The sequence below is a fragment of the Accipiter gentilis genome, chromosome 13 (assembly GCF_929443795.1).
Source record: "Accipiter gentilis chromosome 13, bAccGen1.1, whole genome shotgun sequence".
NCBI classification, from domain to species: Eukaryota; Metazoa; Chordata; class Aves; order Accipitriformes; family Accipitridae; genus Astur; species Astur gentilis.
In genome coordinates, this window is record NC_064892.1 from 17308410 (window position 1) to 17378620 (window position 70211).

At 43.9% G+C, this 70211-nt stretch overlaps 4 protein-coding genes across 12 annotated transcripts; 2 read left to right on the top strand and 2 right to left on the bottom strand.

Moving 5' to 3' along the window:
* Nucleotides 1-552: 552 nt before the first annotated feature.
* Nucleotides 553-12501, bottom strand: CLN5 (CLN5 intracellular trafficking protein). 6 transcript variants are annotated; one of them, XR_007507951.1, is made up of 5 exons: nucleotides 12348-12501; nucleotides 10185-10350; nucleotides 8804-9029; nucleotides 4853-5610; nucleotides 553-3338 (listed from the first exon to the last, which is right to left on the bottom strand). XR_007507951.1 is itself a non-coding variant. In XM_049815934.1 (4 exons), exons 1-4 carry the CDS (start codon nucleotides 12464-12466, stop codon nucleotides 5099-5101), a joined length of 1023 nt encoding a protein of 340 aa, XP_049671891.1. In that variant the 5' UTR covers nucleotides 12467-12501; the 3' UTR covers nucleotides 553-5098. The 6 variants fall into 6 exon arrangements, 1 of the variants encoding a protein (XP_049671891.1); XR_007507950.1 differs by having other exon boundaries at nucleotides 553-4388; XR_007507949.1 differs by having other exon boundaries at nucleotides 553-4393.
* A 6358-nt stretch (nucleotides 12502-18859) lies between these two features.
* Nucleotides 18860-23371, top strand: LOC126045188 (glutamine amidotransferase-like class 1 domain-containing protein 3, mitochondrial). The gene is made up of 4 exons (XM_049815936.1): nucleotides 18860-19022; nucleotides 20392-20563; nucleotides 22457-22661; nucleotides 23078-23371. The coding sequence occupies exons 1-4, from the start codon at nucleotides 18915-18917 to the stop codon at nucleotides 23268-23270; spliced, it is 678 nt and encodes a 225-aa protein (XP_049671893.1). The 5' UTR covers nucleotides 18860-18914; the 3' UTR covers nucleotides 23271-23371.
* Nucleotides 23372-23978: 607 nt separating this feature from the next.
* Nucleotides 23979-42768, bottom strand: ACOD1 (aconitate decarboxylase 1). Of its 4 annotated transcripts, none has more exons than XM_049815926.1 (9): nucleotides 42402-42768; nucleotides 39666-39741; nucleotides 38597-38730; nucleotides 37232-37367; nucleotides 34131-34227; nucleotides 30868-31029; nucleotides 29666-29755; nucleotides 26835-27040; nucleotides 23979-26005 (listed from the first exon to the last, which is right to left on the bottom strand). In XM_049815926.1, the coding sequence occupies exons 5-9, from the start codon at nucleotides 34155-34157 to the stop codon at nucleotides 25051-25053; spliced, it is 1440 nt and encodes a 479-aa protein (XP_049671883.1). In that variant the 5' UTR covers nucleotides 34158-34227; nucleotides 37232-37367; nucleotides 38597-38730; nucleotides 39666-39741; nucleotides 42402-42768; the 3' UTR covers nucleotides 23979-25050. The 4 variants fall into 4 exon arrangements, with proteins under 4 accessions (XP_049671883.1, XP_049671884.1, XP_049671885.1 ...); XM_049815927.1 differs by lacking the exon at nucleotides 42402-42768 and adding an exon at nucleotides 41264-41305; XM_049815928.1 differs by lacking the exons at nucleotides 37232-37367; nucleotides 38597-38730; nucleotides 39666-39741; nucleotides 42402-42768 and adding an exon at nucleotides 34572-34647.
* Nucleotides 42769-60344: 17576 nt separating this feature from the next.
* KCTD12 (potassium channel tetramerization domain containing 12) lies at nucleotides 60345-64834 on the top strand. The gene has a single exon (XM_049815973.1). It carries the CDS (start codon nucleotides 60405-60407, stop codon nucleotides 61404-61406), a length of 1002 nt encoding a protein of 333 aa, XP_049671930.1. The 5' UTR covers nucleotides 60345-60404; the 3' UTR covers nucleotides 61407-64834.
* Nucleotides 64835-70211: the final 5377 nt, after the last annotated feature.

The window sequence follows — 70211 nt, forward strand, 5'->3', positions numbered from 1 at the left end:
TTAGATGTTCCGGATGTTCATCTTCTATCCTTTTTGTTAGGTTCTTCTTATAGGATCACATCCGCTGCTGGCTGTTGTAGTTCATGTGCTTTGAAACAGAGACTGTGGTGTGCTGTCTGCTCTGTCTTGCACCTGTACTTTTGTAAGATGGCATTTTCTCGTAAAATGCTGAGGAACTGGGACAGCTTTGGACCTTTCAGAGGAAAGTATCTGTTCCTCCCAGACTTGCAGGATGACAGAAAACTCATAGTTTCCCATTTTAGGATGATCCTGCACAAAGATCAGCTGTCATGATTTGTTATATGAGTAAGGAGAAAGATTCTTGTGATTCCTTGTATTGAACTTTATCTGTTATATGGTCATTTATGGAGGTAAGACAAAGAAATGTGCAATCCAGACTTAAATCAATGAACTGGCAATCAAGCAGCCTAGATCTCAAAAGCTGATTTAAACATTAGTAAGGCAAGAACTTTGGTGGATGTAGCATTATACCAGTTTTGCTGGTTTATCCCCAAGGAGCAAGATTTAAGAGATAAAATGCCATTCTTGAACCCTCCCCCCAACAAAGGCTTGAGGGTGGGAGGAAGAGGATTGATTTCCTAATTCTGTTGCTGAAATCTCCGACAGTAACAGAGTATCTGGGCTGGAAGTCCTGCAGACCTACCTGACCGCTGGCTCCTTTCTTCCTTCAGAGTCTCAGGCACCCAAAAACTATTTCCTGCACTCTGTAACACCCTTTAATGTTGTGGGAAAGAGGCAGGCCTTAGAACAGTCCCTTCTCCCATGGCCTGCAGCATTATATTAGATGGTATGGTATCAGCTGGAAAATTCCTTGCAGGAGTCTCATTCAGAATAATAGTTTTTAATACAGAACCCCACAGACTGAGTCTACCATTAATACTAAATTTTGTGTGATGTGACATGGGAGAGGATTCTTTTCTTTCTATTAGTGTTCCCGAGACTGAAAAGAGGATATTCTCTGGATGGTTGGTAAGGTCTATTTTTACTATCTAATTTTGCTAATTTGCAATCAGCACCTAATGGTGGGGGGTTTTATGCTTTAGACTTACAATTTAGACTCTGCTGTAAGTGGAAGAGCGGAAGCCTGCTCTGCTTTTCAAGTTATTCCCTAGTTGTGAGTTGTGGTGACTTCAAAACCAGAAGAACCTCAGCATCACTGACACCATCCTCAGTTATTGTACTGAAGGCAGCAGCTCTCCTAATCCAGGACATCTGTGAGGGGTAAGGCAGAAAGCGTTTGTACCAGCTATCTTCATTGCATGGTCCTTCAGGGAACAGGAGCTGGATGCTCTATTTGACCTTGATGTATGACAAATCAGGAACTCCCTTGCTTGAGAACCCTCCTGGAGTGAAGTGGGGGTTACAACCCCAAGCAGCTCAGTGGTATAAAAATTGAGCAGTTTTGCACAAGACCGCTGTGTAGACATTGAAATTTTTGTATTACAGAATGATCGCATATTTTTACCCTTAGCTGCAACATGTATAAAAGCAGGGAGCAGAACCAGGCACAGTCTAAGTGACCAGTAACTCCTGTATGCAAAGCATGAGTAATGACTCAATGACACATTCACTGGAGACAGGTAAATGAGAAAGCAGGAGCTTATCCTTGAGCCCAGCAATTAGGACAGTCCCCTGGTTCCTACTGTCAGGCAAGTAAGTGCTAATACCAGCTGGTTGTGAGTGAAATGTTAGGTGTGATCCTATTATACCTGCTCCCCTGTGTGACTTTCAGCAGGAAGACATCCACCTCAACTGCTTGAGCTAAATAGGTGGTTTTCAGGCACAAACAGCAGCAGCTCATCAGGTGTACAGAAGCTGTTGGATGTCACAAACATTTGCTTTTTAAGTGACAAAAGTGTCATCTTTATGGATCTGTTCTGGGCTTGTCTAAACTTCACAGAAGTAGCCTATTCATCACCTCAGTGTTATTTTTGGATCTAATGCGATATGCCTAACTCAAGGATTCTGGATTCTGCCTACAACAGAGCACTGCACTCGCTAACTTCAGTCTAAGTGCTAGTGAAACTACTTCTGGTGCAGTAGTTAGTCAACTTCAACGACTGCACCTCTTCCAGAACTGCAGTTTGAGCTGGTGGAGGTTTATTTCCACCCAGCTGTGCATTCCGTCTGAACAGCTGGCTTTTAAGGTTCTGAACAAAAACTCCCAAAGAGAAGCAAAAAAGTGAGGGGCTTTCTTGCCAGCACTTGTACCCAGAAGGAATAAATACTGGCCTCAGAAGAAATTCATGTATGTTAAAAAAAGGGCAACTCCTACATTGATAATCAGTACCTTTAAACTGAGGATAGAGTTCAAAGTGTGAAACAGACTTGCATACACACGTGGCTGCATAAAGGAATCGTCAAATGATTGTCAGTGTGACCTACTCCTGAATACACTGACAGATTCTGTCTCATATACAGCTGCTGCTTTCTGCTTTTGCCTGGAAGGGATGCAGTATCCTTGACAAGTACTTGTCCAGTTATCTTCATCTTTTTTTTTTTTTTTTGGCTGCTCATGTACTGTCCTCTAACTAACTTGCAACTAATACATGCTAGAATGTAGCTGTTTCTCCTGGAAGCAACTCCCTGTACCATCCAGAGTATTACGGTTAGAGTAAAACATGCTAAATTAAGCAGATTGTACAGGAAATAGGAAAAGTGAGAAGGGCTGTTATTTAGGTACAAAAAGCCCAGGATATTATAAAATGGTACTGACAGAACCATGAAGTTACATTTGAAAAGTGATTACTTCTTTCATATAGACATCTACTATTTTTGATCAAGTTCTTCAATAATCATGAAGGTTTTACCTCTGCAACATCAGCTGTGTCAACCTGTTGTATAATCTCTTTAAGTATTAATGGTCCACAAACACCCATCTTTTTGATTGTTAGGAGCTGCACAAAAGCTGCACAGGAGCTTTGATATGTGGGATTCAGCTACCATCAGCTGTGTACTTCTGGATTTGGCATTTCCAGTTCTGGAAGGCTCTTCTATGCATCACAAAATACTTACTAGGGGAAACTATCAGGGGAAAAGAATGACTTTGGTGTGCAGGCTCCCTGGGTCCTGTATGAACACAAGGAAGTACTGTACAGTGAATGAACAGCACTGTCAGGCTGAGCAGAGACCTGCTCTACTATGAGGGAGCGTAACTTACCCGACCACGGGCTCTGAAAGGTCTCCACGTGCACCAATGCTACAAGTTTTTTAGCAAATACTAAAGAAGCAGCTTTTGGGGCTTCTACTGGCTTGGTTCCATGACCCTATTTCCCCTTCAGAGCTTTAGACACTGGTTTTGAGGTTGAGGCTTTTTCCTGAGAAGATAAATGTGGGGTCAACAATGTTGAGGGTTTCAAAGTCATAAAACCATTCATCACAAAGAACATACCTTCTGTAGACAGGCTTGCTGCACCCCTTTATCTTCCCTAGTGCCTTCTGGATTACCTTCTTGGTGGGTAATCTAAAGAATCTGAAGCTCAGCTGGTTAAAGCAAGAGTTACTGACTTTGGCTGCAAAGAGTCAGCCTTTCAAGTTGAGGCAGAAGATGAAGTTTCATGTAGCAGTTCAACTAATTAGCAGCTTTTCCCTGCAGAACAGAGGTGCTCTCATCACCTCATTCCTCTCACACTAGCTCTCATGCTCATCCCATTACATGATAATGCAATTCAACTAATTAATTTTAGTGACTTTTTAAATAGAAGGTTAATTTTCTGCCATTCTTATGATTTGAATCAAATCACTGTGTACTTGCACTGTGTACTCCCCTCTTTGGCTGCAGCAGGCTATTAACTTGGCTCAAGGTTCCTGTGTTATTGCTTAGCCATGATGCAGTAACAACCTCTGCGGGAGTGCTACTCATTCTGCAACTAGTTTAAAAAAAAAAAAACGAACCCAACAAAGTGAGCAGTGTACACTTGGAGATGATTTTGCTGCTGCAGGTGTATTTTTTGTGTATAGGCAACTCACTGGTCTCCAGAAAGGTGGTGTTCCCTTGGTTTTGGTCCATTGGGTTTAAAGGGAACTAATTGCCAAGCCAGGCTATGCCCGGAACAGGACTCAAGGACATCACAGCTGGCACAGCACCATGACTGCAAGCATCACTGCCAGTAAGAGGCTGCAATCACTTTTTACAGGCAAACCTGTGACAAGTGCAGATTTTTAACTGCAACTTCGACACCCAAACTGTGATTGCTTCTTTCACATTAAGGATTCTGTGCTTTTTAAAGAAATTTAAAAGGAATATAAACGTGATTTCTATGAAACTGACCTATTTGAAGCCTCAAGTAGACTTTAAGACAGGAGACTGCTAGAACACTGCAGTTATACACCAAAGTTGACATCAAAACAGGGTGTTTGCCTTCTATCTGTGCTAGAAAACACACACAAATCTTAGGAAGAGCCATATGTATTCCGTTTACAGTACAGGTGAAGGAAGCAAAGTGGTGCAAAGATACCACCCATGCCATCTTCTAACAGATTCACTGCCCCTTCCCACCACACTGAACGCCTGTGATGTCATGAACCAGAGAACAGTTCATAGGTCCCAGTTGTACAAACCAAAGAAATACAGACCAATCTAAGGCACACGTTAAGGGAACTGGGCACGTTTAGGCACTCAGGTTTGTTAGCTCCAACATAAGGATTAGCCAAGTTGGTCAGACCAGAAGGTCCTTGTAACGCTTGTGTCCCATCTCTGCTGGTTGCCAGGTGCTATCTGTCGCCACATGGCCATGTATGTGGAGAGTGCCTGAGACCAGAGCAGGCAGGCTGCCTCCCTGACACCCTCTGGCACTGCAGAGTTTAGCCAAGAGGAACCACATCAGCCTACCTTTAGGCAGCAGGTATCCACAATTACACAGAAGCTGGCCAAGTCAGAGATGCTGAAGCGTTCATGAATGTGTTATACAGGTGACAAGAATAAAAGGCATAGTCTTTCATGTGGTTGAGAGGCCTTCCCAACACAACTTTCACAGTTGGCAGTGAAACATACAACACTTCAATACCATCATGGTAGCGTGCCAAAATCCTTAAGGATGTTCTGACATAAGGGCAAGTTCAGTTCTTCAGTAAGCAATTATACACCAAAGGATGTTTTGCTTCCAATAGGTAAAGGGACCTCTTCATAAACTATTTTGAGATAAGGGAACTTCATAGGTAAAAACCAGTATTCCAAGTTATAGAAGAGGTAAAATTGATGATTCAAGATGACACGATCAATTATTTTTAAAAGATCCACAAAAAACTCTCCAACTGTCCGATGAGGTTTGAATGGATAGTAGAAGTCTCTTATAGCTGCTGCCAATGTCCGGTTTCCTAGTGGTCCAAAAATAGATGTTTCATTTCCCAAATAAATAGGTTCTCCACTGAATAAAATTATGCTTGTATAGTTTGTTTGTATCTTCTTAAATACAGCTCCTAAGTCAGCTAGCTTCTGGTATGTTCTCAGTATAAATTTAGAGCATTCATAAGAGTCAAACCATACTGTTGATTTTTTGTCAGGACTTGCTTGAACTGTCCAGGTCTCATAGTAAATGCCAGTCTCATTGTCGTATTTTACCCATTTTGCCATTTCGTTAAACATGGTTCCTATAAGAGATGAAAGTAAGTATTACAGAGACAAAGTAACAAATATGTGACTCAAAATAGTTTCCATCTATTTCAAGGTTCACCTGCCCTCCCTGCAAAAGTTTACCTACAACGTTACCTAACCATACAAAGACACAAGGCTTGGGTTGGAGGGAGAAGTGATACCCCACTGAATAAACTATATTTACATGTAAGTTATTTAAACTGTAATTCCTTTTTCTGCCCCATTTCCTGCTACTATGCAGAACATCCAAATGTCAGAGAACCATGACACTTCTCATTTTGTTTTATCCATGTAGACAAACAGGGCAGGTAGTACAATCCAGAAGAGATCCTGGCAAAGTGCTCACCAGTGCAACAGGTGTTTCTGCACTTCCTCAAGTTTTAACTAAATTCAGCAATTTTTAGGGCAGAAGTTTTCATGTCTTTCCACAAAAGAAACCTCAGACTGAGCCACCCTGCTTTTCTAGTTCAGCTTTGCTGGCTGAGCAGCTGCTAGGCTAAACAATATGAATTGGATGTGAAGACCAGTAAACTTAAAGACCTTGTGGGTTATTTTTTTATTTAGAATACATTTGGAGTGTTTTGGTGATTTCACAACTGGAATGAGGAAGACATCTTTAACTCAGCTCATCCCTCCGGTAGCTCCTTTCATTTGAAGCATCTGCTGCCCCAAAATAGAGCTGAAGCACAGCACTAATCTTCCTTCATTTGTTTTTCCTGTAGTCCTAGCACTGCACGTCAGCCTAGCCCTTCACGCCCTCTCTTTCCTCAGTCACAACACAAGGTACAACCATCTATGACTCAAATCCATCTAGCACCTCACACTCACAGCATGACCAAATTTTGCAGATTCTTTTTGTGCGATACATCAGAAGACACAGTCAAGACAACAGATTGCAATTGTGATGGTGTTCCGAGCCATGATCTCTCTTTAGCTGCAAGCGTTACTGCTCTGGGTACAGTAACTGTGCTTGGTAGCTGCCGAAAGATAGGCAAGACTTGCAAGCCAAGAGACTGGCAGCAGTTACCTCGTAGTTCAGGCGTGGCAGACACCAGACAGATCTGTGTCACTAACACTGCCCTGCACGCAACAGCCAGCCTCTTGCATTAAGTCTGAATTCACTAAAATGTTGCATTTATCAAGACCAGTGAAAAGCACTGCATGCCACACATCTCCCCCCAAAACAAGATGCAAAGGTCTCTACTCTTCATTAGAGAGTAAACACATCTCACCCTTTAAGGTAAGGCATGTGTGCAAGCTACTACCTCAGAGTAACTAAAGCTCTGCACATTCACCTCCTAGGCATTATAACTGTTCTTCAGACTTTAGAGCTTTTGGGCTTCACAGTAAACATAACATTCATTCTGTTTAGTGAAAGTGTTGGATACTTTCTTTTTTAATTGCCCATGACTTGGTTTAATAAAACAGCAAGTCATTCAATCTCTATCAAGAATGGTACTTCCTATACACTGTAGATGGGCTTGAAGCTCCCCTTTATCTTCTCTAACTCCTACCAGATTAGCTTGCTAGTGTGTATTCTGTAAGGCATGTTATTGAAAAGGATGTGCCTCTCCTAACAAGACCAGGATGGACTTAATGAAGTTCTCGCCTTAACATCTTAAATTAAACAAAAGTATTACAGGTTAATGCATGGCTCCATGACAATCTGTTGGAAAATGCCTAGACAATAAAAAAATCAGACTTTGGATATTCCTGCCCTATTTTCACAGAAGAAACATACGCCTAAATAACATTAACCTGGCCAATGGGCTTTAAAAGAAAATGAGATTGCTTCACTGTGGTCTCTGACACTGCTGACAAACAGCTCTATAGGATCTCACAAGGGCAAAGAGGGTCCAGCTGTTTCATACATTAAAGTCCTCTCCCATGAGATGGGATGCTTTTTGCCTGCTCTCTGAAGGAAGTAAGTTCAGCTCATAATGCTGTCCATCTGTGCTTGCACCCACTCACCCTCTTCCACAATACCTTTCAGATTCCTTGTCAAGTTCAGACAATTCAAAACTCTCAGAGATGCTACCTTCCTAAAAGTTTCATGGAAACAGGAAGCAAGAGAGACAAGGAGGGCTGTAACAATGCCTCCACAAGGCACCAGTGTAACCTAACCTTTCTTAGGCATCAAATAATACACACAGGCAGGAAGCATTACAAGTTCCACAACTGTATGAAAACATTTAACTTGGTATTCATACAAAAGAATCCAATGATATCAGGCATCAAAGATTTAAGTCATGAGCTACAAACTCACAGGAAAGCAGCTCCGCTTATTTAATTGCTTAAAGAACAGCCTAGAATTTCTTAGCAGCACTGGATAGATTATCTAGAGACTGAGTCCAGCAAAGCTGCTAAAGGTGGAAACAGGCAAACATAAAGCACCACATCCCACTAGCTGTAATGTGACTCTCCACTGTGCCTTGTACACTCTGCTAACTTGAGAGAGTAAGTGGTTTTGGTCACACAAAATGCAACTCTCCAAGTCCTCAGTGGACTTTGTTCATAAGTCATTCACTGTATTACTACAGTAATCAACCAGATTTATTTAAATGACCTTTTTATTTTAGGATTTCAGTGCTCAGTATATACCAGGAAGCTATTCTGGTGATCATCCACATAGAGGTGTAAATCCTGGTTTTGTTCTACAACATATGACAGAGACCTATTACTGGGGACATTTGCGCAGTTTTTATGACACATAATGGGGGAGATGGAAATAGAGATTAATATTTTTTATATTTTCGAGACTATTTCTAAATATGCCTTGTTTGCTCAGTAACGTACACATTTTCACCAGTTTTTCTATCTCAGCAGTCATCTGCCACTTCACAATAGAAGGTTTTGTTTTGGTGAAGCCACGTGAAAAGAGTACATAATGGTTCTGTATAAGCTGTTTTGCTATTTTTACACTCAAGAGACTCAAGTGTTTTTGTACAGCAACACCAAATGACTCTCATTTAACAACTCTTCAGTGTGCGTTGCTCAAAAAGCAGCAGCCTCATACCACTTTCTGTATTAAAGAGAGTGCAGAGATAGTATTTCAGTTTGAAATTAGCATCAATGACTAACATTGCGAATAACCTACAAAACATAAATTAAAAGATACCGCTTGACACGAAGACAAGGCTGACTCTAAATTTTATGATATTAGCACTATCCAAAGCATCTGAAATCTACCTGATATTGTGGTCACGAGAACTAAAGTTCCATTTTCCTTCCAGTGTGCATCATCTATTCCTTCATAAAAGCAGGCAGCTCCCTGGTTACACCAGAATGGTGCATCCATGCCAGGCCGGAGATGTGGAAATGTGCAGTTCCCAAGTTGGAAGAGCTCATACCACTCCATTGTGTAGTTTTTGCCCGTTAGAGAGCTCTTGAAACCCACAGCATCGTGCATAATTTTCTGGAAAAGAAAAAAAAACCACCAAAACCCCAGAACTTTAACATAAAAACAACTTGACAGCTTGACCTGTACAGAAGATGCGATGCTCGGAAGCTGTTGTGTAACAGGGTGAGAAGAGGGGAAGGGGCTCCTCTAACATCTTGGATTCAGTAGCATCAATGCACAACATACTATATTGTATCACACACATACTTTTGTCACAGTCACACTGTCTCAGTGGTTGTCCACCCATCCATTGTAAATTCTGTTATTTGGAGCCAGATACTCAGTGGGAGCTCATCATCAAAACTCAAGCTTACTGTTGAATCCTTAACCTCACAGGGTTATCAAAGAAATAAAGAGCAGAACTGAGTTCCCAAAACCAGATCTTAAAAGGAATGAAAAAAATATTTCTTTTAAAAGCATTATAGTAAATACATAAATTCAGCCTTAGTTTAACAACTGAGATAACGATATTTGAAGCTATTTCTATTTTTGACTCTGTTTTTGATTTTGATGTTGCTATTTCATGTTCACTAGTATTTATTATTTGTTAGAGATCATGCTTTGAAGCTTAATTATGCTACTGCTATAGCTATAAATATTACTGAAGTTGAGATTCTTTCATATTTGCATGACTCTATGAATGGAGACTTTAATTCAACACTGATCATAAAATTGAAGAAAGAACCATAAAAGCAACCAACTCCCCATGATCCACCGTTCTGACCAGCTAGCCATCCACTCCTGACAGATATCCATGTTCATGCAAATATGTAGGTTTTTAACAACAGAAAAGTTAATACATTAAGCAAGCATTTAATCTGATTTAAGGGGACAAATAAATGTATTTTCCTGATGCAGTGCTAGTGCAGGAAAAAAGAGACACCCAAAACGTAATGGGGTGTGTATACAAAACACTCCCAATATGCAGCTCTGTGGGGGAACACATTCCAACCCACTAACAGTGCTGGTCATACCCTTTACTTTACCCGAGCTAAGTTCTGTAACTTTTGTTTGAAACTTACTGCTCTTTGGGTATCTTTCCTATACATAGCCTAGCTTGTGTGCTCCAATACTCTTCCATACAACCTTACAGCTCCCATTCTTGACACCTGCTGTTGAATTCAGCTGAATTTGCCACTGTAATGTTGTTAAACAAAAACATCACCTTACCAAATGTCCCAGTAGGTCTCCATATTTGAATTCCCATACTGGAGCCTGTAATCGATACACTTCAATGACATCCTCCTCTTTCATAACTGGAATGGCAGAGCCAGTGGGACAGAAGGTGTAACGAGCTTGGCAGTAAGGATCAGTTTTTGGACGGTAATCAAAGCGCCTGTGTTGAGAAAGAGAAGCACACAGAATGATAAGCACAGCTTCATGGCCAGAGTAACTGCCTTATGGCTTCCTAAGGGCTGAGCAGAAGAAGTCAAGAGTCCAGCCACCCCCAAAGACATATTCTGTGATCCAGATGCTGTAACACTTGGAGTACACAAGTTTGTAAGGCTACTGAGGTGCATGTCTGCAGAAACAGGACTTAAGGACTTAAGACTCATGAATGCAAGTCACACTGTACACAGTACAGATAGTGAAGGAGTGGAAATGATGCAGATTACAAAAGGTGACTTGTACTCACAAAATCAGAGACACATAGATGCTGGGTAGAGGACAGTTTGAGACGTGCCTCAAAACATTCTCCTAACAGTTTGTCTACACAGGGATTGACCAGTTTGCTCTGGGAAACTATTCTACACTAAGAGCTCCCCAGATGGAGCTATTTTTACTCTAGAATATTGCCAATATCAGAAATATTCTATTCCTCTATGCTAACTTAGATAAAGAGGCCTAAGAACCTAGCTAGGATCACTGTCTTCATTCATCATTCCTATTAAAACTCAAAAACTGAAGACTGAATCCACTTACATACCACACTACATACGAACAGCAAAAAACCTTTCTGACAAGTCTTCCTTTCCCAATTTCTTTCAGATTCACTCCCTGTATTTCACTTAAAACAAGGTTCCTATATCCCTGTTACCAAGACAGATTTGGCTACACAGGTTGCCCAGAGCACAGCCTGAAAGTCTAACACACTCAGTTGCCCAGGGCTACTAAATGGCACAAATACCCCAGACATGAGATGACTCAAGGACACAGGACTTCCTGAGCCATAGTCCAGTAGCCCTGCTGAGACACCGCTGATTTTCCCTGTGGACTTCTTCTCCAAGCTTGCTGGGTACTTCAGCATGTCTTCCTTTATTTTGTCCAGGGGAAAAAAAGAAAAAGAAAGAGAGAGCGAAAGAGGAAAAAAAACAACAGAAGACTTATACCAGACACACATTTAAGTCCTGTTTCTAAACTGCACACCTAGCATTTTCAATTTCCCCTCCCACTGCACCTTGCATCTGACAAGAAGGTAACAAGCATGTTAAGAAGCATTAAAATACCACATTTCTGAATGTCTCACACTGATAGGCTCATACTCCAATTTTGACCATCCCAAGACCCAGCCTTGCAACTACTGAACTTGCTGGAAAACCCGAATGCCTCGTGACTGCAAGATCTGCGCCTTCTGGCATCACCTGATACAAATTTAACTGATAGGAGTTACGCAACAGGATTTCAAAACTTCAGGCGTGCATTAGATAGCAGCTAAACTATAATGCCTCCCTTTACAAACAGGAAGCCCACACAAAATACACATGCAAGCGTACCCCTTCTCCTGAAGAGGGTTATTTCCTCAGCATAACCAAAGCCGTTGCGACTCGCTTCAGCAGAATGCGGAACATGCACTGTTCTGCTTTCCCCAACACCACCAGGTCTCCTCCCGGAGCTAAGACAGCTCCAGAGCCGCGAACGGGATTTTATACCATTTCATTTATCATGAACCAAAGTATGAAGCAAACTTAAATTTTAAAAATAAAATAAATCATAGCCAGGCTTCCTCACCACAACTTTTTGCTAGAACAGGAATGAAAGGACCATCTTCAAAGCAAGGGCTGCCGTTCCCGGGGGCAGCAGTCCCGCTGCCGCCAGAGCCAGCGCAGCTCTAGGCCAGGGACGGGGCACCCGTTCCCCTACGCTTGTGAGCTGAACACACCACATACCGTATAAACGACGAACACCCCCGTGATTAAAAAAGGGGAAACCACCCATGGCCTTGTTAGTCTAAAGCTTAAATGAACAATCGGAGAGCTGGCGGGCCCAGGAGGAGGAGGCGGGCGGTTAGGGCGCAGGCAGCCGGGCCGGCCGGCCGGGCCACGGTGCCGGGCGGCCGCGGGGACGCGCCTCTCTCCCCCGCTCCGGCCGCCGGGCCCCCGCCGCCTCACTCACCTGTAGGGCACCGGCCACCGCCGATGCGGGGAGCGGAGCTCCCCCGAGAAACACGGCCCCCAAGCCGCCGCCAGCAGCAGCAGCAGCAGCGGCCGCCGGTAGTGGCGGGCGGCGCCCATGGCGGCGCGGCCTGCGGGGCTGCGAGCCGGGCCCCGGTGCTGAGGGCGGGCGGGCAGGGGAAGCGGCGGGGCTGAGGCGGGCTGGGCGGGAAGGAGGCCGCCCCTGCGCCCGCCCACAGGGCTCGGGGCGGCCGGCGGTGGCCGCCGAAGGCCCGCGCTGGAGGGCGTGAGGCGGCAGCCAGCTACATGCGGGGTCCTGAGCAAACGCGGGTTTTTCGTCCTCCTCCTGAGGAAAACCAGCCGTGTGCTGAATCGCCCCTTAAAGACGTCACTTGACTGAACTACGGTTTCAGTTTTCTGGAGACCCGGGCAGCTACGCATTCTTTTAACGCAGCCGAAGTCCTTGTCAGCAGCCCGGTATGCTGTTTCAAGCATTGCTTCGGAGCCACTTTAAAACGCACATGCAATGCCCATCCTTACGACCAGAATCCACCGAGAGGGATGACTTCTGGGTCTGGAGCTGGCACCGTGAGGTGAGGCCTCGCCACATGGCAGAAGGGCTTCTGCTGTGGTAAACCGCATAGCCCTGAGCCTCTTCTGGCTGCCCAGAAGTCTTGTCTGAAGCCTTTCGGGGCTTCAAGCTAAGTTCATGTACCCATCACCCATTTCAGAACACTTCTTCAGGTTGTAACAACTTACATTGCGGGGATTATAGGGCAGTTTATTCTCTCATTTTTACGACGATAGCGAGAACTATCTTTAAGATGAACTCTGGCTAAGAGAAACAGAGGACAGGTTGGCCAGCAGGATCCCTGCAGCAAAGGCAGCTTTTTCTAGCTCTGTAGAGTTCAAAACCGGCTATGCTGGCGTCAGAGTCCAGCAGGCTAAGTTTGGTACTTGGCATCAGCAGTGAAAGGGCTGGTGTGTGCTGTTCAGTGGGTAAATAACTGCGCTGTGGACTTTTGACTATCGGGAGCCAAATATCCCTGCTCATTGCATATGAGCCCCTAAAGAACAACCAGTTCTCTAGTCAGCACTATGCTAGGCTATACCCAAACAAAATGTGGTGAAAACCCCTACATCCTACATAAAAATGCAGGATAGGCTGCTGAATATCAGTTTCAGTAATGCTGGAGGTACTAAAGGTGTTCAGAAAACCGCAAGATGGCTCAGCTATTAAAATATTTAATTTCGGCAACATTTCTGTCTCTCACTTCATTGCTCTCTGATTCTATACTGCTTACCTTTAAAATCCATGCCATTCAGCACAATACATTAATTTCATGCATGTATACATAATCTATACACACCTATATTTCCGTATTTCATTTTAATCCCATGCATGTTGTGTCTGCTTTAAAGTAAAGCTCTGGTTTTGTTCTTTATAAAACAAAGTGTCCTATCACTCATATGTGTTTCCGAGCTTGAGTGTAGTACAAGATGCCAGCTCTTTCATCTGTTCAAAAAGTTATGTGTTTGTATGGAATATAGCCATAATTCCTAGTTTTAGATATTTTGATGTGTAAATCAGGAAGTGCTTAATGAAATATGGGAAGCATAATTTATCCCTTCTATGAAACCAGGATGCAGGGAAGTGAAATGACATAATTAAGGTGCTGTAACTGCTTGTTAGTCAAACTAGAAATACAGTATGAACTGGTTCTTAGTCCTGGCTCTATTAAGTCTCCATTCAGGCACCGCTGTGGTTGCTGAAGGTGTCAGGTCAAATGACTAAGATGGCAAAGCTATTGTTTTGGGGAGGATTCTTCATTTTAGTAGCATTTTTGTATCTTACTTCATTGCATCCTGTAGGAGTCTCTTGCAGCACAGTACTGTTTTTTCTTCTCATATGACCTAAGTTATGTTGTGAACCATATTTTAACATAGAAAATAAATTACTAATAAATTTGTGAATAAAAATACTTGAGCTAAAAAGCTCACGTCAGCAATTTCTGAGTCAGCAGATGTCTCATTTATTATCCAGAAACATGTCAAAGTGCCCTTTATAAACCCACAGAGCTGATCTGTATCTTTGTCCACTGGCAGGCTTAGAGGACAGATTGAGACTGGCTACAAAGATCAGCTTCTGGAGTTGAAAGGATTCCTAAATTTTTCTCATCTCCCAGAGTATTTTCTTTTGATTAGTGAAAACCAAAACATTTTCCTGAAACAATGAAGAAGACTCTCGGCAATTTCCCATTATAAAACAGTACCTTCTCCATCTCTGCCCTTGACAGTGACAGGATGGCAGGAACAGAGAGAAAGGGGAAAATAAACCCTGCTGCTGCAGCCAAAAGTTGTGGATTTGAACAGCTAGTTTTGTTTTGAACATCTACATGAGTCATCACACTGTAATAGTCACAGCAAAGAGGCTGTTGAACCTGAAGTAACAGCTCTTATCTCACAAAAATGAGCTTCTCTGGATGGTGCTTACATCTTCAGGTGCACATCTGCCAGCCTATATACTGGCAATATGCCATTCCATAAGAAATTTACAGTTATATATGGAACACAGTAGACAAAACTACATAACTGGCAGTTTTCCTGCTCGCGGGGCTTTTTTATACTCACGCTGGCATACGTTAGCTATTGAGACTGCTGGATGCACACTGAAAAATACAAATGTTACCTGAACTCACATTGAAGCCAGACATCTTGAGGAAAGGAGCCTCTGCACCTATGCTCTGCTACATAGCCTGAAATGCAATCTGAACTGTGTGTTGGGGTGGGAGAAAGTCAGATGCCATGTCTTTTTTAGAAGAAAGGAGAATGGCTGGGCTTTGTGACTGTGTAAGGTAGGGCTAAGCGTTCCCCTCAGGTCCTCCTCAACCCTGAGAGCTAGGATGAGGGCTGTGCTCAGGACAGATGTGCAGTTCAGTGGGCATTTGGGACTGCAGGGCAGCCCCTGATTTGTCTGGAAGCTTAGGGGACAAGTGAGGGAAATTATTTCTTTCCAAGCTGGAATTCCAGAGGGGCTCTGCTGAAGCCGGAGGGATAGGATGAGGGCTGGGATAAGGATGCAGATGAAGTTCATCACGAGTTTTAAGCTAAGAGTGACTCTGAGATCTGCTGCAGGGTAGGGATAAGTGAATTGATGAGTCAACTGCATGCAGTCTGTGAAATACAGAGAGCTACCCAAGTCAAACTGAAGCTAATCTGAGAAGCTGTTGTTAGGCAACTAAGGCCCTTCAGAGCAGGATTTCCACTAGACAAAATATCTTTCTCAAATCCTGAGCAGTAGGAAAATGGCTGGAGTCCAGGACAGAGCTGCAATTCAACCACTTGAAGCCTGAAGGGGACAGTATGCCAAAGCCCAGGGCACACTTACCCCTTCAGGGTGTGTAGCTGGTTTCTCAAGGTCTGATAAGAACTGTTGTGAAGAAAGCCAGAAATGGCTCCTGCCTAGGCTCTCCCAAACAGCTCTGCTGAGACACCTCAGCAGGGGCTCCCTGCTCCTTTCCTGGGCAGCTGCTTTTAAGCTGAGGCTCTTGCCTCCCACCTGAGTTACACTGCAGCCATGCCTGGGCCCAGCCCCGTACCCCATTGATGCAGAGCCCAACCCACACATCGGTCATTCCAGCTTGACCTTGGATCTGCTCCATCACCATGGACTTGCCTCGTGATTGGACTCTTGGGGGAACGTCACTGCTACCACCAGAGCTGCCCTGCTCCCCTTGCTCGAGGAGGGTGGGACTGGGCCAGGGTGCTGGGGCACCGGCCTCCACTTGCTCTGTTATTGTGCTCAGCTCCCCTTGGGGAGCATCCAACCTTCGCTGTGCCCTGGCACCCTAACTCTGATGCTGCCACTCAGCAGAGCAGTGAATTCTCTTCCCCACTCCAAATACATGTTTATCTGAAGTCAGATAACACCTTTTTGTCAGTTATGCTAGCTCTCGGGGTGTCAGGGAGCAGCAGGAGTAGGGCTGCTTTGCAAGGGAGGACGAGCCAGGAGCAGAGGTGACCACGGTGCAAGCAAGGGCAGTGACCTCAATGACCACAGTGCAGTCCTGAAGTTTCTGAATGGGAACAGCTATGTAGTAGTGGCTGGATCCAGCAACGGCCCCAGACACAGCAAAGTAGAGTCAAGCCCAGGACTACCTATAATATGTCTCCCAGGTCCATCCAGGAGGCAGGACTGAAGATGAGGCTACCTGCAGCACAGGTTCACAGTCTGTGCAAGAAGCCCAGCCTGTATGTCAGGACAACAGGAAACAGGACTGGACATGCATACCTACCGCATAGCTCAGGTCATGTCTCCATGTCCAGGCCTAAGTTCACATGTTGCCCATGGGTTCGTGGCCAGAGGGTGTGTGGGTGGAGGCCACAGCTGAGGCTGGCCAGGTTAATTACAGGGCTACTAGTGCACTCAGGGCTCTGACAGCAGCTTCTTCTCCCATCAAGGTGCCTCCTCTCACCTTGCAAAGATCTGGCTTCAGAAGTGTACCCCTTGTGAAATGGTCTTGTTGCTACTTGCTGTTGTGGGCCCAGGCCAAGGAAGAGTCATCACAGGGCTACTTCAGGGTGATACAGAGCCAGGGCAAGAACATGTCATGAGCTGGGATGAAAACATGGACATAAGACAGACACAGAGGACCATGTCAAGGTCACAAAGCAAAGGCAGGGACATGGCATGAGCAAGTTGGAGCTAGACCATGGAACAGAGCCAGGGCAGTTAGGGAGCTGGCACAGAGATGTGACATGGGGGACCTGAAGTGGGACAGGAATATCAAATCCCAATCAAGTCCAAGGTCCATCCAAGAAAAAGGGCTACCTATAATGTGAGTCTGAGGTCCACTCAAGAGACAGGGCCAGAAACAAGACTGGAGATGAGGTTGCTGACAATTCAGGTCCGTGGTCCATCCAGGAAGACTAGCCAGTAAGTCACAACAGAAAGGAGCACGGAATTCCAGCTCTGAAGGTGCTCAGTTCTCTAGCTCTAATATTAACCATGGCCCTAACACACAGGAGTTTGGGACTCCAAACGTATCTCCAAACGTGCATTGAACTTAAACTCCTTCCAGACAGCAGCTTCTTCCTAGCTCTCAAGCATGAGGAGGACTCCAGTGGGATTCCAGCTCTGGAGACTCTCAGTTCCCCAATCTCCATACCACCCCCACCACCCCCCAAGTCTCCTGCAGCTGAGCCTAAGGAGTCCCATGCCAGTAAGTATGTTGAACTGCCACTCCACTCTCACCAAACATCTCTGGGTTGAGATGGCTCCGCTGGAATTTCTCTATGGTCCTACTCAGCCTGGAAAGTAAGGTGAGGGTTTGGTGCTGTACAGAACTCTAATTTTAGGGGTTTGAGCTGAGAGGGATCTCCCAGTATATGACTGTGGATTAGGTGGTCAGGCAATCGAGGGCTTTCTAAGCTGGAGCTGTGCTGCAGTCCTGATAAATCCTGAGAGGCAGAGTGTGGACTGTGGTAGAGACCAAGCTGTAGCCCTACACTCATTTGGAGCAAACATTGCTCAGCAGACAGCACCTGCCCTTAAGCAGGGAGTTTTCCTATCTTGGCCCTTTCCTGTTCAAGTATCTCCCTATCCATCATTTCGCAGAGAATCCTGACCTCTCCGTATATCACTGAATGCATTTTACTACAGAAAGAGACTTTGCTTTCATATGCCATTTTTGTTCTGCCCAGTCTATGCACTGTCATGTCCCCTTCAGAACCCCCATACTCTGAATTTTTGGAAGACACTCATTTTTCTGCAAGATCCAGCTTTTCATCCCTCTGGTCCAGTAAAATTACAGGTTTTCATTATTAAGGCCAAGTTTCTTATAAGAGAAGCAGCTCTTGAAAAATAAAGGACCGAGAGCTGAGAGATCTTGCTAAAATTAAATGCAACTTGTCGCCGGTATGGCATTTGTGTGCACAGTGGTAAGGAGGATACTAGAGCTGAATGTCTGCCTTGGCCCAAGCAAGCCCGTTGGTTCCCTAGGGCAATGCCTTAATGACTAACCTGGGAGCGGGTGAAAGAAGAAAGGTTGGTTTTCCAAAGAAACTCTTCTTTTTCCTGGTAAAATGGAGCCGCTCCCTGGAACACAATATGACGTTAAGGGAGCCAAAAGGGGTACGTGGGTCTGATGAGTAAGGGTATCACTGAAACAAACAGCATCAGGACCCAGCATACTGCTGGCCTCTACCCAAACTCCACTTTTTTTGGCTTTCAAAGCAGTATATTTATCACCCCTATGCGTAGAACGAACCAACCCCACACGTACACCGCTGAGCCTCTGCGAGGTCCCACTGGAAGCAGAGCAACTTTCAGACGTGCTACGGGAATGCAGAGGCCTAACAGCATTGCGAGGCTCACGGCGCAGCACCTGCCCTGCCCTACCGCTCCGCTACGGCGGGCAGGCCCGAAGCTGCAAAATGGAGGCCGCGCCGGCTCCCAGCGCGCAGGCGCAGCAGCAGCAGCCGCCGCCGCAGTGAGGGTGCTGCGCGGCCCGAGGTCGCAGGCTTGAGCAGGCTCTGCCCGGGCCCGAGGGGCGGGCGGGAGGGCGCCATGGGCAAGCGGGTGGCCCTGGTTCTCGCCGGCTGCGGCGTCTTCGATGGCAGCGAGATTCACGAGGCCTCGGCGGCGCTGGTGCACCTCAGCCGCGGCGGCGCGGAGGTAGGGGGGCGGTGGGGCCCCTGCTCGCCGGCACCCCCGCGGGGTGTGTGCGGAGCCGGCTGTGACAGAGTCCCCGGCGGCGGGGAGGAGTAGGAAGAGGAGGAGGAGGAGGCATGTCTCCCCCGTGGCTTTGAGCCCCTCAGCAGCCGAGGGACCGACCCCCTGTGCCGGGGCAGGCCATCCTGCGGCTCGGGCTGTTTGCGGGATAGGAGCCTCTCCCGCCTCACGGCGGTCTTTTCGCCGCCGCTGCGCTACCAAGCCTGGTCCTAACCTCTCTCCTCCCTACCTTTTTCCTCCCGTCCTGTGTCACCCCCTCCCCAGCGGTGCGAATGTCCCCCTGACAGGAGCAGCGGCCGCGGGCAGGCGGCTGGAGCGAGGAGCGGCGGGAGGCCTTGCCCTGCTCCTGAAGACGGGACCCCGCTAAAATTCCCGATCGGTTTTCCCATCGCTTTTGCAGAAGTCGGGCGCTCGCCCTCGCTCGGGTTCGCCTGCTCGTTTTCTGCCAGCTGTTCCTGGGCGTTTTCGGTAACCGGGGTGCCACGGAGAAGCCTGGAGCGGGATGTGGTGTGCTTTGGTCCCGTCCGTGGCTTCGGATGGCGGAAGGTGGTCGGTCGCTTTCTGTCTGTGTGTAGCTGCGCTCAGGTGTCTGATGGTAACAGCAGCACCCCACGTTTACCACAAAATTGTGTTCTCTAAAATTAACTAAAGCGGCGAGTGCTGGGAAGTCTGCAAAGCGAGCATCAAAACAGATACGTGAAAACAGCTCCTGCAGTACACCTTTCACAGAACATTACAGTTTTGATGCAACTTTCCCCTTTTGTGCATAACCAGAATATGTTCTTCCATTTTTTGCTTTTCCTTCCTGCTACCAGTCTTGTAGGAAAGTGAGTAACTCTAATGTCTGCACTAGAAATGCTTCTAAAGTTTGCATCTTTACGCTTTAAACTTTTTTTTCTAAAACTCTTTTTTAGCACTCCGATACCATAACAGTTAAGAGCAGCCTTTCTGTGGACTCAGCTGTGCGCCCAGTCAGGCTGCTGGTATAAATTGTGGTGCTCTGTTTGTCCTTGGGGTTATCTGCAGAGGGAAGGCAGGCCCTGGCAAAATCAGTAAGTTCAATGTTGGCGTAAGAGTGGACTCCTGTCAAAAACCTGCAGGAATAGGATAGGCAGGATGGCCAGGTTTACCCATCCTAATATGTCAGCTGTCACTTTAGGTATTTAATGTGATAGATCCATCCTGTGGAACCCACTTCTCTTGGATAAGAGACTTCAGGAACAACAACTGTATTGATTAAATGTTCTTTATTGTGATCAATATGTATGAGTTCTGTTTATGTTCACAAAATTGCTTCATCCCTGTATTCTAGGTGAAGATATTTGCCCCCAATATTGAGCAAAGGGATGTAGTCAATCACCTAAAAGGAAGTCCAACAGAAGAGAAGAGAAATGTGTTAGTTGAAAGTGCCAGACTGGCAAGAGGAAACATTCAGGATTTGGCTGAACTGAAAGCTAGTGAATTTGATGCGGTCATTTTTCCTGGTAGGTGCTTTTAAAAGAACATTAATTGTGGTTTTTCAATTGCAAATGACTGCTTTGCCTCTGCAACTTTTTTATTTTTAAATCCATTTAGAGAATAAATCATACTCTTCAGTTTGTGAGGTGTGTGGGTTTTCTCTTTACTTATTTTCTTTTGAGGATGAGAAAATGTTTCAGCAAGCTCTCATGGGCTGGCAAGTCATCTCAGTTTATTTATTAATTTAAAGTTCATTAATTTTAAATGCCAGGGTGTTCTTTTGGTGTTAGGTCATACTTTGCACTGTTCCTTCTTTCTTAAGATTGTGAAAACTTTAGTTACCTACTTGTGGACAAGAACTCTGAACAGGGTAAAAAAGTAAGGCCAGAACTTGACATTACCTGGTAATGCCTTATTTTTAGGGCCTCTGAAATTGTTGGCAGAATAGTAGGTTGCCAAGTAGACTATATTCCCTGTCAGATGTGAGTACATTTTGTTTTAATTATGTATCTGGTCTGCTGCTGATTAAGTTATACTAAACATGTTTATGGATAATTTTTTATTTATAGACCACAGAATTGCCTTTCAGACAGAAGTAATTCTAATCACTTTAGAAATGAAGAAACCAAAGCATCACGAGGAAATTAGGACTTGCTGAAGATCACTTTCCAGAATATTCATAGTACTGTTAAATATTGCCTTCACAACTGTGCCTAAGCGTTAATTTTGAAGTTGTTACACTGTCTTCTGTTGTAAGGCCAGCAGAGGGAGTGGGTGTGTAACGCAGAGAAACATACTTCCAACGCTAAAATGGGTCGGTGACATCAGGGCTGATCAGGGAGTAGAGGCTAGCAAGTATTTTCGTTATTAATTTCATGCTGTTATAACCTAGGCTCAGGAGGGTTGGTGTAATAACTGTTGGAGGGAAAAAAACCCTATTAAGTTTGGAAATTAAAATCTTACCTCAGAGATTTCAGATAACACTCAAAAGTGAGCAAAGAGTAAAAGGAAAAATATTAAAAATGCAAAGCTTCTTGATGTTGTTCATTGAAGTACTTGTGGAAGTTTCTGTTTGTTTATTGTAGAGAACTTGATGTTGCACACATTCTGTAAGGAATCAAATACAATGGATGATTACACTTACTAATAACCTTCTTTCCTTGATTATTCTGATGGTTATAAATCCAGTAAACGAAGGTGCTGTAAAATATAATCTGCTAGTACAATTAAACGAAGATTAAATGCAGGTAAAGGATTGTTATAACTAATTTCTAGAAAGACAAATCCAGCATTATTTTTAATAGGAAATTATGTTATCATTCACAACTGGTATGTCTCAGAATATCATGTTATCATTTCCTTTTTATGTAATATCCATTTTGTTTTTATTGTGTTAATTTTTTTTTTTTTTTAATCCAAAAATAATTCTAGGGGAGGAAAAAAGCTCTCATATTTGCTTAAATATTGAACTAAAACTTGAGGGTGAATTACTGTAGAGGGTCAAATCACTGTTTGCATTACTCTTGTGAATTGCACTCTTCTACTTTTAACTATCATTGGTCTTTCTTCTGATTTCTGTCTTGCTTATTGAGGGGTACATATCAGATGTTGCAGCTTTTCCAGTGACTAGCAAATGAATGTGAGGTTTCCTATTTGTCTATTTGTTGCTCATTGAAGCAAGATTAAGCTTTCTGGCCTATGTAACGTACATGGTATGAAAACTGTGCAGTTAAACTTTACAACATTGTAAACCCATCATGTTTCATGTGCTGAAGGCTTTCAGTATAGTAACTTAATGGTCCTATATATGCCAATCGTATGTTGTAAAAAAAGGAGAACTTCTGTCTGGTATTGAATTTAAAGGCTTTTAGCAGTGTCTTACATTTGAGCTCTTGGGGTTTTGGTGTTGGTTTTTTTAGGTGGTTTTGGTGTAGCAAAGAACCTCTGTTCCTGGGCTGTAGATGGCAAGAACTGTACTGTCAATGAGCACGTGAACTCCACACTCCAAGCTTTCCACAGTGCTAAAAAGCCCATTGGTTTGTGTTGTATATCGCCAGTTCTGGCAGCTAAAGTCTTTCCTGGTTGTGAGGTCACGGTCGGCCAAGATAAAAACATAGATGGAAGGTAAGAAGAAAATGGATGGAGATAATTTACATGGGAATTAGGATTGGGAAATGGCCAGTCTTTTGTGCAAAAGTCTGAGGTCTCTGGTGCCAGTAAACCTTGGGTAACTTATTAGTGATATTTTTCACATATCTCAAATTTTCACTTGCATAATAGTAGTAGGCACAGAACTCTGACATACTGTGACAGAACTGATGTACTGTGGCTCTGTGTTTCAGACCTTGTTTTCAAAGATATCAAATTACTTGTTGTGTCCATAGGGGATGGAAGAACCTGATAGTGGCAATCTGACTCCCTTGTCATCATCAACTGAAGAGTCACTTAAATATTATTGTAGTTCTCTCATTCAAGTTATGCTGGCAGAACTTTATGGCTGTATCATCTCTTTATGTTAATTACAGTCTTTTTATTTACAGATTTCCTGATGCTGAAACGGCATCTGCTATAGCAGAGCTTGGATGTAAGCACATTTGCAAAAATGTAAATGAATCCCATGTGGATAATGTCAATAAAATAGTTACTACCTGTGCTTTCATGTGCAAGGCTCCTCTGCATGAAATCTTTGATGGTATCGGAACAATGGTACAAGAAGTCCTGAAACTTGCCTGACTGGAAAAGTACAGACTTCTGCAAGGAAATCAATTTAGCTAAGCATAAGTATTTAGCTTCCTTTGATTGTATTAATAAAATAATGCAAGTACTAAAATTTATAGTTCCTGGTTGGTTTGTTGGTTTGGTTTTTTAAAATCTGTAATACATCAAGTGCTTATTGCTAAGTTTATCTTATTTATTTCTCTTAAAATAGAAAGCATGCGTTGAAGGTTGTTGTGGTGGTGATGGGGGTTTCCCCCCCTTTTTTTTCCCCCTCATGAATCTGAATGTATTCAGTCTTGATAAGATAATGTAGGAACCCTTCATGGCCAATGGGGTTTTATCACATCACTAATGATTATCAGTAACTCGCATTTGGTGTTACCCATCTGTCATTACAGATGAAATAGCTGTAAATGAGTCTGTATACCTTCAGTCTAGGTGAGTAATTAAATTCTACTTTCTATTCGGAAGGGAAAAAGAAAAGAATGCGGTTATTGGGGTTTTTTTTCTTCCCTTGCAAGTCTTTAAGTAAGTATAACTAATAGACCTCCAAAATCTTTGCAGAGCCCCCTAGATAAACTGAGTTTACAAACCAAGAGTCAGAGGCTTAAGTACAAATGAATACATTGCATGTGGAAAACACACAAGTTTTGCTCTAAGAAATGAAATAATTTGACGTTTAGTTAGTAAAATGAATTAGCTTTATTTTGTGATTATTTTTTTTTTGCGTACAGAGTTTAGTGCCCTAAGGAAGGTACATCCTATATATATTAGAACACGTGCTTTGATCTTGCAAATGTAAGCAAAGGTCGTCAGCCCACCTTAGAAGCACAATCTGGCAAGGCTTTGTACTCCTGCAGGAGCTAAAAATTCCCAGAATTCATTATCAAGGCAAGTTGATTGTCACTGGGGACACTTAATTGTCTCAGCGTAAGAAGCATTCTGATGCTCACAGGTGTCTCACTCATAACAAGTGTACTGTAGCCTATGCTTTGCAGTGCCTGAAGTAATCTAAACTGTCATCACTAGTTAGTGCTAATCATGTCTTGCTGAATGAGCACCTTGTAACTGGAGCAGGAATATAGCAGAAACAAACCTATACCACAGAGCAGCCAAAAATGGAACTGGGAAATAACGCTTTTATGACAAGGTGTGTTGAGTTGTCCTTCTTGGCTCAGCAGCTGGTGAGATCAGGAGGGGCACTAACCTTTACCTCATCGATGCCAGACCAATCATTACAGCAAAGCCTGACATGTTGCAGAGTAGCAAGTGCTACTACTCTGTATATGTGCTGTGTTTATTTTAGCACAAACATCAAAGCTCAGAGGTAACATGTGGCCTCTTCAAGGAGGCTTTAGAGCTAAATCTACAGAACTAAATATATAAAGGTTTTTATTACTGTCCTTCTCACAGTGATGTTTCTCATGGGCACAGCATTTCCATACTCCTCCAGAATTTGGATTTCCTTTATGGAGGTATTCAGCAGAAGCAGAACATTCAGCCAACTTCTGGCAGAAGATCCGGGAAATTTTTGTGTTGTGCGCAAGCAGTGCTCTGCCTCTAGAGGTATAAAGATAATTGAAGTCGACTGCCAGCAGAGGATCTTCTGTTCAGCCCGATTGAGCTCTGCACACAATCGCTAAATTATTTACTTGGTCTAAAACCACAATATTGGACTGAGCATGGCTCTTGTGTTACAGGAGTCCTATTAAAAAGTGCTTGAGTCACTAAATAAGAATTTGTCCTGAATTTTGCGTTTGCCTTGTGAACAGCATCTAGCTGTCAGTTGGAACATTCAAAGGAAGCGTAGCTTCTCCGAAAGCACTCTAGCTGACTGTCCTGATAAAAATGTACTTAATACAGAACAGTCCTCTACATTTTCTAGGTTGTACACGGTCTCTAGAATGCCTTCTGTGGCTTCTGCAGGCAGGACGCTGGAGGCATTGGACTGAAACTTTTTCTCCAAGTCCTCCTTTTTCAGAGGTTTCCTCCAGTGTCCATAGAATGTATCACAGCGGTCGCTGATCGGGTTGCCATCCTGAATTGTGACATGCACTTCGCAGTAAAGACTCTCAAAGCTAGGTTTGTTATCAGGAGGGTGCTCCAGCTGTGTTTTGCCGAGGAGCTCCCGCAAGGCTGGCCGGTGAATGTTCTCACTGGTGAAGGACTGGACCGACATGCTGCCATCCAGCAAAGCAGAGCATGCGACAAACTGGAAGGAGTGTCGAGCTTCATGCTCTGAGGTAGGGCTGGGTCTGTTCACATATTTGACTTCTGGGACTTTGAGAATGACTTTCTCAATTTTATCAAGGGGGAGAAGGTTGTCACTGCTCTCTACAAGCTTCCTCCTAACAGAAGATGCTGCATCAGCCACCCAATGTGTTCCAAGATGAGCAGGAAAGCGTTTGATGGCCACGTCTTGTTGGTCCAACAGCCAGGGATAGGACTGCAAGGTTGGCAGAGCCTGTGGGTTGTAATCTGTATAAAAGGCACCTATCCCTGACTCCATGTCCAAGATCTGTTTGTTTCCTTGAAGACCCTGTGATGCTAAGCAAGCTGCTTCCAGTCCATGCTTGGCAGCATTGCCAACGTGGAGGGGCTTCGTTTGGGTTGCTGCGTTAGCCAGTGGGGCACCTGCATAGGAGGCAGCAATAGCCAAGGCGTTTTTACATTTCAGCTGGTCGAGAGCTAGCAGTTTAGCACAAGCTGCGGCACTCCCCATCGTACCAACCACAGTTGGTGGGTGAAACCTGAGAAAACAAAATCTCTTCATTACATTATTTCAAAAAGTCATCTGAATTCACTATATACACAAGTTCAAATTTCCTTTCACTGCTCTGGAGGATGGATTGGACCTTAAAGAAACATACATGCAGAATTCACATGTGGTCTTCCCCAGGAACAAGTTAAACTGGAGTAGTACCACTTAGAGCAAGGTCTTCCCCAGAAAGCAGTTGAAACATTAGACGTGCTCATAGTTCAAGGCATGCTGAACAGAATAATGGCAAAAAGCATCACAGTTTATAGTCATCTATAAATTATCTGTAAATAATTTATAGTCATCTATAAGTTATACATATTGGAGGAGGCAAGTTTTATTATTCTGAACTAGTTTTGCAAAACTGGTAGAAGGAACACACAGAAAAATAGAAGACATCTAGTCCCTCGCACACTTCAAGGCTTTCGCCTAAGCACAGCCCATCTTGGGCTCTGCTCTGAGGCTAGCAGCGGTACTCCTTTCTGCTGAGAGCAAAGCACTGTTTGCAAGTGAGGCATGATCGTATGTATCCAGGAGAGCCTGAGACCTCTGCTCTTAAACATTGCCCTTCTGCTGCTGTTTTTAATTATTAGGGAGATCATCACTTCCTTGTAAACTGATCGATGCTCTCAAAAAGAGATCTATCAGCTAAGCTGTAAGGAGTCATGTTAAGTGCATTTATGTTAAGATGAACCTTTCCTAAATTTCCAGACAAATGATATAGGAAATATGATTAACTGTGCCATTTGTATTTTAACTGGCATTTAAAAGTATACTAACACCAAGAAAAAAATCCTTCCTCTCAAAGCGTTTCTATGTACCTTTTTGGAATATTCCTGGCTTCGCTGGAGAAGCGCAGCAGCCTGCCTTGCACTTCAATTCCCACATTGAAAGCTAAGAGCAGATCGAGACCTGAGATTTTTTTCTTCTGAGGAAAGGCCTCTGAGAGTGCAATCACGGCAGGGAGCACAGCCCCGGATGGGTGTGTGGCTGGATGCCATGTGTCGTCAAAATCCATTGAGTGCACCTAATAGAAAGAGAAGCCTTGACTTGTCATCAGAAATAAAATCTGACTAGGCAAGATTGGTTCAGTCAAATGAAACCACGGTAACTGGTATAAAAAAGGACTGAAGAACTAGATTTTCCTTAGAAAACAAAACTTGAAAATTCTTTCTTTTAAGACCTTGTCATGGTTTAACCCCAGCCAGCAACTAAGCGCTACACAGCCACTCACTCAGTTCCCACCCATCCAGTGGGATGGAGGAGAGAATCAGGAAAAAAAGGTAAAATTTGTGCCTTGAGATAAGGACAGTTTAGTAGGACAGAAAGGAAGAAAATAATGATGATGATGATGATGATGATAATAATAATAATATGATCATAATAATAAAAAATAATTGGAATATACAAAACAAGTGATGCACAATGCAATTGCTCACCACTTGCAGATCGATGCCCAGTTAGTTCCCAAGCAGCCATCCCCTCCTAGGTCAACTGCCCCAGTTTATATACTGGGCATGACATCACACGCTATGGAATACCCCTTTGGCCAGTTGGGGTCAGCTGCCCTGGCTGTGTCCTGTGCCAACTTCTTGTGCCCCTCCAGCTTTCTCGCTGGCTGGGCTTGAGAAGCTGAAAAATCCTTGACTTTAGGCTAAACGCTACTTAGCAACAACTGAAAACATCAGTGTGTTATCACTGTTATTCTTCTCATACTGAATCCCAAACATGGCACTATACCAGCTACTAGGAAGACAATTAACTCTATCCCAGCCAAAACCAGGACAGACCTTTACTCCCAACATCGCTTGGTGAGAAGTGGCAGCGCAATACAAATCTTGCCTCAGAGGAGTTTAATTCTAATTGAAGTTGCACCAGTCCAGAACCCGTATGACAATGTATCTTATTTCATACAATAGGTTTTTGCTGCTTTAATTAGACTGGTATAATTAAAGCAGCAGTTCTAGGTCCATGGTGTGAGTGGTGAATCTTCGCTTCCCCAAAACAGTATATAAACACAATGAAATTACTTTCCCAGTGCTGCGACTGATGCTGCCGTTAGGGCTCACACCATTAAAGCTGTAGCAGAGGCTAACATACAGCTAACTGAAAGTTGTAGCAGCACTTCTCTGGTGCAGCCATCCACAGGCAACAGGCACAAGCCTACAAATGTAGATCAGACTTTAGCCTGAATTTTCAGCACGTCAAAACAAGACCTGTCACGTGAGGAACCTGATTTCCTGGGGTTGCTGGAAGTAGGAGAAAGCTACAGTCTTAAAACTGGGATGAGCTGCTTAGCCCTTGAGAGTATCCAGAGAGGTGCCTCCTCTTTCCCATGCCCAGAGCCCAGCTGCTCGGGAAGATTTGGGGCATTCCCAGCATGGCATACGGCTGCTGTTCTGGTAGCAAACTGCTCCCAGCAGTGCACTCGGTGTTTGCAATGTACTGCTTGTCAGAAAACTCCCAAAGTTTTGAGAACCCCCAAGGACTTGGGAGCATCAGGGACAGCATTTCTAGTAACATAAGAATGCCTTAAAAGCTGAACTTTCACGCCTATTCACCTGTGCCTTACTTCACAGCAAACTGGGAAGGTGGTCAGGCTCCCCAGTGCTCAGGTCTTGCCCCATAATACTGGGGATATGCACTTCTGAGGAGTGCGTTTCTGAACAGACAGAAGAAAACACAGTCCCTGCCTGGAAAAACTCCGATGCCAGTGCAGAATAAGGAAAGTTGCACCTAATACCCAGTAAGCTGTGTTCCTGACGTCTTCAATAAGCGCTTAGAATTGACCTGTGACCGGGATGTAATCTGAAATGATCATATACATGCTAACAGCCAGATTTGAATATCACACGGGCTGCTAGGAGCTAAGGGGGTACCAGATCTCATTTCCAAGGTAATTTTCTTTACATTGGAAATGAGGTGTCAAATTGGACCTCTGATCTTGTTGTCACACTAATTTAGATAGGCTTAATATTACCATTTCCTTGGTTGGTCACCTTCCCTGGTTTTGCATAATTGCCTAATTTGTCTACCCCACCTCTTGTGCATATTTTGATTCCAAATGGTTTCATCCTCAATCTGAATTCAGACAAATGTCTGGGGAATCAGTTATTGCTTTAATGACGAAGTATGTGTCCAAAATATATAATTGGCTTTTGCAAGCTGCGTAACTGAAGATTAAATTGCCTTGTGATATTATATGTGTGTATGTATATGTGCATCTGTCTGTATTTGTGTTTTTCTGTAACTATACTTTGCCAGTTGGCATGAAATTTGGATCCTGGTGAAATCAGTGAGAGCTAGAGTAACTCTTTGTAATGAGGCTGTAGCATGGTTGTGACAAACTGCAGAGTTCTGAGCTTTGAAAACAGCCCCAAGTCCCACATTAAAGGTAAGGGATGCTGTTGGGTTCGATCAGATATATATTATACTTTGAACTTGGTCTCATTGGAAGAAAGTTGAAGCACATTAGAAAAACAGCCTAGGAGAGTTTCGTAGTAGGCTTCAGGCAGAAGAATAAAGTGAACTAAGATTTTAGGAGCATTCTGTTCTCTCTAGAGCAAGAATGGCATCAATTGGTGTGATTTAAGAGCAAATAAAAGAGCATCAATTAGCGTGATTTAAGAGCAAATAAAAGAGCATCACTTACAGCCACTCCATTCACAAAAGCTGCATACAGAGGAGGCAGTCGGAAATCCAAGTGGCCCCAGATGGTACTGGATATATCTGAGCTGTAGATCTGAAACAAATTGACGTAAATTAATTCAAAGTCCTGAAACCTGAAGGGTAAATGTGCCCCGTACCTCTGATGTAACCGAGATCAGACCATACCCTCTTGGGACCCAACTCCTCCCTTTCATGAGAAAAATATTGTTCTATCAGAAAGTATGAAAAGAAACTCTGTTTCCTGTTGGTTTATGTCAAGGGCTCTTTCCACAGAAACAGACCTCAGGGGGCAGACCACCAGCCTCCGCCTGGCCATTCAATCCCTTCACACAACCTCTGGCCACTGACGTCCCTTCTCACTGCCCATCGGCAGTTCTCTCAGGACTGTCATCATCTTGTTGGGGAATATCTCCAGTTAAAGATTTTCTACGTTTTAGCAAGACCGTGGGTAAATGATATATGGCCTACTGATGCTGGTATCCCCATGCTGTAAAGGGCTCTGCTCTTTTCCTTTTGCTGTGCAGATCTCTTAGCCAATGAAGAGATCTTTATGGAATTAAATAAAAGGGCTTAGAATACCACGGTTTGGGAAGAGGGGATCTCTGTGTGAAGAGACTTATTGGCCTACAGAGCTCTGGAGCCTGAGTCCCACTAGCCAGGTCTGACTGATAAAACAGTGGGCTAAACTCCTCCTCATTGATGCTCTCCTGTGTTGGGAAGGCTTCTCCTCAAGGTCAAGTAGTCCTCTAGTTTAAGGAGAGCAAGACCAGAGGAGAAACAAGACCAATGTACCTCAGACAACAGTTATGTTTTATGGACTGGAAGTAACCCACTACTAACTCTCCATCCCTTTAACAATCCCTTATTTTGGGAAGTCCAGTGTTAAGTGGTTTTCTTTGCTGATGTTTTTAATAAGATCTCCTAGGTGAAAGAAAGGAAGAGATTCTTAATTAACTGTGTTTGTGGTGATGTGTCTGAGCGTACAGTGTTACACAGACTTTTGCTCATCCAGATTTAAAAGTAACTTGAGCAATGAGGTTTCCCCATCTCCAGTGGAAGAACACCGTGTCTCTCTTTCCATCCCCAAAAGAATTTTACCATGATGAAGTTTCCCCTTATAGCCCAAATGTTCCTATGTTTTTCTTATAGCTAAACCTTAGGGTTTATTAATGCCAGACATCTTACTTTGCTGTACTGTGTCACTTTGTGGCAGACCTCGGTGCTGGTACCCAGAAGTCCCACTCCAAGAGTATCCAGAATCATTCGCTTGCTTCTCTGAATGACTTGGTCTGTCAAGTGGTTTGCATTCAAACCATGAATCACATTGGCAAAATTTCCTGTAATTGTCTGAGGGGGGGGGGGGAGGGGGGGGGGGAAGAAGAAGTTATTTCTCTTCATTTAAATAAAACACATTTTTTTTCCTTTCTTCTTTTTCTTTGCTTTCAGTTTTGGGCTACTGCTTAGCACGCTGGCCATTCCTGTTGCCCTGCCCTTGCTTACATGAATTGCATCAGCAAAACTAAAGTTTGACTTCTTCCCCTTTTTTTCCCCAGAAATGCCACGGTGTTATTTATATTTTATTTATACTTTCATCAGTGTCCTTGTCTGTTCTGTATTTCTGCTGCTTCATCCCTGACTTGAGTCCTTGAGGGTAAGCACTGCAGGTAATGTAACTTTGCAAGATATCTATACCATCTATATCTATATACACACACATATATAAAACAAATAGAAGCAAAAAAAATCTGGCTTTCCATAGCACCTTCTTATTGCTATTGAAATCAATGGGAAAGTGGCATTTCAATCCAGTGCAGCCACTACCACACAAGGAGGCAAGATGTAATCTCCCTGAGTAGCAGAATTACTATCCCAAGTCTTGCTGAGCTTGAAGCTCAGTGGGAGATGGGACTTGGCAGCCCTACTTTGTACCTGCCACTCCTGGCTCCCAGCTCCCATTGAATTCACGCTTAGCTGGACTCCCAGCTTTTCTCTGAGACACATTCTCACCTCTTTGAAAAGCAGTGGCTCCTTGTTCCTGGCACCTGCTGATCTGGGAATTATATTTCTAATTTTTTTTTTTTTTTTTCCTTTCCTATTGAGCATTGACCCATTATGCAAACTCAGCCTGCTTCTTCTTGGCTGATGGTGTTAGCTGCTGTTGATATCTCTGTTAGAAACTAATCTAGAACTTCCCTTCTCTGACCATTAGAAACTTCTCCCTGTAGAGGCATATATTATTTACAACCAGTCTATACACACCCTTACTTTTTTATATAGGCATTACTGAACATAGCTCTTCTCCCTCTTTGGAAATTGTCTCTTTCCATTTCCCCTTATCCTCTTTCCTCTACTCCCCTGCACATAGCCACACAGAGTGATGATATTTCCTCTTGGCCTTCATTATGCTAAGTTAAACAAACCAAACTGTGCTGCTCTCTCCTTTATAACGCAGGCTCACCCCTACTACGCTAGTAGCTTTTCATCGCGTTGTTCCAATAGGATTTCTCTTTTCTGGCAGTGGTGACCAGAATTGTACCCATTATTTCAGACAAGTTCTCACTCAGCTTTGTACTAAAGCATTAAGACTATCTTGAGGTACACAAGTCATTTAATGCAGGTGAAACGCTTATTCCATGGTGTGATGCATGCCTACTGAAACATACAGAGCGAGGACACAAAAGCTTAAACAGAAAAGCGCATCTTACAGTGCAAAGAAACAAGACAGTACCTTTGCCCACATCTTGGAGGGATGGTGCCTGGTCCCAGAAAGATGCAGCAAACAAGCTGCAGCCAGTGATCAGGGGAAATCACTCTCTCACTGTTTATATGCTTATGTCCGGAGTGGGGGAAGGAATATTAGACCTTTTTTATTGCTCATCTTGTCCTGCCCATTTCCTCCTCTGCCTGGAGATGTTCCTTTTTTCTTCACTTTCAACTTTCCTCTGACTAACTGTACTATAAACTGCTGGGACATATGTGATAGGACTTTGCCAGTCACATTCACGTTGTGTAAATTGATATATGTGATATTTTATTACCAGGTAGAAACTGATAAATTAATTCAAGTGTCTTACATTTGGTAGCATGGAGAAAAGAGGTCATCAGATTAATAGTGTTTTAACAGCATGAATTGCTGTGTGAGGCCATCATTTCTACTATCAGGTTTTCTGCATCTCAGGCAAGGATGTCTTCTCCGAGGAAGGAGGCACTTGTCCCACCACGAGTTTAGGGATTTCGCTTCTGTGGGAATCTCGGACTACTACAAGACAGTGAGTGAGAAATCCCTGCCCGTCCCATCAGGAAGGGAGCAGACCCCAGAGGAGCATAACTAGAGGCCACTGAATGATTCTGAAGTGAAAAGGTAATGTATGTCTGAAATTCGGGAACCTCCTGGATTAGGGAACAAAGTATCAAGTCTTTTCAGAATTGCAGTCTTGCACTTCCATGCTTAAGTGCTGCCTAAAACTTTAGGAACCTCAGTCCTTTACTCACCCTTGCCTCAAATAATTTTATAAACCCTTATCCAACTCCTGAGTGCTTCCAGATAGAGACCAGCATGGGTCTACAGGTGAAGTTAAACATTGATTTGAGCGGCTACTGAAAGGTCCTGTTTCAGGTTGTGTCCTCTCCCTGCTCCTGTCCCTGGACACAGTCCTCCTTCTCCTCGCACCAGCGCTGATGCTGAGCAGACCCCTTTCTGAGCTGGTGCAGCCTGTCTCCACAGGCAGCTTAGGGATTCTCAGCTGTCGGGCAAAACTGAGTTTCATTGCCTCAGGAATGCAAAATTAAATCTAGCAGCACAAACAGGGAGAGAGAAATAGGGCTAGTAGTGTTCTGTGAGATTTTAGGAGGGCACAGACGGGTAAAAAGAATTGGGAGGGGATCAGCTGTTCCCCAGCAAGCTCTAACCCAGACATTTGCCTATTTTGCCTGTGCCTTGAGCCACTGCTCATGGACATCATCTTCAGGTGTCTAACTTGATTCTGAAAAATTGCACTGGGTAAGAGAGTGCCTTAAATGATAGAAGCAGTAGTGTGTCTATTCATGGATGTAGCCAAAGAGCCTGAGGCCCAGGACTCCTAAAACCCAACCCTACAAACACATACATACTTCTTATGGGCTAACCTGCATTATGTGCAGGCTCCATGTAAAACCTCTTCCTGTCTTTCTCTTAAATATAAGCAGCTGTTCAGCATGGCTACTAAACCTCTTCCCACATACATTTCTCTACGAGTATACTACAGCTTCCTCACTCACACATGTATAATCTGCATCTACATAAACCATCCCAGCAGCATTTCCTAGTTCCTGGGTGAGACGTGCGCTTTGGCCAAATCCTGACCCCATGGGGAGACAGAACTGGAATGTGCTTCAGTGCTTCTTCCTTGCCCCCTCATTTCCACACTAAGGAAAACCTCAGAAGTAGCCTGGATGTACTGAAGAATTACCTTTAGTGCTGGTAAAATCCAGCCCATCTAATGGGATGGCTCATATTGACAAGGCTGGCAGCAGTTAGAAAGGTTGATAGAAGTTCATGCTATTAGGCTGAAACAGGGAAAGATTTTGTTAAATTTCACTTTCATTATGTCAGTTCATTCTTCCCTCCAGAAAAAATGGAAGAAAATGTCTAAATCACAGAATCACAGAGTGGCTGAGGTTGGAAAGGTCTTTTGGAGATCATCTGGTCCAACCTGCCTGCTCTAGCAGCGCGGCCCAGAGCAGGTTGCCCAGCACTGTGTCCAGCTAGGTTTTGAATATCTCCAAGGATGGAGACTCCACAGCCTCTCTGGGCAACTTGTGACAGTGTTGGACCACCAAAAAATTACATATTAAATAAAAGATACTCAAACCCTAAAGTCAGTCCTCTTTCAATCATCTTTTTCCTTTACCTTTGGGATATCACTTATAATCCCCTGCAGTTTCTCATTTCTTCCTCCTCCTCAAGTGAGATTGAAGTGAAATTTGCACATCCTTGACCCCTCTGTGCTTCTGGATGGCACAAAAGAGACACAACAGCCCCACAGCCAGTTAAGGGGAATTTTCGTAGCATAAGGAAGCATTGTGGGACCCTTTTCATTTCCCCTGACAGCTCCAATGGCTGGAACAGCGAATACAGCTGAACAGCTGAAAAGTATGAGAAAACTATGCAGTAACACAACTCCTGATTAATCTAATTTATTGCTCTAATGACTGCTCTAATACAGGTAGCGTTATACTGGAAAGCCCACAATCAGAATGGGGCAAAAATGGCCCGTAACCCTTTTCATCTCTAGCAGGCATAGTGTAGCATCAGTGTGTAGGACTGCATCGTCAGCCTGCGTCACACCTCAAAACAAGGTCTATACAAGAGCTTGCAGCTTACGTCTTATTTCCCCCCAAACACTTTGAAACACCTGTTACAGGAAAGAAGCGCAGAGGTCCGGCTGCCTTTAATCCCATGTAGAGACTCCAAAGTGAATCCAGATGGGAACCAGGACTTTTGATGTGCCTTGCAACGTGATGTGCGGTCACACGCTGCTAGCTGATCTCAGATACACGGTCACTTCCTTCTGTAGCCGTGACTGCAGGACGGATGGTCCCATGCATTGCAATTGTAACGTCAGTACTATTTAAGGACTGAACTGAGATATTATGAGAAAGTAACCTTTTTTAAAAAAGAATGAAGTGAAACCGTAAATGCACAAAAATAAATTGCTTGGGAGACCAATTTTTAAAATGTGGTCTGCAGATCTCGAAGTCAGGTGTACACTGGATACTGGGAGGGAAAGGAAAGCAACATGATTATTACTGCAGGGGGAAGATGCTCCTATGCAAAGTCCTGTACCTCCGCAGGAGAATTCGTAGGGGTCTAAACAGAAGGTTGAAAATCTGTGACTGAGAGTTTGGCACAGGCTGTCCAGCCTGACAAAGTGAATCTGCTGCTTTCTTCTTTGACACAATACGTGTGGTTCAACAATTTGGGCAGACAATTTGTTAACTAGCGAGCATGATGGAAAGACAAAATGCGTTCATCCAAATGCCATTTGCAACTTTGTGCGCAGCTACAGTAATGAGCTGTGTTGATTACAGAACAAGGCTTTAGAAATCCAGTGCCCCACAGAGTCTATTTTCTCCTGCTGACATCACATTTTTAAGCTGCTTTTTCCTTTCTTTTGCCTCCAGTTATTTTAGGCTAAACTCTGCCCACACCTGCAAGCTGTATGTTTGCAACTGAAAGCAGTTTTGGCCTTAGCCTCATGCTCCTTTTGTTCTAAAGAAATATAAAAAATTATGACAAAATACAGAGTCCAGGCTTCCTTTTCTCTAAGCCAGCTATTAAGATGTAACTTTGTTCATGGGCTGCACTAAGATGAGAAAGCGGGAGGCAGGTGGCAATGATGTGCTCTGTTTACAGAGCCTCTGCTATTGCTGAAAATGCCTTGCAAGTGCAGGACCTGCTCCTTTTCTCTCTACTGGGATATTTTAAGTACAGTGAAGAGGTGAGAATCTTAGCGAATGGCCTGGAATGTGTAGCTTGATCTAAATTCTGTTAGCAGCCCTATAGCCATAAATCTTGGGATCCCGTAACTCTGCACCACTATCATTATAGTCTCCTGTGCCTCTTTTTCCCCAAGCCTACCTTCCCATGTTCACCACAACAGCAGTTACTGACCCAGCCAGCAATAATACACAGCAAATGTAGTAGGCAATGACTGCACCACGAAGCGTATAATTCTGGAAATTTCTAGCCTATACTAGTTCTCTTATTCACTTACTTGCACAACTAGTGACAATGGCAGTGCAACCTCTGAGAAGTTACATCACCCTTGATTCCCTTTTTTGAACTTCCCACAGCAAATCTTGGAAGTGCCAAGCCACATTCTGGTAAAGGTTGCTACGAGTCAATGCACTAGGTCTGCATTACACTGTCCTTTTTGCCTTCATAAAATAGAGGTGCTATTCCTAAAGGCAAGTCCTTGCAATTCATTTAAACTTGTAATGTAGACACTGATTTGCTTAAATAAGCTGTAAGATAGAGGTACCAGACATAACTGGGATAATCATGTAGGATCTCATTCAAGACAGATTGATCATTTCAGTATAGACATACCGTGAACTAGCTCAAGCTGCTCCACTAGCCGCAAAAGCATATTTGAAGCCAAAGAATGTGTCACTGAATGATTAGGCAAGCCCCTTCAACATTGTTTATGGCATAGCGTGAAGGGGCCTGAACTATAACAACGTGAGAAGACACCACAGTTTCATGAAATTCCTGTTGACCCAGTGTAAAATTTAGGTCTCACCCATACTATAGCCTTTAACTGTAGTACTAGTGCCAGCATTCAAATGCTGACAGTGCAAGGGGCTACACCATACTCGACTGCCTTGGCTTCGGAGCTCAGGAGGAGGTGTAGGGGAAGGTGACGCAGCCAGCCCCAGTCCCCTGTGAACTGCCTCTGTACTCTGGGGTACCACCACTTCTCCCTGGGATGCCTCGCAGCCACATTCCCAAAGCTTTTCTTCATCCCACTCTAGCTTCCCACCCTATTTTCTAAAGAAATAATGTTACCTGGACTAGTAGCAGGTGGTCGTAGGATTTCTATATGGCATGACCTCCAGCATGAATAATAGCAGCAGGTGTAGGAGTATCGTGGTTTAACCCCAGCCAGCAACTAAGCACCACGCAGCCGCTCACTCAGTTCTCCCTGCCCCAGTGGGATGGGGGAGAGAATCATAAAGAAAAGGCAAAACTTGTGGGTTGAGATAAGAACAGTTTAACAGAACAGAAGGGAAGAAAATAATAATGATAATAATAACAATAATAAAATGACAACAATAATAAAAGGATTGGAATATACAAACCAAATTATGCACAATGCAATTGCTCACCACTCACCAACCAATGCCCAGTTAGTTCCCAAACAGCGATCCCCCCACCCCCAGTCCCCCCAGTTTATATACTGGGCATGATGTCACGTGGTATACAATACCCCGTTGGCCAGTTTGGGTCAGCTGCCCTGGCTGTGTCCCCTCCCAAATTCTTGTGCCCCTCCAGCTTTCTCGCTGACTGGGCATGAGAAGCTGAAAAATCCTTGACTTAGCCTAAACACTACTTAGCAACAACTGAAAACTTGAGTGTGTTATCAACATTCTTCTCATACTGAACCCAAATCGTAGCACTATACCAGCTACTAGAAAGAAAATTAACTCTATCCCTGCTGAAACCAGGAAAAGGAGATCACGTAGGCTTTCTGTACATGCATAAACTTGGCCATAACTTCTCCTTGTTGATGGGTTTGGCAGCCTGGGGCAGCCTGTAGCACACATCGCTCTCTTAATCAAAGAGCAGTCATGTTGTCTATATTAACTGGCCAAAATGCAGCCAGATGTCATCACAGGACTTGTGCAATTTGGGGAGATGATAAAGCTTGACTAGCATAAATTCAGAGTTTGATTAGCAGAAACCAAATTAGTGTGAGCCTATGTGAGGGATGTGGCAATTTTAATTAAATTACCAGCAGAACTGCGGTGGTACAAACGAGGCTTTAGTCACTGTGCTGGGCTGCTGCATCATACACAGAAAGGACCCAGCAAAGACACCCTCCTGATCATTTCGGAGCAAGCCCAGATGTCAGGCCATAACAGCTCCCAGCAAGCCTGTGGTGGTGGTCCAGTGGGGAGATGGAGTATCAAGATCTAGTATATGACAAGCTTCAACATTAGTTAAAAGAGTCTCTCTGCATCTAAACTATTACTCAGGGATTTTGAACCCCTAGGAAATTATCCCAGATGCCATCACAAACCTTTGTGTGCACTGGAAGGGCTAAAAAAACACCTAAGCATATAGCAGAATGAATAATAAAACATTGTCCTTCAAACAGAAACAGGCTCTGGGAGAAAGATTCACCTAATTTTGTGGGAGTCTATCATTTACCTGTCAGCAGCTGCAGAAGCACTTGAGACAGGTACTGGGAGATGCTGTGCGAGTTGGCAGAAGTGTTCCTCCAGCTTTCACAGCAGATGCTCGCTCTCCTCCTCTCAGCTTAGTCCCTCCCAAAAATAAACCCCCTGGAAGGATTTGAACAATGAACCATGTTGCAAAAGCCACAGAGTACTTGTTGCTAAGGGACTGCTCATTCTGCAAGCTTGCACCATGGGTTGATTTTTCCCCCCCTCTTACTTTCTGGACTGCAACATCTGCTCAGACAACATGCTCTCATTGAGCAATCCAAGGCAGCTTGATTATCCCATGAGCTACACACATGTCGCTGCCCTTTAGCATCTCTTTTGGGACAATCCAGTAACTGGAGAAAGACTTTTTTTCCTCATCTGTCGTTGTAGGTAGCTAGATCATGCACTTTCCACCCCAATACATTTCAAAAATACCAAAACCTGTTGCAAACCAGCCTAAAATTACACTTTAAATATGGCAGTCTCTGATTTATGGTGTAATTACAGAACATGCCATGGTAGTTATTAGTCATGAGATTGAGTATTACATGTTTCAGACTGTAAAATATACTGAGGAATTTCTAGCTGTGATTGTATATTCACCTCTAAAGAGAAAATGAGCTTAATTACACCAACATTTATGAAAGGGAGAAATAACAGCAAAAACGGAAGAAAAGTTAGATTTGAAGACAAGAGCTGTGAATACATAAAACATTTTTATTATTACATTTTTCTAATTGAACATTTAAGCAGAAGCTAATGATTTGATTTAAATTGGTCCTCTTTTACATAAGTAGCATTTGAAGAATTTTGGGTTTTAGAATTTATAATGACACTATTTTTTCCCTAACATTACTCATCTTCAGCATAGTAGATTAAGACAGATGCAGGAAACATTAAAAATCAAGGAAAATAACTACTTTCACAAAATGAAAGGAATGATTCTGTAACCTTTGATCATCCATGTTGACTCTTCAGCATCAACAGGGTTTAAAACTATTCACCTAAAAAAGGTACCTACTGTCAGATGTAGTGGACAGCATTGTATTTACCTTTTTCGTTCCCTGCGGTAGCTGGAAGATATCCCTCCTTACGTTGCCTTGGATGCTACAGGAGCAATAGAGTTAGCTGTAAGGAAAATAATATGTTGTTTGAGTCACAGCATTTTTTATTTAAAAAATTACTTCAGGTCATATTCGGTGAGAATATACGTTAGCGGTACCACCAAGTCACACAGCTTATCCTACTGACATAGGTAACTGTTCTGCATGGCACAATGCCAGCACTATGACTTTGGTTTTAATATAATAAGCAAATACACCAATCTTATTCCTCCTTTCCACAATTAGAAGATTTCTCCATTTCTGTGATCTGGCTATTTCCATTCTTTATCAAATTGGGCAGTCTTGAAATCTATTTTGAAGTCTGTGTTTTCTTTAGGTATTTTTTTTCCTTTTATACTTCCTTGATTTGGTATGGTATTTTATTAAACTGGGGGGGGGGGGGTGTGTGTGTGTGTGTCAGAAGAGAGAGGAGGTGCGTTTGTTTTTGTTTTTCCCCCAACTAATTGACTGAGTCACAGATGAAGGAATACTGAAATGTTGTGGCACATCCTAAAATGCCAGCACAATTGCAGCAGGTTGTAAGTCACACCATTCAGGCAGCAGCACACAGGGTAGGGCCGATGCAATGCTGTTTCACTGCATAAGAAAAGCAGGAAACTGCCTTGGGCAGCAACTTCTAGGAGGCAGCTTGCTGCCCGAGTTGCCTACGAACAAAAAAAAATAAAGCTGAGTGGGTTTTAGCCTGATCGCTGTTTTGTGCTTCTGTGTTCCTCTGCAGCTGTTGCTGCCAAAGGAAGGGCTCCTGAGGAGGAACGGGGGGACTGATGCCGAGAAGTGGTTTTTCCCCACAGCTTCCTGCTGTCTCACCCTACTGTCCTCAGCAACAGGACTGTCCGCCACCTTCCAAGCCCAGCCCAGCCCTGCACTACCCCTTTTCTTCCTGTGCTAACAAGGCCCAGGCATATTTCCCCATGCAATTCTACTCCCTGCAAATTTGGGAAGCCTATCCAGTCGAAATCAAGTAGGGAAGGTGGATGGTTGCTTGGCAAGGGTGGAGGAGGAGAGGAAAGAGGTAATACGTGGCTGCATGGGTATAAAACGTGACCTGTCTCATAGGGATGCTGGAAGAGCACATTTTTGTGGGGCAGGGAAAGGAAAGATGAGGAAGAAAGGAAAAGAAGGGGAAGAAAGAGACCCCAAGCCCTTATAAATTTGCACTTTCTAAGGTGCCCTGTTTCCTCCCAGGTCTCCTCTTCCCAGCCCCCAGAAACATGCTTTACAGCAACACTGAATTTTCCTGTGCTGCTGAGAAGCTGAATAAATCCCTGCTGCCCTGAAGGGAGGACTAGCACTAACTTCTCGTGCCTCCCTTAGCAGCAGCAAGCTGAGACAGGAGAGACCCCTCTGTTTAACTAACCTCCATGAAATAAAGGGCAACTGCTCCAATTTTTTGGTGTTTTAGAAGGAGCTGGTCAATGTATACAGAGCTATTTGATGGAGGAGTAACCAGTTGGCCCAGAGAGCCTCTGTAGCTGAGCCTAAATCGGTACCAGCTTTGGCACCTCAGTAAGGTCCACGCCACCTACCATAGTCCACGTGCAAGTTTGTGATCCCTCGGTCGGTGCTGGCCCTTGGCAGGCACTAACACAGGCTGCTCTGCGTGTCTCCCTGAGCCAGGGTTAGACGGCTTTTTGTCTGCCCTCGTTTTCCTTGCTGGCAGCATTTGGCTTGCCTCTTCCTGGTCCTCTGGACAGCTGAGAGCAACTCAAAATACCCATGGGGGCTGTGTCCAGCTGTATGACACATCTGGAGAAGGACCTGCTTGGCAATGGTGGCAGCAGCTCCTTCCCTCTGTTTTCTTGGCCATGCATGCAAGGACCTAGGGCAGACGAGCCTTGTGCTATCTGTCCTCTGCTCCAGACTTCGTTCTGTCAGTGCCATCGTTTCTGGTCAGAAATGCTGCCTGCCTCTTTCAGACGCAGTAAGAAGGTTGTCTGTGAGTTGACTTTGTGCCAGAGACTTCTTGACACGGGGGTTTGACACAACATAGGAATTGACCATGTTGATGACTGCTCTTGAGCTGTGGCTGAGAAGAAAAAACCCAAACCAAGCCAAAAACCCCAAGCACATCATTCTTTCCTAGGATCAGACTGCTCTCACACATTAACTGTACCCACAGTCTTTGCCTGTAGGTACAGACATCTTTGCTATCTGGTACCTGTTAAGGTAGCTGCTCCAAAGTTTGCAATTTTGCATCATGCATCCAAACTCGCCTTTCACTCCTGTATCCCAGGAGGACCTGTGTCGTGAAGCCCTCCCCGACACTGTAGGTCAGCAAAGGGGAAATGTTCAAGAGTCTGGGAGGAGAAAGGGCTTGTGGTCAGACCTCTGCATATTCTCCATGTGTTCATGAAAAAGGTGGGAAAGAAACCATAGCTAAGGGAAGGAGGAAAGTATCTATTCCTATCTCCTGGGTGAAATGCGATATATTTTAATGTGATGCTGCGTGCAGATAGAGTCAGAGGTATGGTGAGCTTACTCACTGTGACTCCAAGTGAAAGATATTGATAGATCTATGGCCACCCTCAGCGTGCTGTGAGATTTATTGCCTGGTATTGCATCCCATCTTTACGTAGAGAAATTGTCCATCCTTTCATCCTTCCTTTCTTCATTCCTTCCTTCCTTCCACTCTATTCTTGCAGGTCAGCTGGGAGCATGTCTCACCTGAAACCAGTGCAGGATGCCAACTTCCCATAACTTTATAAAAAAAGTCCACTCCAGTTTATGCCCTAGGAGTGGATGCCACGCTAATGCTGAAAAATGGCGATCTTTGGTCAGACTGTGCGTGGCGCATGCTGGAATGAAATCATGACGGGGCTGGCAGCCAGTGCTGGACGTGGCACTTGGAAAGTGGTGAGCCCTCTTCTCTCTCTTGTCCCACAAGTCATGAGCCTGAATGATCTCCATGAGGGCTGGTGTTTCTGACAGAGGACCTGGAGCTTCAGGGACATTCAAGAGAAAAAGTGCAAGCTTGAGGGAGGAAGCTGAATTGGAGAATCTGCTTCTGGGCTGTGACACAGGTATGGTCAGTCCCCGGGAAATCCCTGTAAGGATATGGAAAGATGGGCTTCAGAAGCTCATTAGGTTCTCACAGGAGGGTGGGCAGCATATAAAGGTGAGTGGGGTTCCTTCCTCCATATCATCGCACTACAAGGAAGCCTGTAGTGGAGAGACGTGGCCTGAAGGTCCCCATCATCCACATCATCTCTGAGCCTGAAGGGCAGTGTATCCAGAGCCTGCCCATAGGCTTCTGCTGTTTCTGCAGTCTGAGTACCACACGAGAGCCTTCAAGGGAAGGACGTGAAAGCCCAGCAATCCTTACCTTCAGATGAGGCATTTCTGAACAAGCTGGCTCATCTCAGACAGGATCTAGTTACATAGGATAGAGGAACTCACAGGTTACCGCAGTCTGCAGTGGGATACAAGTTCAGCTAGACAGTCAATGATGGAGTCATTATTGGTGCATCCTTCTCTACAGTGGGGGTTTCATCCACAGCAGACACCCTGGCACAGACTCCAACCTTGCAATTGTTAACAAACGATGGGTTTAAAAGACCACATATATTTCAGACCTTTATTGCTTAACTTTGCTCTTTCTGTATCCTCAGGCTTCACATCTTCCACATTTTTACAGTGATAAGAGCGAGAAACTATTATAATAAAACCTTAAATTCTCAGTTGACTACATGACTTCAGGTGGAGATGGCTTTAAATGAAAGAAACAAATACTTCAAGACTCTAGATCAGGTGTTGAGAGAACTATATTAATATGAATCAGGAGTGAATCTGTGCTGGGAAATATGAATTATTAATAAATATCTAAAAGACAGAATACAGCAAATCTTAACATGTTATTCCTATAGATTGCCACGAAATTATACATGCACAAAGCCATTAACCCCAAAAGAGTTCATATTACATGAAAGACTAAGATCTGTCATGTACCTACTCTCAATGTAGGTCAGTGTATACACATGGCAAAACTGAAGGAAACTTAAGGGAAATTTTCTTCTCCACCTAGATATACTCTTGCCTGAGGTTCTGCTGAAATTTGGATGATGTCCTAAGTTCAAATTAAAGATGATGAGATAGCCACATGAGCAGTGACCACATAGGGAAGGGTGCAGATAGGAATGACATTTCTTAAACTGAAAAAGTGTGGCACAGGGTGATACACTTGTGTTTATCCATCCGTCTTTTAAGCATAATTATTACATAGGTAGGCAAAGTCATGGTAATGGCACACACAAATTAGGCACGGAAAAATAGGCAGAAGAGCATATGAGCAACAGCAAATCTTCTTAACTTTCCTGATGGCTTGTTCATTCATAACTGAATCATACATTTTAAACATTCTTTGAATACAGAAATATATTAAATGCACCATGTATGGAGAAGATACAGAAAAACTGGAAAGGATTCAGAGGAGCCCAAGAACAATAAAGGCTTAGAAAGCATGGCCTGTGAAAGAGGTGCAAGGAGGTTTATTTAGCGTAGAAAAGAGAGTTTGTACTGTTTCACATCACAGCTAAGCCAGTCCAACCACTGACACCTGTCTGATGCCCTCCCCTGGGCTTGATTCAATGAACTAAGTCAGCAGAAAACTAATTTTATTGAAGAACCAAAAGCTTCTCCACTTTATCCTCTGAACTGGTTCATCACAGTCACATGAGGGCTGGATGAATGGGGAAAAAAGTAGGGTGGTTCATTTTGGCAGCAGCTAACCTTCAGACTGCCTTAGCTTTAATGTGAAAGTGTACCACATGCGGGTACATGATACAGAAATACAATCTGTGTATTTTTAGGAAGAAGAGGATATTAAGCAACTTTGCTGTATCCACTGAGAAAGAAGACAAAAAGAAATCTGCTAAGTATTTGCCAAAGATTCTTGCTTTATGTGAAAAAAAACCCCCTTTATAACAGGAAGGGTACTGGGTACTGAAACATTAAAATACCACACATAAGAATATTGTGGAATTTCTTTCACTGGAATCATTACCGGTGTATTATGCTGATGTCTGCCAGGATTAGTCCAAGGTTTCTTATCCTGCCTCAGTGCAGAGGTGGAGTGGAGGATGATCTCTTGAGATTCATTCCATCCCTCCCTTTTTTCTGACTTCAACATTTACTGAGCTCACCCATCCTGCCTGAATTATCTCTACCTGCACTCAATACTACTTGGAAAAATGGCTTTAACAAGAACAGTGTCAGATGCTAATACTGCTATTTGACTAATATTTTGTTGAAGACCAGAGAAGAATCTGTGAACACACTGTCCATGGACACATTATCAGACACACCGCTCATGATCTGCTTTGTATTCTGGAAAACTTCCTAGATTTGCACAGATGGTCTCTAAATACACCATGGAAAATAAGCCCATGAGAATAAGTCATACTTCAGAGGTGATTCCCAGGCTTACAGTTCAGACCGCAAATGGGATTGCAACACTTGCAAGTAGTTGCTCAAGCATGATGGAAATCCAGTTGCTAATACTAGAAGTGGGGTCACCAGCTGGGAAATGTGTACACCGAGATATACAATTTCATTAATATATCAGAAGAAAAGTATAACAAACAGCAAATTTTTGTCGAAATGAGTTGCATTCATATTCAAACTGCAGAAGTATGAAATTGGAGTTAAACTTAAGCAGAGATGTGTGGCATTTAGGAATATTTTTTTTTTCTTTTTGGAAAACTTTTCTAGAAGTGACAGGCTGCAGAATCAATGAATCAGATTTGGAAAATACTGAAATGCATCTAACCTTCTGTCTCCCCATAGTCAATAAATGCCATTAATAATGATGTTCTCTAGTGAAGTGTTTTGGGGACAAGCTAAACGCTACAACTTTCTTATACGAAACTCCCTACTGCCTTTACTGTAGGGAGGTTCTGGGAAAAGCCTCGTAGGACTAATAGAACCAAAAAAATTTTACAGGCCTTTATTAAGAAAATATGCCAATTTCTTCAATTAATAAAGCTTTGTTATCTAAAGAAATAGACAAAACAGTTCAAATGCAGCAAGTCTGTGGATTCATTTAGACTTTACAGGTGAGGGATCAAGCCAAGAAGTACGCTTTATGGAGTATCTTTTCAAGTCTTCGGAAGTCCTGTCAAATGGAGAGGATCAATAACAATTTAGGGAGAGCGCGTAAGCCCTTCAAAGAGATCTGAGCACCGAACTTGCTGCATAATCACGCCCACCCTGCCAATGCTGTGCAGCCTCACATGGGAACCGCCACTGTGGGACACAAAGCTGCCATCCGCGGTTTGAGGAGGGGGCAGCTTTCTTCTTCGACAAGCCCTGCTACCTTTGAAGCTGGGATCTACTTGTTCTAATGGGACTTATTAAAGAGGGAGAGGAAACTTCAAAAGACTTCACTGCCTCTGTGAACTAACTAGTCAGAAGGCTGCACTGACAACCACTTGTGACATGTACCAGGGTTTATTTTTTAACTTGTTCCTCATTCTGCTGTTTAACATTAGCATCTTCTTTCAGTTTGTGTGTGAGAATGCTGAAGTGTGCAGACACATCATAAAATAATCGGTTCCTCTACCTTAGACGGGACTCTCCCATATTTCTCCCCGCTGGGCTTTATGTATTTTTTGTTCTGAAGTTTTGTTGTCAGTCACACATTTTTAAAGCCATTGCCATCCTGATTCAGCAGTGTGAAACAAGGTTGTGACTGCCTGACTGATGAGAGGTGTATTTTTATCATAGGGATGGTTCAATGGGCAGGGCAGTAATAACCGACACATGGAATAGGAAAGAACAAAATCCTGAAGATGGGTCTGCAATTCCTCCAGGCCTCTGTGTGTGTGTGTGTTCATTTGATTTAATTTCACTCACTTAACACTGATCTGTGCTGACGCTGTCTGCTTCCCCCCTGCCAGATGCAGCCTATCTATTTTATGAATCCAAAGCAGGATGATGCACAAGTAATCTCCCCTTTCTTGGTCCTGGCAGTGAGCCTTGGGTCAACACCCTCTGCTCGTTTCCTTCTCCTACTTCTGTCTGCCCTTATGGAATGAACGACTTAGCTGATTCGCCAAAATACTACTTCTCTTCCAAACCTCTTCTGAAAAATGCATTTCATAAGACAACCTTACTTAGAGGAATAAATTTTAAAATTAATCTTGGGTGGAGATTCCAAGTATCTCCAGCTTGACAGGTATGTCTTTTCAGTGCGTAGTGTTAAAAGGCCAGGGATTTTGTTTATTTTGGTGACACTGCATCAAATATATTGCCCATCAGATAACTCAGATGTCCCACTTGAGGAGTCCAAACTAAAGGTAAAACCAGATCCATATTTATATAATAAATAAACTAACAGAAATGCTTTGATGATTATGTAGGCATCTAGTTTTAGCATGTCTTGAGACTGTTGACCTCAGTGATTCACATCTCATCTTTTCAAAGAAAAATATTTTACTTCACTTACTCTCTCAGTTTATAGTTGTGCCTTTTATCTTGCTTCCCTTGAACTCCAGAGGCCTAATTCATCCGTTACGCGAGTCCCCTTGGAATAACAGAGGCCACACACAGGTGACATTTCTTGTTTTTACTGGTTCTGCTTTTGTCTTTGTCATTCAAAATATGGGCAAAAAAGGAGAAGGAAAAAAGAAAGGATGACCCCACTCGACGTACATCATCACACTCATCATGAGGTCTGGTCTTCTGACCTACTCCCCACCACTTTCAAACAAGCTAAGGCAGCTGCTGTCACTCTGTCCCTGCTCCCGTCCTCCTCCAGTCCTGTCCCCACTCCTCGCAGGTAGCAGATGTCCTATTTGGCATATCCGTACTGATAAACAGGAGACTGTGCGGTGGTGAGCTCTGGTTTTGGACCCCTGATTATCTACATTGCTTAATCTTTAATCTTGTGTTTTGGTTCTTTATTGGACCAATTCAGTTAGCTCTATCTGCAAGACAACCTGCTCCCCAGCCATTAGCAGAGTGGACACGAGCCAGCCAGTCTCCCCTGACCTCAGAACCACGGGCTGCAAACAGAATTTGTAGATCTGGAGAAGACAAAGTCCTGGCCAGCCAACCCATCTGCTGCCTTCCTGATGGACTTCTAGTTATGTGGTGAAGCACTAGCCTTATTGCATTAGTGGTGTTTGCTCCTGTCAATGACACTGCTACTGTATTTACTGCTGAGAAAAGAGCTGAAATAAAAGTGATTGCTAATTAATCAGGTGATTCTGGAACAACCTTTTACTTGCACGACAGTGGTACCATGTTTTTTTTAACCTCTAGGAATAGATGGCAACTGCACCTGCCAGTGAAGGCTGCCAACAGCATCAGTAAAGATATACAGCTCGTTCACTTTTAGGTAAATAAAAATTAGGTTAAAAATACAAGTAATGAAAAGTCATTTGTACTCCTTGCTACGTACCTATACAGCTATACTCCTTACTACATAGACTGGAGCAAATGCTATATGCATGACTCGGAGGAATTCACATGGAGACTGCTACTGTTCAGACTCTGGAGGGTAAGTTCACACCACCCTGATGAGGCTGGTTGGCACTGCCCATAAGCAGAAGTGCCTTTGTTAGAAGGAACCTGAACTATTGAACATTCTTCGTGAAATGGCTTCTTTGAGCTGTTTTACTGCAGTGCCTTAAGAACAGAGAGCAGAGGGAGCACTGCCACCTACTGCTCCCAGGGACATGGCTCTCGCCCTCACCAGGGGAACCAAAGCTTGGGTGGTATACTGTAAAAGTAAATGTTAAGGAATAATTTAAAAATTCATCGTTTGAAAATTATTTACGATAAAATTAAATACCAACTTTGCCCCTTGCAAAGCATCAGAAAATAAAATAAGCTACCATTATGGTCCTGTCACAGTTTCAAAAAGAAAACAAACCATCTTGCCACCCCTATTTTGCAGCTTAGTCACATACTCGATGATGTTGTCTTTGGCTAGTTCAGTATAAAGAGTTTTGTTAGGAATTTACTGAAACTGTAGGCAGTTAACATCTCACCAGACTAAGGCTTTATATTAACAACACTGCCCTTAAAGAAAGGCATGATGGACAACAGACAAGAGTGATAATAGAAAGAACAACACACAAGAAAACTAAGTTCAAAATCATATTAAAATGCATGACCTAAAAGCGATAGTGCACATATTTACACTTTTTTCTACATCACCTGTCCTAAACAGCTGAAATTATTATCCTGAGTCGTAGAAGTCTTGTCCTTGATAAACGCTATGAGAAATGCATCTAAAAAGTTACTATTTTAAGGTCATAATAGAAACTATCACAATATTCATAGTGCTAAAATGGTACATTATTGGTACAAGCTAATAGAGACTGCTATTACTCTAAAGCTTTGTGGAAACAGGGCACCAATGTTTGCATCTAGCAAGGGACGCGGTTCATCTAGATTAATTCAGTTACAACAGACTTGACTAGTGAAGGGTATTTCTAAGATCACTATAAAGTCAGTGCTAAAGAATTTGATTAGAATTTGTGATTTAACTACTGAGTTGCACAGGTTGACAGAAACTGCCAAACAGGTGGTGATTTTTTCCTGCATCAACACATATGTAAATTTTGAAGGAAAGTCACTGTACTGTTTGGGAAATTAAATTAAAAAGAAGTGTATACGGAAAGGCATGCATACAGTGCAGTCAGTCATGCATGCTGGGTGAAAACGTGGCTCAGACCACAGGGAACTTTGCCACTGAGTTAAGAGAGACCAAAATGACAACTTCTATATTTACATTTGCATGTGGATTCAGCAGGAAAGATTTGCTTCCTGGCTTTTGGAACATCATGTCTTCACGGTAAATTCTAAAGGAAACTACTTTTCACTTTAAAACCAGCACTTGGCACACAGTGTGGCATTACAATCTGCTCATACTTTGTCTTCCGATGCTTTGAATCAGGATCATCCTTGCCTACTGCTTCACTACCCACGGTATATTAATGCTGCTTTGTAAGCCCATTCTTTTGTCCCTGCTAGAGTCCTCACTCATAAATAATTCAAATTGCTGAACCTAAGCCCTGCTCTACTACTGCCTTTAGTAATTTTTATTTATGCCTGGAAACTCTTCAGGTTGTCAGAAAAAAGCTGAGACAAATGCATGCCAATGTATTACTTTAGTTCAAATTCAAACAAGTTAGCTTCTAGCACTTATGGTTTGAACAAGAGTGGGGCAAAGGAGTATTTCCACAGCCAGACACGATTCTCAGCTGTGAGAAAGGGACGAACAGCATTACCTCCCAGACAACCAGGTGCCTGGCATTTCCCAGTTGAAGCATATTTGACTGGGTCCTCATTTGGGTACATCAGGCTAGGAGGTTTGCCCAGCCAGAGCACCGTGAACATACTCCGAGTCCTTTCTAAAGAAAATTACTATGAATCTTAAAACAAATTATGACACTGAACATGATACTCCCAGACTAGTTAAAACATGACAAAAATAATAATTAAAAAAAAAACCACAAGAAATCATCTGACTATAACTTGGGGTAGTAAGCTACTATGAAGTTCAAATGTAACAAGGATGGATAGTGGAAGTTAAGAAAAAAATTATATGGGGTAAATTAGTACATATTTGCTTATTTGTGCAGTGTTAGCAGACAAAATATATCCAGACTTCACGTGCATTTACCAGTGTATCGCCTCTCAGTCTGCTACAGAATCTTGAAAGGGCACAAAACTACCTAGTGTCTTAACTAGCTCAGGTGATAGATGTTTGTGCTTTAGGGGTAGGGATTAATGAATGAAATTAGCTATGCTTTCCTGTACAGCAATTTGCCAGAAGTAGTATGGATGGATTTATGATCTGCATAATAACAAGGGTTGAGATACTCAAAGCTGAGGAAAATAGAATAGAATATTTTGGTTGGAAGGGACCTACAATGATCATCTAGTCCAAGATTTAGCCAAACAGCTCCAATCAATGTGAGTGGGAATTGTGTGGCTAAGACTGCTAATTAGCTTTCTGTCTTTAACCAAGAATCTTGACAGTGGCATAAATTTTCTTATAGAACCTAGTATTTGTGCTCTGGGTAAGAGGAATATTGTATATATATACAATATACAGAGAGAAGAGGAATTGTTTAAATCCTACAAGAACACTCAAGACGCAGGACTGGTGAACGGAACAAAGCAGGTGTTAGCTCAAGCTGGTGTGATCTGTAAGGTTTAAATTCTCAGTAAGCTTACTGACAATACCCAGCTGAGATTAGTAAACCAAATTTTATTCTTCACAGAGAAAGCACAATATCAGCAAAACAATTTTTGCTCAGTGGATGGGAAAAAAGGGTTTTATGCAGAAGAATAAATTACATGAAGCAGAGAAAAACTAGTTGGGCAGTGGTTGTACAATCAGTTTTACAGAGTGTCAGTCATTATAATACGTATAGGTGAGATTATCTTGATGTTTCCCAACCTGTATATTAAATATATATTGCTGGAATGTAGCCAGCTCACTTCTGAAGGGCTCCTGTGGGTAACATAGGTACTAATACTAAACATAATTACAAATATTTTTCCTTTGTACAGCTACCAGAAGACCCTCTCCATTCCATTCATCTGCTCCTCCAGTCCATCCTACTCCTGACCCCTGCTCTGGACGCGTGATGCGTAGTTAATTTGGCACTGTTGCTAATCTGGCCTCTTACACCTGCGGAGATGCCAGTTCTTAGGGTTGTACATAAGCACCTCCTATGGCTTCCCAAACATTTTTTCCTACTACAAAGCAAAGAAACCCAAACAAGTGCATTGAATATAGTCATTCTGGATGATGGAAAAAAGCACCAGTACAATAAAAGGAAGAAGGTAGAGCTTTCTCGGAGAAAGTAATCAGAACATGCCCTACTAGTACATCTCCTGTTATCAAATGGCAGTGATCCAAACTTCACCTTTTTCCACTAGAAATCGAGGAGACAGCCACATCAGCCTTGACCTGAGGACAGAGGCTGAGAGGTTAGGAAGAGAGGTTACCTGGGCAGGTTACTGCTGAGTATTTTACTGTTTAAAGTCACTCCACTATCAAACAGGTCTGAATAACCACATTTATCATCTATATACAGTATTAGAGAGCTGGCTGTGTAGCTATTGTACTCCTCTACAATACTGAGAAAATGAACTTGAAGGCTCATAAAATACAGAAGTAATTGTTCTGTACTTCTTTTGCTTTTCCTTAGCTATATATTTTACTTCTTCCCTTCTCCTCTTCCCTCTTAACAAGCCTTATGCTTAGCAATTTTAATTTTTTCCTTTTTCGGACTGTCAGTCACAGACAGTGTCTTGACTTACAAAGAGATCTTTTCTTATTCCAGAAGCCTTTTTTGTCACTATGACTGCAGGCTTTATGCTTATCTCCTGCCTTTCAGATAAGCCTCCCCTTCACTAAGATCCATCCTATAATCTCAACCTCTTTCTATGTGATTTAACCTCCCTGAGATGAACAGATTTTTTTGCTTGCTTTATTTGAAAGGATTTCATTTAGGGGACTCAGTTCTGATACCATCTAGACTCGCAGCATGCGGTTAGAAAATACAAACAACAATGAAGAAAGCTTTCCATTTTCTGAGAAAGCCAGTTTGGCAAAAACTGTACAAACACAGATGAAAAATTAAAAGGTGAAAATAAACAATCAATTTCCTTTGCATGGGCGTAGCTCTTTCCAGGCTAGCAAAACTTTATGGCATATACTTCTGCCATTGCCTTGTTGCAGATACATGAAAGATAATTTCTGTGCTTAGTTCATAAGTAATTAATAAATAATCTTTATTTTGTCAACAGCTCACAGGTATACAAGGAGAGGAGACCTTGTTAAAATCTAATCCTATAGTCTTGAGGGTTTAACGTCTCTGTAGGCTGCTGGAATTAAGTGGCTGTGATTTTTCTGTCAATTCAGACATTTGCTTCATTAAAACTTCATTAAATCTGAACACTTACACTCTTGATTTCATATATTTCTTAAACATCATGACAGACTTTCAAACGTTTATTCTGTTGATATGTTCATTTTTAGCAATAATGTATTATTTATATTTACATACATGACTGAAACCCTCATATATTGTAGACAGATGATATCTTACCAGAAATCCCTATAAAGCAGAGTGGTAATCCCTCTATGTAAACACTCAAAACAGGAAAGCACATTCAGAATTTTCTAGGCGCATTAAATTTAATCCTACTTGGCCTCTCCAACTAAAGAGCAAAATGCATGCAGCGAACTTTTCTAAGAAGGAAGAAAACCTTGCTAAACTCACCTCCAAACAAACTGCAGCAACTCTCAGTTTTTCTTGACAGGAAAGAAACAGCTGCTTTTCATTACTTTGGGCAGTAACATCTCATTAGCACGGCACATCAGGAAGCTGGGGAACCATCAGCTACACCTGATGAAGTTGATTCCAAGTTTCTTCAAGCTTGACTCAGTCTGAGCAGAAAAACAAGTTGGCTTATGCAGTGGGTAACGGGTAGGAGTAGTTCTGGAAACACTGCTGAGGATGAGGGCTGAAGGAAATGTTCTGGAAAACTCGACTTTGGCCCCAGCAGAGGCTGACTTCTGCTGTTTCACTCCCTAGGCAGAGATTTTTGGCAGTTAGGCAGCAAATAATTTCCCCTGCCAAGTAAGTGAAAAGAAATGTATTCTCTGTGACACTTTAGTTTACGTAGCAGGTCAGGGAGGGTATCAGTGAACAGAGGTCCAGCATGGGTTGCACAGCTGAGATACGCTGCCTGCAAGAGCTAAGAGTATCTAATTACAGCCTTCACTCCCAGATGTCCCCATTGGCGCGAACCCTAGTTATAGCCATCAGTGACATGCACTTTGGCAAGCTCCTGACAGAATGGGTATTTTCCAGGATGCCTGGAGCAGCTAAGAGCTTGCGGAGCTCCACCCTCCGCATAGGAGGGTCTGTGCTCCGAGGCCAAAGGAGAAACGAGTTTGAGTATCCTAACGATAAAGGGTCTTTCTCTTTATGTGTATATAAATTGGATTTCATCTTCCAGGTGGGAATGTGAACACTGAGCTTCTAATGAGACTTCATTAATTTCATTTCAGTCTGTGTCAAGAGATGATGAAGTCTGGTGGACAGATACTTAACTGTGGAGCCCAACAGAAAGCTGGAACCACCTCTACTGTGTTCAAAGTATCCTTCAGGAATGATACCCTGGGGGGACATGAGGAAGCAGGGGACTGTGAAGCACTGTACAAGCACTGTGAAGCCATTGATTCCTTGACAGTTTAATATTGCTTATCAGTTTACAAGGGCTGTGAAACAAGCAGGGTTTGACACCAATACGGTCAGTTCTGCCATTGAGGGTACGAGCTTAGGTAAAAAGTGCTAGATTAGTGAATAGTATACCTCCAATAATCACAGCTAAAGCAAATACATAAATCCGAAACACACAATCACCAATGTAATTATTATTATTATTATCTCTTTTACCATTGAAGAACCACTTTGTTGAAAAGAACAATTATATCAGTACATTTTTAATTCCTTTTTTAAAACACATTTTTCTAAGTAAAGGGTACAAGTAAGACCTGTAAATTTTGAAAATTTCATTAAAAAGTATTTTCTCTTGGACAGAGTTCCTGTTGAGGGATGATACCACCCTTGTGATCAGCTTCTCAGAGGAATAGGCTTAGGGACAATTCTCACCTTCCTCCTCTGCAAACCAATGCTCTTATCTTTTGATTGTAGCTTCCTCCAAAAAACGTGCTTTTTCCCCACTAAAACCTATTCTGAAGCCTGACCAACCATACAGGAAGGCAGGCTGATAAGAAGTGGGAGTAGAGGTTGTTTTTGATATCCTAATTAGCTAGATAATAAGTTGCATTTTTCCTATTAGGAGAAGCTCTTCTGCTGAATCATACTGTTGAATTCTAGGAGACAGCGTAAGGCTGTTGATCCATGTTGATGGATGATCAATGTAGTTTCCACTCATGTTTGCAAAGGTCTGGTTGTCTTTCTGTCGTTGCTGTGGTAGAAGCTAGGACGGAATGCTATTTATTCACAGATAGGAAAATCACCAAGGGAAGATTTGAAGACGTGAATGAAACATTTCACAGAGATACAGATGATTAATTTCAGAGAGCCATGGCTCACAAAAAGAACCCTGATTTAAAACTGCTCCATAGGGGTTATGAGTAATTTAGCACAGGATAAAACCCTCACATGTTGCCCATGTAAAATACGACACCTCTACGTGTTATAAAACGACATAGCTGTCCTCTGCTTTTGTTGGTATCAGGCAGTGCTGTGACTTCCTGATAATTAACCAAAGCAGGGAAACAGGCAATCAAGAATCACGTTTTCCTAGATATCACCTGAAAAGAAGCAGCTGGGAGTACTTCCACATTTGGCATAAGGTGCATAGCCTCTTTTCTTGTGTCCTCCAAATTCAGTGAGCCTCAAGATGCATGTGAAACGTGTCCCCTTCAATGCTTTTCTTCACTGAGGCAGAAACAACCTGCATGTCACCGTGACATTGGGAGGGTACCTTCTGCCTTCCAGTTTTTGCAAAGGTGCTTGAAGGAAATTAATACAGCTCTCAACTTCACTAATTGCTCACTTGATTATGTTTCTCAGCCACACTGTAGCTCTGTATTGGCCAAGGACATGGAATACACAGCTAATGGCTGCCCTCCCTCCCTCCTTCCCTCCCTCTCCCCCAGGCTCTGCAGAGCATTGTCCTCACAAAATTATTCAGAACAACGTCTATCACACTGGCAGGAGGAAAGTGCTTGATCACTTGGATGACCTCCTGAGGTCCCTTCCAACCTGAATTATTCTGTGATTCTTCAATATCTTTCCTGCTTGAACACGTGTATTTTCATCACAACTGGACTTCCTAGAACATGCAGTTCCAGCTAAACATATTAAACTGTACATGCAAACACACAGGCAAAACAATCTCTGTGAACAGACATTATCAGATATAACTTCACAGATACCATTCATTACAATTCACATGAAATATGGAAATAATGAATTTGTGTATTTCTGTTGCCCAGCTATATGCAGTATGTGAGACAGTTTGCAGAGAGCGAGCACTCTGTTTAGAAGGAGTTGAGTTATTCTGTCTTTGGGTGGAATAACGCACAATTCAAGTCTTTGGCAACATTTCCTGGTATCACTTAAGTATAACGCTGAGCCTGATAACTTCTCCCTGAGCAATGATTCAGAAATAGGAAAGGTTTTTGTCTAGTAGCCGTCCATTGACTGTCGAAGTCAAACCTACTGAACTGCACACATTTTAGAGAGCATTCAAGTCCCCAAAATGTGAAGAGTTCCCAACTCTTAGGCAATAAACTTTGCTGTGGGACTAACCATACTCTTTTTTCCTGCATCCTCTAAGCAAGGTTGTGAAGCTTAAATGAGCATATTTGAGCCTCTGGTTCAGTTTAGATCACTCACTCCTGTTGCTGGTTTTATTCAGGAGGCTAAATATTTCACTGAATTCAGTATTAAAAATGCAAATAACTCAGTCATATCTAATTAGGCATTTTCTAAGCAATATTATACCATTTCACACAATACAGACTGAAAGAAGAAATAATAAACATTAACAACCACTTTTAGTTCAGAACAGGGATAAAATGTGTTCTTGCTTTGTGGAGTTTCTCACGAATAAGTTTAATATACTATATAATAGTTTTCTTCTACTTTTTGTGACCGAAAAAGTACAATTTTCTCTTTATTATGTATCTTGGGTCGTGCTGCAATAGTTCGGAGCCCTTCGCATTTCTTAATTGCAATGTGGGATTACTCCCACTAGGTGCTACCCTTCCTCTACGGTTTGTGAAGGAAACCATCCTCCCAGACTAAAGCTGGACCACCGGTGGGTGCGCTACCCAAAATGCAGAAGAGGGGCTCATTCTTCATCCCATCGTGATGGAAACATCTTTCTAAACACTGACGCAACAAAAGACACCCCCCCCCCCCCAAAAAAAAAAAAAACCAAACACCAACACCAACAACAGACCAGCCCCCCCCCCAAAACAAACACCCCAAGACCAGTGGAAATGTCTCAAAATATTAAAAGAAGAAAAGCTGTTGGATCCCATCAGATTAAGACAGCAGGCACCCAACACATAGCTAGTTCTGGTAGGCAGCTAATAGCAAACCCTGAAATGGGACTGTTTTATTGAAGGAGCTATTGCTCAGAAATGTCGTGGTGCTGCACAGTCAAAGAACTACACATTCAACTACACATTTATTGTCATAAAGCCTAGCCTGCCCATTAGACCATATTTAATATTTTAAGGCCCTTTACAGGGGGCGTATGCCTTACGAGGCATTCTGTGGCAGCCTTGAATGTTACATGTACTAATATTTCACTGTCTCCCACACAAAATAAGAATAAAACACTGAGATTATGACTATGTTACACAACCTGGTGACTGACACATAAGTAAAAATAGTTGCTATATTTACCCATTGTAATACCCCCGGATGAAGTCCAATTCTCCTCACTGGAGACAAATGGAAATGGAGAAGAAACCAGTGGAATATTTTGTGAAAAGAGGAAAAAATCTGTTAAAGAAGTTACAATAACCAAAGCCTTTCAGCCAGGCAAAGTATCCTTGCTTGCATAAAGCAGCAGTGAGATGCCCAGAGAAGATAACCCTTCTGAAGAGAGGTTGCTTCAAACCAGATATTTCAGCGCTGGGCATGTTTTTAAGCCCTGAAAATGACAGGTGTCTCAGGGGCAAACACTGCAAGCTGGGTCTTTGCCCAGGTCTGTTGAACAGGCTGTATGAACAGTATCTTCCCCTGAGAAGGCTCCGTGCTCCCTTTCTGAAGGGGAGTCAGGGGTCAGCTTGCACATTGGCACGTGAGACACTGCAGTGGGACAGACTGGTTTGTACTCCTAAAGACAGACCTTGGACAGTGGCCCAAATAAGGTGCTCGTTACAGCTGTGTTGCGTGTCATGTCGCGTCCCCCCCGCAATGCGCGTGGCTTTGGACATCATATGGCGCTGCACAGGAGATGGTGGGTCTTTCTCATCTGGCCTCCCACTACGTGATAGGCAGGTGGAGTTAAAGCTCTGGAGAGCCAATGTCTGAAGGAACAGCATAACTTACTCAGCTGTGAAGCTTCTGAAAACATGAGCTGGAAGATCCATTAAGTCCAGGTCTTACGAAGTCTGGTCTCAAATCTACCAAAGCTCAAGGCAAATAAAAAGCTCAAGTCTAATAAATATGTTAGTGCCATTTTTGTTAACGTACATTAATACTTGCCTAATGACAGTGAAATTATGTTTAATTAACAGATGAATTAAACATCCCATTTTTTTATATGGGAGCATTTGTAAGACTCACCTGCTGGTAGGTACAAAATCTTCCACTATAAATTCTGCTATGCATAAGTGCCTGCACAAGCTTTATATGATCTCATCTTCTGGGTGCACCGTTTAATCACAGTGCTCTCGATAGAGAGCCCACACTAGGGAAGCGGAGTTTAAAATATGAATCTGTGGGAGGCTCTTGAGGTGGCTTCTTGCTAAGTATGACCAGGAGCAGGGTGACGTGGGGGGAGATGCCACATGAAGAGACTGAGAGGTTAAAGTAACTCCATGAAACTGTCACCAGCAAGCTACCATGTGAAAATTTCATGTGCTTTCAGTCTGGTGAATTGACCCTAAAATAGTAAAAGGGAGGAAAACAAAAGTTCCCTGAGTGCTAGCAGATAAGTCACATTATTTCCCCCTTTTTTTCTGTAGCAACAAACTCAGATGTTTAAATGGGTAGCAAATCAACTTCATTCAGGCTTATTTTATTTTTCCCTGATCTTTCACAACTGTTTTCACCTCTCTCCTACACCCCTCAAAAGAAGAAGAAAGAGGGAAACAAGCTGCTTGCTACAAAATGCCAGCAAAACATCAGATTAACCTATTTTGCCATTTTGCTCCCACTAATGGAAATACTTGGCAGTCAAAGTCCTGGCAGCTGGCTTTCCCGCATGGAAAAAGTAACGTCCCGCATCTTTGCTACCCGACTCTTAGTCTCGTTCAGATTAAACTCCTGTAACTTCCGAGTGTCCGGTGCCCCAAGTCTGCCCCATCTCTTTCCTTAGACCGCAACATCTCCCTGTCAGCTCTCCCTCTACACATTGTGCTTCTTTGTCATCTATTCTCTTTTCAAAACGTCTGTTTCTCAACTCCCCCTCTTCCTCCTCGTCTTCCTCTTCTTCTCTTGGGCAAACTTAGCTTACTTCTTGAAAGCTAACTCGCCTGTCCTTCCCCTCCCATTTCTCAATTTTTTGAAGGACTTCTTACCCCGTGCCTCTGCATCTTTCCACTTCTACTTCATGGACCAATGAGTTAGGGCATTTGCAGCAGGGTAGCCTAGAGAGGGCTTCTTTCGCCCCTGTGAAAGGAAGGCACTGACCGTTGCCTTCGCACTCCTCAGACCCTCCTGTCCTTCCAGCTGCTCTCTCGGGGAGGAAAGCCCGCTCGAACTCCCAGAGGACAGCAGCCGAGTACACGGAGGCAGCAGCTCTTCACCGCTGCTTGCAAAGAGACACGGAAAGGTAGATGAAATTCAAGCAAAAGCCCGAAACAGAATTTAAATGCTCTCTGCCAACGCATGTTAAACAGGTGCTTATGTTTCACGCAGATCCCGATGTACCTCATTAATCCAAATTAAATCCGAGCTGTAAGGGCACCCAGTTACGCGCATATCCGCGCAGACACGAGGAGCCAGGCGCTCCCGGTAAAGTGCCGCTTGGCAGGCAGCTGGAGGGGACCCCACCCGCGCGGGGGTCCCCCTCGCCGCCGAGCCCCACGGCCGGGCACCCCCAGCACGGCGCTCTCCGTCCCGCCCGACGGGGCGCGCCGCGGCTGCCGCCGGGTCTCCCCGCGGGGACGGGGACGGGCGGGAGGTTCTCAGGGGGACCTTGAGGGCGTTAAAAACCCGCGCTGCGCGAGTGTCTTGCAAGCCCAGAAGCGGGCAAGGGACCCGGGGGAGGCGAGTGCCGGCGGCCTCGGGGCGAGCGGAGCCGAGGCGGAGCGGGGAGGGGGGGGGGGTCTTGCCTGCGCAAAGACGAGACGTCTCGGAGAAGCCGGGGAGCGAGCCGAAGCCCCGAGGGGTGCCGGGGTGGTGGGCGGCCGGGGCGCTCCCGCAGCCCCCCCAACCCCCCCCCCCCCCCAGGGTTTTACCCCCGCCGGCCGCACAGCGCCCTGCCCCTCCACGGCGAGGGGAGCGCAGCGGGCGGGCAGAGGGTCCCCGCCGCAGCCGGGCAAGGAGGACCGGGGCGGGGTGGTGGTGGGGGTAGCGGGGGGGAACGGACGACAACGGGGGACCCTGCGTCAGTTGCAGGGCCGTCCCCTTCCCCTCCCCGTGCGCTCGGCTCTGCCTCCCGCCAGCCTCCCACGCCTCCCGCGAGGTGCGGCCGCGCTACATAAACACGGCCCCGCCGCCGCCGCCGCCGCCGCCGGGGCTCTCCGCTCGCAGCCCGACGGAGGCGCCTGGCCGGCAGCGGAGCGGCAGCGCGGCTCCGGGGACAGACGGGGCGGGAGGCTCCGGCGGGCAGCGGCGGGGAGCTGCGCGCTCCCCCGCGGGAGGCGGCGGCCCCGCCGGAGCCCGGGCGGCCGGAGGAGGAGGAGGAGGAGGAGGAGGAGGAGGAGGAGGAGGAGGAAGGGCGGCGGCTCCCCGCCGGCGGCGGGCTCCCTCCGGTATGGCCCTGGCGGACAGCGCCCGCGGGCTGCCCAACGGCGGCGGCGTCTCGCCGGCGGCAGGCGGCGGGGCGGCGGGGAGCGGGGCGGCGGCGGCGGCGGGCGGCTGGTCGACCTTCCCGGAGATCGTGGAGCTGAACGTGGGCGGGCAGGTGTACGTGACGCGGCGCTGCACCGTGGTCTCGGTGCGCGACTCGCTGCTCTGGCGCATGTTCTCGCAGCAGCAGCCCAGCGAGCTGCCCCGGGACAGCAAGGGCCGCTTCTTCCTCGACCGCGACGGCTTCCTCTTCCGCTACATCCTGGACTACCTGCGGGACCTGCAGCTGGTGCTGCCCGAGCACTTCCCCGAGCGCAGCCGCCTCCAGCGGGAGGCCGAGTACTTCCAGCTGCCCGACCTGGCTCGCCGCCTGGCGCAGGCTCGGGCCGCCGCCGCCGCCGCCGCCGCCGCCCGGCCCGCCGCCCTGCAGCGCGACGGCTCGCTCTGCGCCGACGAGCCGCCGCCGCCCGTCCTGGGCTACCTGGAGGCCGAGTCGCTGGAAGGAGCCGCGGCCTCCGCCCCGTCGCCCACCGCCAGCCGCAGCCCCTCGGGCGGGCCGCTGCTCACGCCCTCGCAGTCGCTGGACGGGGCGGGCGGGCGACGCTCGGGCTACATCACCATCGGCTACCGGGGCTCCTACACCATCGGGCGGGAGGCGCAGGCCGACGCCAAGTTCCGGCGGGTGGCCCGCATCACCGTCTGCGGCAAGACGGCGCTGGCCAAGGAGGTCTTCGGGGAGACGCTGAACGAGAGCCGCGACCCCGACCGCCCTCCCGAGCGCTACACCGCCCGCTACTACCTCAAGTTCAACTTCCTCGAGCAAGCCTTCGACCGGCTCTCCGAGGCCGGCTTCCGCATGGCCGCCTGCTCCTCCACCGGCACCTGCGCCTTCGCCCCCGAGCAGGGCGGGCCCGCCGACGACAAGATCTGGACCAGCTACACCGAGTACGTCTTCTGCCGGGACTGAGCGTCCGCCCGGCCCCCGGCGCGGGGAGAAGGCGGCGGCCCCCGCACGCCCTCGCGCCCGCCGTCCCCTCCCGGCCTGGAGGAAGGAGGACGTGGAGGCGGGGGCTGCGTCCCCTCTGCCCTTCCCTCGCCCCTCGCGCACGAGGCGGGCCAGCCCCCGGCGCAGCCCCCACCCCTCCTGCACGCACCTGCTAACGGCCCCGGGGACAGGAGGTCACCGCGTTGCGCCTCGGCCGCCACGTCCCTGCTCGGCCACCTTGTCCCGGCTCGCGCCGTCGTCCGCGCTCCCAGACCTCCCAGTAGCCGTGTCGGTAGCGAGGAAGGAGAGGGGTGGCGGGAGCAGACAAATGACCCGTCCCAGGGCAGCGTGCGTGCGCCCCCGGCCCCTGCCCCTCTCCGCGCGCGGTTACGCTGGGGTGTTTTAAAAACTACCCGTTTAGGGCCTGAGGAGCTTTTCGGTTGCTTTTCAGCAACTTCTGCTGAAGATGGCACGATAAACGGCTGTCTTTTCTCATCGCCATACCCTTGAGCGGGATTTCGCCTTGTTGGGTGGACCCGTAATGGTCCGTTTTGTCCTCCCGTCCCATCAGAGTGATGCGCGTCTGTGAAGGACCGTCGCGTAGCAGTGATGCCTGACTGCGAGGGTGTGGCTCTCCGGCTCGCACCTCATCTCTAGAGATGAGTAATTCCGCAGGAGGCGCGCGCGTGGCCCTTCCTGACCGATTGCATCCATCTCCCCTCTCTGCTCCCTATCTCTCTGAACTCCCCTCTCCAAGCTCTGAAGCTGGACCAGGGCCTGCGCAAGCAGGCGCCTAAGGCTGAAGTAAAAGGACAGGTTCGCTGGATAACCAACCATTTGAACTATGAAGTGTCCTCAGAGACACGCATTTATTCCCTCGAGAGGTAAAAAAAACCCGTGACGCTTTGAAAAACTAAAGTGCTTGTGAATCGTAACTTTCATGGGTGGTGTGAAGTCCTTATAATTCTCTTGAAGTTACTGTCTATAATATGCGTAGAAATCTCAATGCGTATTTCCTTAAACGCCCTCAAAACAACGGGGGAGAGGTGAAGCCAGGCACGCCGGAGTGACGGTAGGGCCTGCTTCCTGGGAAGCTGAAATCTTGTATGTTGACTTAATGCAGATGTACATCATAAGTGTAATCAAGAGCACCCTGCTTGCTACTTTAAGTTTTGTCATGTTAGTGCTGTAAAACTTGGAAGCCGACAGGATTGATGCTGAAACCACTTTTTACGAAACCAGGGCAATGACACTGTTGAGAGTTAAGTACTTCTTCCTTGACAAACTTAGGATTAAGCCCCGTCCTTACGAAAAAAAACCCCCAAAACGATGCCAGCTTTCTTCAGGGGAAATTACCCCTTCTAAGCTGTATTTGGTTTGTGCTATCTAACAGTCTTTCTTTCCCAGAGGAGGCAGCCATAGCTTGCTTTGGAACAGACGATCTAAGCAGCAGGTTTTACAGTAGGGAAGATTGAGCAGCTCTTTCTAATAAATTCTTGAAGATTGGAGTACAAAATCACTTTCCTTTAAAACCTGAACTCGATTTAAAAGCCTGTGTTGTCCATTCAGACCTTCACGAAAAAATAATCCTAAATGTATCCAAAGTGTTGAAGAATTTAGCAGTACATAGTAAAGGCTTGAAGTTACATTTCTAAAACTCTTGAATAATAAATTGTTCTAACTCCAAATTTAGAAATACTGCTAGCATTTGTATTCTAACCAAAGAATTTCACAGTAGGTTTTTATTTTGAAAACTTTAATTCCTCTGAAAAGAGCTATAGCTACATATGTATTGAGCTGAGTTTCGGTGCTCAGTCTCTCTGTTCACCACTTGGTCTTTCATTAAGTGCATGCACAACTGCATAAAACTGAAAATAATTTGCATCATTATGGTTTTTTTTTTTTTTATATTAGAAAGATTGTTTATCAATGTGATTCAATGGAAGATGCGCATACGAAAGCGCTGGGTATTGTCCAGTTGTAGATAGTTGTATAATGGAGTATTTTTAAAAGGAGAGAAATGTATACCTGCCAAATTTGATGAGCAATAAGATAGAGTGAGAGGCCAATACACCTGAAAATGGAATGAAACCTGTTTGTCCTATGCCTTACTCTGAGATGATTGCTTTGTGCTTAACTTATTTATACCACAAGTGAAAGGACATTGATCACAGCTACTAGGTCTTTACAATGCTGTTCTCGAGAATAATGACTGTCTTTTTCTAGTTTCTGTTAAGTAATTCTGAAGTATGTTTTTTAAGATTTTGTATAAAATCGGTTTTCAGTAAAGTGTTCAAATTCACTCTAGACAGCTTTCTTTTTTTTAAGAATCTGGTAGCTTACTAAATCCATCATAGGAGCTATGAATAGGGGCAGATTTAAATTGAACTTGTGATTTAGTGTACATATATATACAGTATATAGACATTTTACACGAATCATTTAGTTTTTTAATCATTTTAGTGCTACAGAATTTCATAATATATCTAGCTGAGCATTTACATATAACGCTGTGTACATAATACGGTAATGTTTTACTGGTTTCCTATACCTATTTCTATGGAAAAACTGAATATGAATATCAACTTGTAGAACTGAAATCGATTACGTATTTGCTTGAATGTGAGTCATAACTAGCTTCCAGGTGGCTGAATGCATCTCTAAAACAAAGATTGCCTGTATTTTGATCAATGATTGCCTATCTGTTTGCTGGCAGATGACCCAGAAATTCTCATCTTTTAAGTAAACATGGGTGTAATAAAAATATAAACTGATGATTTTTTAATCTTTGTGTTTGTGCTAAAAACTCTAAGCGTTAGTACTATTAGGAAATGGGGCCCTTCATTTACTGACAACTCATTACATTTAGGGTTAAAATGATGGTGCCATAAACGTAATAGTCATTTGATGGTTTGCCACAGAAGACGATATTTTTCTTAAACATTACTCAGTAATTTCAGTAAAATATTTAAAAGGTAGAACGACCAAGGCAAAGTCACTGAGTTTTGCTGGTCTTTTCTATTGAGAGCTCAAAGAATGGATAAACACGATGACTCTGCTAACCTGTTGACATGCAGAAGGACAAAAATCTAAAGGCACAATACTGTATACATTTTGTAGCTGTTGTTCACAGTTCACGTACTTACGGATGAATGCAGTAGCATTTACAAGTGCTATTAAAAAAACAAAGGCAGTCTTTTTTTTTAATTAGAAGTTAAGGCATAGGTCTTTTCAGTGATGCATATCAAGAAGGGTGACTTTGCAGATGTTTGATAGGATGTTTATATTTTTATACATGTAGATAACGAGCCACTTACTCATTCTTATTTTCACGTGTATAGCATTGAAAATAAAGATCCTCCTAGGAAAATGTTGCATACCAAATTAAATTCTTGTTCTTTAAATATTAACTCAGTTGTGTGGTTTATGCTGTCCTTTTTACTCTTGGTAAAGATGTCATTAGCTTTGCTCTCTCTTCCACAGTATCATATTCATAACTTCAGCAAAGACTCCAAACTAACATGTAAAGCAGAAACATTGAGCAAAGGATATTATGTGTATAGGCATCTCTAGTAACAGCCATGACAAGATAAACAGAACTTATAAGTGCCACAGAGATTTTTTTGTAGTACTGGTCAATATAAATCAGTCCTCAGGAAACCATAGTGATTAAACAGCTTAATTTGAATAGCACAGAATAATTGTTGGAATAAAATGTTAATGTTTTTTATGAAGCCGGAGAATAATAACATTGGATATAGTGCTCATTTAATGAAAGAAACATTAATACCTAAGGAAATAGATGATCCGAGAGAAATGTGTTTAGAAATTCTGTTAAGGAGCAGAGGCTAGCTACCTTGTGATCTCTAGCAACCTATTACAAACCTGAGGATTTATAATAAACCTGTGGTCAGCTTCATTGAAAGTTAGTAATGAGTTGCTAGTATAATCCACGTCTGTGAAGTGCGTGTATATTTAATAGAGCTTTCTTGGGTAGCATGGTTATAATGCAAAGGAACCAGCTGAAGGTAGTTTAATCAACTGTTTTATTTGACAGCTTGATAGTATTTGAGAGCTTTGTTATCATGCAATAATTTAAGAAAGGAGGTTGTTCCATAAGCAACAAAACTTTGAGTCTGTCTTTCTGCCAGCTTAGGTCTCATTTCCTTTACACGATCACTTCAGTTACTCTGCTCACGCTCATCACTTGTATTTCACTTCTACGAGGCAAAAGATGGCATGTTCTTTGACAGAGCCAGCTTCTGCTATGCTGAAGTTTGTGGCTGAATTCTACCTTTCTCCCTCGGTGAACTACAGATTTTTTTCCCCCTTTCCTTTACCCAGCCAGCAGTATTAATGGAATTTGTAAGAACGTAACGTCTGCGAGGTTTTTCAGTTCTTTTAATTGTGTTTGAAATTACCCATCATCTTGGAAGTTGTTAAGGGGGACAGATGTCCACCCAAATGGACAATGCAAGTGTATGAGCCTTATTTCCTTAGCAAACAAAGCTAACAACAAATTACTGTAATTAACATCTGGCACTGTCTATATAAAACCTTTTGTCAAAGAAGGACAGAGTAGTCCGAGTGTACTAAATCCCTATGGACTGAGGAGGCAAGTGGTCACGCTTACTTTTGTGACACTAGCCAGTCACACAAATTAATGGGTGGACGAAAATGGCTTAAAAATATTTCCAGCCTCCAAATTCCTGCATTGTTTCCAAGTGTAGCTCAAACAGCTTTGAGCCTTGTTACAACAGCCCTTCTTGGCTGCCTGTCTTAAACCTGTCTGTTGGTACCTTTTCTGGAGAAACTTTTTGTTACAAATATGGAGCTTTTAGGACTCCTTCTGCCCTTTTGGCTGGCAAAAATGGATCAAAATGTGCAGGAAAATATTTTCCAAAGGCTAGATTTGACTCATATTTTTCTATTATAGGAAATCTTCAACATAGTTTTTAATGAAAAATTAGGGGAAATGCGTTATTTATTTAGAAGGTAGTAGCATTTAGTTTTATGAAACTGAATGCTAATTTTGTTTTTCATTAAAATGAGCTGCATGTGTTTTTCCCCTTGGAGTGAACTGTACTAGATGTAAGGCTCTGCTGCTGCATTAATACTGCCATTGCTAGTAGTCTGTTGGAAATACGCAGCGCAACTGCTGAGACAGTCAAAACCATAGTCGGTCAAATGATCACATTTCTTCCCTGTTCCACTCTCCACTGTGTTCAAACTGGAATAAAATTAAACTCTGTTATACATCTCTTGCTCTAACAATTTTTTATCACATACTATGGAGTATTTGATACTTCCATCAAAGCTGTTGGCAGCGGTGAGTCAGGGTTTTGAAGTAGATCTATTTCCTTGTGAGGAAATCAGAGCTAGGAAAAATCCTTGCACAAAATGGGAGCAGCCTCATGGGGAAATTTCTTGGTATCACAAGAAATTCAAGATAGTTTTCTGTCAATCCAAATAATGCATTCACACATTGCTCCTATCTTGCAATGCTCCCCCCCCCCCCCCCAAACTATAGTCCTTGATGTAATTTGTTTGTTCTAGGTCTTATTTGATATCGTCTGGATGAAAGAAATTTTCTTCTTCTCCTTCAAAAAAGTTCACTGTTTAGCTGCAGGGAAATGACAATGTTAGCAGTACATCTTGCTTAGAGATATGGACAGATGTGGGTTAATATTTTATCATCCTTTTTAATTCAACATCATATGAAAGGGAGGGAAGTTCACACAGGAGCGTATAGGAATGAGCCAATGTGTCCTGTGATGTCAGTATACAGATGATACCCAGCTCCATAAAGTCCCTGACTTGGCTTTTGCAGCTTAATGATTTTCCCAGACTAGAATTTAAGTTAAGTGTTAACTCACTGAAGTTCAGCTAGAAAGGATGAGAACAGCCTATCTAGACTGCGATAAAAAAGCAGCTCCATTGATAAAGAGCATGTGGTCTATCATTTTCCTTTGTAATTTTGAGGTTAAGCCACAACCTTGGTTAGTTTATTGAAGAGCAGGCTGTGATGTTTTAAAAAAAAAAAAAAAAAAAAGTAAAATAATGAAAAAGCCCTTTCCTCCAGTCCTCTCCCTGCACACACGTTCTCTGGGGGGGAACACAGTGCTGGTGTGATGGGAACGATCTTTCTTTTTGGTTTCAGAGATAACTGCAATGACCCACAATGCTGCCACCTCAGTTTTGACTGTTTTTCTGGTCATGGCTGAACTTTAGGGTCACATCAACACTTAATAAATGGTCCTTCAGCAGAGCATATCGTCAAAACTATGTAGATTTCTGTAAATTTGGATATAGTTTGGGTTTGACTCAGATTTTCCAAATAGCTTAGTGACAATCTCACTCCTCATATTACAGCAAAGTCCGTGATTATTAGAAGCCTGAAGTTAAAGTTTTTTCCTTTAAAAGGGCAGAGACCATTCCAGGAATGCGGCTTTTTTTTTTTTTTTTTTTTTCCTTTCAGTAAGGGAACTCAATTATGGACTTTTTCTTTTTTTTCCCAAATCTGTCATATGGTACAAACACTCCTGATTTTCCCCACCTTGTAAAATTCAGTTCCACATCTTCCTATGGCTGACAGCTCAAGGCGCAAGTATTTCAGAAAGCTGCAAGGACCGGGAGGTCTTGCAATGACTCACAAGTGCTACATGGCAATCCCTTCCTGCTGTGGTCACTCTTGCGGTCAGAGACAAGCTGGGTGGGCAGCTGGGTCCCAAGCCCCAGAACGACCCACCGGACCCGACCACAGCTGCTCCTTCTGCCTTGCTTCTTTCCCGGCCATGACTGAGGAGGCTCAGTAGTTCTTGAGCCAGCACGCTCTCCCTGCCAGTGCCTTGGCTGAATAAAAAAAATCAGCATTTGTATTCCGGTGAGCTCCATGCAGCCCAACAGCCACAAATTGGCACTTCTTCTCCCCTAGACTTCTGACCCACTTATTTCCAGGGTTTGCTTTCACGGTCTGTATGTTATCTGCTGTCTCAGGTTATGGTTGGAACATGGGAAGGATTTAGCTGTTTGCAGCAGGCTGCCTAATAGTTTATCTGCTGTGGTGCTGAAGGGACGATAAAGACAACTCAGTTAAAAATAGTTTTACAGTTCCTTAAAATTTTGTGGTCTGAATAAACCATGAAAAGTGCTGCATAAACTATAATAAAACTGGGTAAAGGCACCTTTTCTTTTATAGGTGAGAAAAATGGCTTTTTTAGTTTTGCTGGAGCACTAGCATATTTATCCACTTGGACTTGTTTGTATCACGTTAAAGGCTGGAGAGCGCTCAGTTGCAGGTAACTGGACCAAACAGTCATATTTCTTCAGAAAATGTTAGAAAAAGAGTGTATGTACACAAATGCATTAGCATTTCTGTTTCTAAAAGAAAAGTTTATAGGTTGCTTGCAGATTATAAGACTGGATGTTTTTCAACACATCACGTCCTAGGGTTTGAGGACAGAAAGAAACGTCCAGATCATCTAGTCTGCTGTTCTACAGACATACACTGCAGGGCTTGCCTGAATAGAGTCTTTAAATCAGGCAGTGAATCTCTTAGACTGCCATCTAATCTCATGGACAATACTGCTGGTGAAAAAGAAGACATCACAGTGCTTGATTAATTGTTCCGCTGCAAGTGTCACCAGCTTTGGCTTCCACCCAGAAGGGTCGTTTGATCTAAATCTGGGGACAAACTGTCCCGTCTTTTCCTTCAGTTCCCCGCCACTTGTCCCTGTAACCAGTGTTGTGTTGGCACTGCTTATGTGGCCATGGGGTGAACCAGTTCAGGGACCTGGTGCAGATGAAAACCTTAAACAAATAAATGGAAAAAGGCAGGTTAGCTGTCAGCTGGAGCAGCTCCCTGAACTGGCTCACAGCATAATAAAGTTACCAGTGCCAGGAGAATGGGCTGGGGACTAAACAGAGTGAGCTCCTGTGGTCTGTCAGTAAGGCACGTTATTTAGACCTTTAGTCATCTCATGTCTCTTCTCTAAATCCTCTTCAACATCTTTTGAAGTGCTGATTTCAGATACTGCTCATTCTAGTAAGGGAATGCACTAAAGCCAAGTACAATTTTTCTGTCCTGTCCTGTTTTTTCTGTTCATCTGTCTGAGGTTTGCGTTGGCAGTCCCAGGGATTTAAGCATCGCTGGAGTTTATGTTCAGTAAACCACCACTGTGAGCACCTGTGTTCTGTCCTACAAATGCCATTCCAATTATTAGTCAAAATGCATAGCAGTGCACGAGGTGTTTTCTTATTAAACATTATACCACAGTTTAACTTCTAACAACTAAATAGCCTTAAAAACCAAAGCAAGACTAATACAAGAGGTTCTATTTTCTATACCTCCGTGTTGATGGACATTACTGTGTCACACAAATGTTTGGCATCATTTTTTACTAGTTATTACATTGCATAGGTAGTTTTCAACTGGATAAATGGATGGCTGAGGACTGATGTCAGGTTGGCAGGCTTAAAGTTCCCAAATTACCCAATTTTTTTTAACCACTGTCTTCAAACACAGTTTATGTTTTTCCCAGTGCTTTGGAGCTTCCCCAGGGTTCTGAGACTTTCTGAGAAGGCTGCATTAGTAATGACACAGCCTCAGAAAGACACTAGATGTAAATTGGCCAGACCTGATTTAAAAAAATACTTGTTGGTCATCTTTTTTGGATTAGTCTCAGAAGGGAAATTGTTCATTATTCTCAACAGACGTGCAGAGCAAAATTTTTATAGTTTTACTGAACTAATAAGCCTCCAACTTACATCTAGTAATGAATCAATACA

What these genes read in the sequence shown, in the direction of transcription:
- CLN5 (XM_049815934.1), bottom strand. Translation starts at nt 12,466, where the DNA reads ATGGGCGCCGCCCGCCACTACCGGCGGCCGCTGCTGCTGCTGCTGCTG. An exon ending in CGGTGGCCGGTGCCCTACAG is followed by an intron (nt 10,351 to 12,347) that starts GTGAGTGAGGCG and finishes TTCTCAACACAG; the next exon opens with GCGCTTTGATTACCGTCCAA. An exon ending in TCTCGTGACCACAATATCAG is followed by an intron (nt 5,611 to 8,803) that starts GTAGATTTCAGA and finishes CATCTCTTATAG; the next exon opens with GAACCATGTTTAACGAAATG.
- LOC126045188 (XM_049815936.1), top strand. Translation starts at nt 18,915, where the DNA reads ATGGGCAAGCGGGTGGCCCTGGTTCTCGCCGGCTGCGGCGTCTTCGAT. An exon ending in TGATGCGGTCATTTTTCCTG is followed by an intron (nt 20,564 to 22,456) that starts GTAGGTGCTTTT and finishes TGGTTTTTTTAG; the next exon opens with GTGGTTTTGGTGTAGCAAAG. An exon ending in GATAAAAACATAGATGGAAG is followed by an intron (nt 22,662 to 23,077) that starts GTAAGAAGAAAA and finishes TTTTATTTACAG; the next exon opens with ATTTCCTGATGCTGAAACGG.
- ACOD1 (XM_049815926.1), bottom strand. Translation starts at nt 34,157, where the DNA reads ATGGGCTGGATTTTACCAGCACTAAAG. An exon ending in GGATTTTACCAGCACTAAAG is followed by an intron (nt 31,030 to 34,130) that starts GTAATTCTTCAG and finishes CCCCCCCCTCAG; the next exon opens with ACAATTACAGGAAATTTTGC. An exon ending in AAGTGACACAGTACAGCAAA is followed by an intron (nt 29,756 to 30,867) that starts GTAAGATGTCTG and finishes AATTTGTTTCAG; the next exon opens with ATCTACAGCTCAGATATATC.
- KCTD12 (XM_049815973.1), top strand. Translation starts at nt 60,405, where the DNA reads ATGGCCCTGGCGGACAGCGCCCGCGGGCTGCCCAACGGCGGCGGCGTC.